Raw genomic sequence first — 60,948 nt, forward strand, 5'->3', positions numbered from 1 at the left:
TGAGCCTGAGCCCCACTTCCCGTTTTCTAGTGGTTAATTGGAGATAAGAGTCTCACCGTCTTTAGTGCCCAGGCTGGCTTTGAACTGCAGTCCTCAGATCTCAGCCTCCTATGTAGGACTGAAAGAGGCATTTTTATATTAAATACTGGTGAACTTTTGATTGAGCGAAACAAGTATGTTGTGCGTCCTACTAATACTTAAAACCAGTACCCACCTTTAATTGCCAGCAGATTACTTTTGCATAATTTTATGAACTTAAATAATTTGACCTCAGCTAAGATTGAAGGCCAAAGCAATAATTTCTTTTCCTCCCCACAAGGTATTTAAGGTAGTAAGAAAGAATACTAGATTATATTAAGTACTAGTATTATTTCTGTTACAAATGAACTGTGTCAACTTAGAAAAGTCACTGTACCCTAGTTTTCTATTTATAGTTAGAAAGCATGAGGGGCTTAGACTGGCTGGTTTCCTTTGGCCTCTTTCATTCTAGAATTTCAGTATTTTCTGCACCTGAATTAAAGTGTAAAGTTTGATTCAAGTGAATATTTGGTTTTTTTTGTTTGTTTTTTTATTTTTGTCTTTTGCCATTCCTGGGGCTTGAACTCAGAGCCTGGGCACTATCCTTGAACACTGCACAAAACTAGCCCTCTGCCACTTGAGCCACAGTGCCACTTCCAGCTTTTTCTGTGTATGTGGTATAGAACCCAGGGCTTTGTGCATACTAGGCAAGCACTCTACCACTAGGCTATACTCATGGCCCTGGGTTATGGTTTTTTGGCTTTTGTTTTTTTGTCCGAGTATGCTTGAACTCTGGACCTAGGCCCTGTCCTTGAACTCTAGCTCAAGGCAAGCACTTTACCACTTGAGCTCCAGTACCACTTCTGGTTTTCTGGTTAATTGGAGACAAGAGTCTCACAGATTTTTGTGCCCAGACTGGCTTTGAACTGCGACCCTCAGATCTCAGCCTCTAGAATAGCTACAATGCAGTATTTTGCTGTGTGTAATTTTTTTTTTTTTTTTTGCGGGGTAGGGGGTGGGGGCGGGGACAACGATGGCTTAGAGTACGACTGGGGTTTAAACTTAAGACCTTGCATTTCCATGTAAGGTTGAATACAGTAGGAGCTCAGCTAGATCTAAACCTAGCCTCTGAACCCCTGCAAGGAGCTCAGTTACCTTTAAGACTTTCTCGCTAATTATAATGTTGTCTGTAGCCTAATTATCCCTGGTGGTATTTGAGGACGGTTTTGTGTGGGGTCCACAGGGAACTTGCTTTTCATCTTTGCGGTCTTTGCTGTCTAGAAGCTGTGGTTTGAGAATTTCAGGAGTGCGTCTGTATGCAGCTATTCCCACTCTTCCACGGGCATTCAAGAGCAGGGTCCATGTCTTTACTCAAACTCTAGTCTTGGTTTCTAAAAATCCTTATATGTACAGTTCAGTGAGTGTGAGGTGAATCAACAGCTTTAGCATCCATCCCTCCACCCTCCTCCTCCCCCTGGGGTCTTACCAGTGTTCTTATGGTACCTTGCAGGTTTGTGTATGTGTGGGACACTACCAGCAGGAGAATCCTGTATAAGCTGCCTGGCCATGCTGGCTCTATCAATGAAGTAGCCTTCCACCCGGACGAGCCCATCAGTAAGTCTGTCCTTACTATTGGGAAAGAGGAACTGGGGCAACCTCCAAAGTGAGGCCCTGCGAATCCCAAGGCTGGAATAGCCATTTGTTTCTGTGAACTTCCATGCACATCATCTTTCTTTTTTCTTTTTTTTTTTTTTTCTTTTTTAATTTTTCCCCTTTGGTTGTAGGTCTTGAACACTAGGCCTGGGTGTTGTTCCTGAGCTCTTCAGCTCAAGGCTACCCCCCTACCCCTGGAGCCATAGCCCCACTTCCCATTTTCTAGTGATTAATTGGAGATAAGAGTCTCACTTTCTTTAGTTCTTTAGTGCCGTTGCTGGCTTTGAACCACGACTCTCAGATCTCAGCCTCCCAAATAGCTAGGATTACAGGCGTGAGCCACCATGCCCCACCACGCCCGGCTGCAAATCCTCTTTCTAAGGTAGTTGTAACAGCCTTGCCATTGCTGTCCTGACCAATGAAAAGAATAAAGATTGGCTAGCCAACCTTTTTTGTTCCCTTGATTCAAGTTTATACTTCAGTGCTGTATTTGGATACATGGTTGTTTGGGACTTGTTAATGCTTTTTTTGTTATTTTATTTTGTTTTCTCAGTAGTGGGGTTTGAACTCTGGGCCTAGGCATTGTCCCTGAGTTCTTCAGTTCAAAGCTAGTGCTCTACCACTTGAGCCCCAGCACCAATTCCTGTTAATACTTTTTGTTTGCTTTTTATTTGGTTTTGAATATGTTGTTTCCATGTGTCCCAGGCTTGCCCTGGACTCTAGAGCTTAGGTGAACCTCCTGCCTCAGCCTCCAGAATAGCTGGGATTAGGGTCTGGGAGCATAGCCTAGCAGTAGAGTGCTTGCCTAGCATAGACAAAGCCCTAGGTTCAATTCCTCGGTACCACATACACAGAAAAAGCCAGAAGTTGTGCTGTGGCTCAAGTGACAGCACTAGCCTTGGGCAAAAAAACATTCAAAAATAGTGCCCAGGCCCTGAGTTCAAGGCCCAGGACTGGGGGGGGGGGGGACAGAATAGCTAGGACTACAGATGAAATGATGGTTCATACAAATCATGACATACATTGTATTAGCTAACAAAACCAAATAGTAGGCCTTAAACTTAAAATGAAAATGTAACTTTCTCCAAGACGCACATTTATTTTTATTTTTTTTTTATTTATTTACTTATTTTTTTTGCCAGTCCTGGGCTTGAGCTCAGGGCCTGAGCACTGTCCTTGGACTTTCTCAAGGCTAGAGCTCTACCGCTTGAGCCTCAGCACCACTTCCAGCTTTTTTTTCTATGTATGTGGTACCGAGGAATCGAACTTGGGTCTTTATGCATGCTAGGCAAGCACTTTAACCACTAGGCCAAACTCCCGGCACCAAGATGCACATTTATGGAGGTGATTGGCACTGGCACCCGTTCTTCTGGAGTGACTAGGAAGATGTCATGAAGTTTGACTAACAAGGGACATCAGGAATTGGAGCCTGATAATGCGCATTCCATAACCCATCCGTCCTCGAGGCATGGAGTGCTTAGATTACAAAGCCAGCCTAGGAGTCTGTGGTTTGTGTTTGGAAGGAAATCCAAGCTCCGTCCAATTGTTCTCAAATACCAAAATGGGCTCTTGACACAAGAGCCCTTGAGCACCCTGTCTATCTCAGCCTTTATTATTTCCAATTCTCTATTTGCCTCAGTTCTCTCAGCATCCAGTGACAAGAGACTGTACATGGGGGAGATCCAGTGAAAGTGAATGGGAAGACTCAGAGGCTGCTTGATCGGGAGACCTCCAGCTGCATAATCACCTGGTGTCCAGTGGTGCCCAGACTCACTTCCTCCCTTCAGTGGCCATTACCAGCAAGAAGCAGACATGCAACTGTATTGCCGCAGTTGCTTGTACAGTGTTCACGGGATGATTGAGACAAGCTCCAGTGACCTCTGATGCCACCTGCCAGCTTTCAGGGACAGCTTTCTCCCTTTTTAAAAAAAGATATATGTAATAATAAGTTTTTTCAGAAGGACAAATGCTATTTGTTAATTTGGGGGGTTCATTTTTCTTTTTCTTGTTTGTTTTTAATTTGGTAACTGGCTTGTATATTTTCTTTCTATGTTTCTGAGTCATTTTTGTACTAAAAGCCAAATAGATGCCTTTTTACAAGAGCCTTGTGGATTAGACTTACTGCTGTCTTCTGGGGAACACAATCCACTTAAACTCCCAAGAAACTGTTTTTGGGGCGTCTACACACACACACACGCACAAACTTTGGGTGTTTGTTTTTTTTTTTGTTTTAGTTTCTGGGTTTGGGGGGGGTTTGTTTGGTTTGGTTTTTTTGTTTTTGTTTTTTGTTTCCTTGTTCTGTGAAAATGGCAAACAAGGTCATTGCGTTTTTTTGGAGGGGGGTTTTGTTTGCTTTTTGGGGTTTTTTTGTTTGCTTTTTTTAGTTTTTAGGTATCAGTCCTCGGACTAGAGCTCAGGCCCTGGGCACTGTCCTTGGGCTCCCTAGAGTTCTACCACTTGAGCCACAGCACCACGTCTGAATTTTTTCTATGTATGTGGTACCGAAGAATAGAACCCTGTCTTTGTGCATGCTTGGCAAGCACTCTACTACTAGGCCAAACTCCAGGCCCCTGTAATTTTTTTTTTTTTTTAAGTAATAAATATTTTTCACCTAGAACCAAAGCAGCCAAGAGGAGATAAAGATGGTCTGAATGAACCTGGCTGTAGTACACTTGCACTTCACTCTGATGGACATGCTTGTGTGTGCTCTGCCTCCTGCCCACAGCACTTTTCCTGAACAGCCGCTGCCATACTGGGAGCTCCTGTGATGGGCAGAGTTGCCATCATCACAGCTGGCAGAAATGATGTGCTCAGCACTTCATCACACTAGGTGGAGTATGAGGAGATTTGATGGAACTTGACCATGACATGTTCTGAGACTCCCATTTATGACTGTCTGCCCTTTCCTACACAGTCAGGGACATTAAGAAAAAGATTGTTTGGAAGTGGTGCTGTGGCACAAAGTGGTAGAACATTAGCCTTGAGTGAAAAAGCTCAGGCACAGTGCCCAGGCCATGAGTTCAAGCCCTATTACAGCAAAAAAAAAAAAAAAAAAATTGGCCTTTGATACTAAGACAGGTGGTACAAGTCTCTGGATCTCTTGAGTGTCTGTGTCCACCATACAAGACAGGCCCTAAGGAATGCCATCTGGTACTGGATATTTTATCTGAATCATTTCAGAGAGATCACATCTCTAGCCTATTCTGAGATGTTTGCCTTTATGCTTTCCACTCACAATTTGAATCATATATATTTATCTTTTGTTGTTTTTTGGTGCTAACTGACTTTGATTTTAGGGTTTCATACGTGGTGGCAGATGTTCTACCACTTGAACCACGCCTCCAGCCTCTCAGCTCTGGTTATTTTAAGATAGGGTGTTGCATCTTGCTCTGCCTAGCCTGGACTGCACTTCTGTTCTCTGCTGCTCACTCACAGTTGGAATGACAGGTATATTCCACCACACCCAGTTGTGTGTGAACTAAAAGAGTTTGGGCCATAGTTGTCTGTTTTGTTTTGTTTTTTTGCCAGTCCTGGGCTTGAGCTCAGGGCCTGAGCCCTGTCCTTGGACTTTTCTCAAGGCTAGAGCCCTACCACTTGAGCCTCAGCACCATTTCTGGCTTTTTTCTATGTATGTGGTACCGAGGAATCGAACCCGGGTCTTCGTGCATGCTAGGCAAGCACTTTAACCACTAGGCCAAACTCCTGGCCCGGGCCATAGTTGTTCAACAAACACCAGCCCCTGTTATGTAGTAGGTATGATAGCTGTTGCTGAGGAAAAAAAAAAAAAAAAAGATACTGTCTTTGCCATCTTGAAATGCACAAAGATTGTTTCAAATTACTTTTGTGTATGTGAATACATAGCCGAGATTTATCCAACTCATTAAAGAAGGAACCAGCAGAATGAGAAAGCTCTCAAACCAATTACTTTTAATAGAGTGAAGTTTGAATAAAGTGCACTGGAAACACAGGAGGAAGCGATTTATTGTACCTGGGAGAGAGGGAGAAGTGTCATCAATGATGTGCTAATGCTTGGATGGGGAGATGGAGAATGAATAGGGCTTGCCAGGTGGACAAAAACTTGGATATTGTAAGAAACAGTAGTTACAAGCTTGAAGTTGTGGCAGATTACGTGAGCCAAACAGCAAGAGTGTGATTAGAGATAGGGAACAGCAGACATTAAAGTAGGCATAAGTGAGAGCTTGCTTGCTCCTTCCTTCCTTCCTTCCTTCCTTCCTTCCTTCCTTCCTTCCTTCCTTTCCTTCTTTCTTTCTTTCTTTTTTTCTTTCTTTCTTTCTTTCTTTCTTTCTTTCTTTCTTTCTTTCTTTCTTTCTTTCTTTCTTTCTTTCTTTCTTTCTTTCTCTTTTTGTGCCAGTCCTGGGGCTTGCCCTGGGTTCTGGTTCTTTATGGGTAATATCCCTGAGCTTTTTTTTTTTTTTCTGCCAATCGTGGGGCTTGAATTCAGGGCCTGAGCACTGTCCTTGGATTTTTCTCAAGGCTAGAGCTCTACCCCTTGAACCTCAGCGCCACTTCAGCTCTTTTCTATGTATGTGATACCAAGGAATTGAACCCAGGTCTTCATGCATGCTAGGTATGCACTCTACTACTAGGCCAAACTCCCAGCCCTCTGTTGTTATTGTTGTTGTTTTTGCTTAAGGCTAGTGCTCTACCACTTGAGCCACAGTTCTACTTCTGAGTCTGGTGGTTAATTGAAGATTAGAGTCTCATGGGCTTCCCTGCCAAGACTAGCTTCAAACAGTGATCCTCAAATCTCAGCCTTGTGAACTGTGAGGATTACAGGCATGAGCCACCTACACCTGCCCTGCCCTACACTTCCAAGAGGCTCCTAATCCCTTGATAATCCGATGATGAATGGAAGGCGAGATGCCCAAGAGACGTCAGGGCTTTACTCTAACCTCAGCCTCTTCAGGTCTTCCAAGTGCCTTCAAGAAGCAGGAAATGGCAGTGCCACTTAGGATTGGAAGAGAATAGAAACTCCAGCCTGGGGAATAGAGATCTGAGCAGAAAACGTCCCCCAAGCGTGCACATTGCCCTCCCACTTGGGGAGAGATAGACTGCTCCCACATGAGTAATGGCAGCTTGGTTTTCAGTTAACTTACCTTTATGACTTCTAGTCTCAAGTTGGCGCTGGAAGAGCAAATATTCTCTCTCTCTCTCTCTCTCTCTCTCTCTCTCTCTCTCTCTCTCTCTCTCTCTCTCTCTCTCTCTCTCCCTCCCTCCCTCCCTCCCTCCCTCCCTCCCTCCCTCTCTCTCTTTCTCTGGCATGACTAGCGTTTGAACTTCATTGCTTGCATGCTCTATCACTTGAGCCGTGCTTCTAGCCCTTTTTACTCTGGTTGTTTGTGTACATGTGTCTCAGTCCTGGGGCTTGAATTCAAAGCCTGGGCACCATCCCTGAACTTCTTTTACTCACATCTAGCACTCTACCACTTGTGCCAAAGAGTCACTTCCAGCTTTTTCTGAGGAATTGAACCCAGGGCTTCATACATGCTAGGCAAGCACTCTACTACTAAGCCACATTTCCAGACTAAAGTTGATTTTCAAACTGGTCTTCAGAGCAAAGATTGGTGCTGCCTTCCCTCACTTAATCTTGTGCAAAGACAACTGACCCCTTTCCAGCCGGGAGAAGAGACCCTCTAGAGACCTCAGTGGGCCAGGTGAGTCCTATACAGGCAAATTCACTTGTCCACTGTTTCAAGTGAACAGACAACTGGTTTCCAGGGGCAGCAGCTGGGGCTGGCTAGGAAGGATGGGCCAGAGTACTTGCCAGAGTTGCTTCTTCACAGCAAAAGCTGACCCTTCTCACTGATGGACTTGGAGACTCCTGCTTTATGAGTACTCAAGGTAAGACTAAGGAAACAGGTAGGAGATCTGTGAGGAGTTGGATGCCTGTAACCCTAGCTACTCAGGAGGCTGAGATTGGAGAATTGCAGAGAAGTCTGTGAGACTACATCTCCAAAATAACCAGCAAAGCAGGCTGACCAGAGACATGGCTCAAGTGCTAGAGCAGTAAGCGAGTGTAGGCCCTGAGTTCAAATCCAATATATATAAGTTCTGACAAGGCAGGGAGCACGGCCTAGTAGTAGAGTGCTTGCCTAGCATGCACAGTACCACATACACAGAAAAAAAAAACAAGTGGTGCTGTGACTCAAGTGGTAGAGTGCCAGCCTTGAGAAAAGACAATGAATGCCCTGGCCCTGAGTTCAAGTCCCAGCACTGGAAAAAAAAAAAAAGAAAAGAAATGCTCTTAGCAATGTGGGACTGTGGGCAGTTGAGCCTTAGCTGCCTGGACATTTTCATTGCTTCTCTGAAGATTTTGGACAGGGCACTGTAGCTCAGGATCCAACCCCAAAACCAAATTAAGAGCTTTTGTGTTTAACCGCTAATATCCTAGGCAAAGGGGAAGGGGCCAGGTTAACATGGTCCCCGTGAGGCCCAGTGAAGCTCGGTTGCTCTGCACTCCCCCTTCTCTAGTCAGCTGTCTCTACCTGACACCTGTAAAGACGCTTCTTTGAAAGAATCCTGGGTCCCAGCTTCTGCAAAAGCCCTGTGCTAGATCTGGACTCCTACACTTCAAGTTCTCTTTCTCACAACTCTGCAACCCTCTCAGACTCCTGCATCCTTTAATTGGGGAATTCTTAGTCCCCTAAGAATCATTTGACAATATCTGGAGCTAGTTGGGGAGGATGCTCTAATGGGTAGAGGTCAGGGATAAAACAAAGAATTAGCTCTCTAAAACCTCAATGTGATGCTGTTGAAAAAGCCCTGCTTTACTGCAGTGATTTCCCATTCCTAGTGCAGAGGATAGAACCCAAGACCTCATGAATGAGAGGCAAGTGAACTACACTCCCAGGCCCTGGATCAGAGGTTCTCAAAGTGTGGGCCCTCACTCGGCAGCCACAGTATCACAGAGGACTTGTTAGAACAAGTTCCAGAGCCCAAACACCTACTAAATCAGACACTTGGAGAGGCAGTAAAGGATGGGCTGTAGTTCAACACCAGATGTCTTACCTAATGCACAAAGTGTTGAGTTTGATCTCCAGCCACCACAAAAGGAGGAGAGAGGGGGTGGGGAGGAAGGAGAAAGAGGAGGACAAGCTGGGGGAAGCATATTTAGCAATGGAACAGTTACAGTTTAACAAGGCTTCATGGGGATTCTGATGAATAGTTGAGAACCCTCATTCTAAAGCTCAGAAAGCCTAAATCCTTTACTGAATGTGGTGGCAAATGCCTATGATCCCACACTCCCAAGGCGGCGATGGGGGGACTGGATTTCAAGTCCAGCACTGAACTATCTAACAAGATCCTTTCTCTCAAAGACACACTAAAGGCTGGAAGTATGACAGAAGTAGTCATCTGCTTGTCCAGCAATCACCAAGTCCTAGGTTCAATCTCCAAGTACCACCAGAAAGCAGCAGCAGCATTAATGATTCCTCAGGGAGCTGCAGTTACTCAGCAGTTGCCCTTCACTATTAGCTTATATTGAGCTTACTGCTACACATGTACTTGTCCGATTTGAGTCTCACATGGGGAGCAATGGGTTCAAAGAGAAGTAGCTTGTCTGACATCATCCAGCTGGCAAGTGCCAGCACCGGGAGAGAAACCTAGCTATATCTCTACTACTACCACCGCCACTACCATGTGGTCCTTCAAGACCTCTCATCTTGAGCATACTTGAGGATCTACCAGTACCACAAAAACTGGGAGGAGATCCAGGCCTTTATGATGTTGTCCAGACCACTTAAACCAGAATCTCAGTTTCAGTATTTGTAGACGCTCCCTTAGATGATTCCAAGGTGCAATCTGAAACCACAGGTCATTTCTGCCTGTTTAGAAACAGGTTCCTCCATAAGGTTCCTGACAACCAGGCACCAGTGACTCACGCCTCTAATCCAAGCTGCTCAGAAGATTGAGATCTGAGGATTTCTGTTCAATGCCAGCTGAGGCAAGAGAATCTGTGACACTCTTATTTCCAAAAATGTCAGAAATAGAGGTGTGGCTTCAGTGGTAGACTGCTAACTGTGAGCAAGAAGAGCTCAGGAACAATGCCTGGGACCCTGAGTTCAAGCCCTGGTACTAGCACAAAGACAAAAACAGAGGCATCATAGTTCTTTCTCCTCAAATACTATTTTCTTTTTCTTTTTCTTTTTTTTTTTCTTTTTTTTTTTTTTTGCCAGTCCTGGGCTTGAGCTCAGGGCCTGAGCACTGTCCTTGGACTTTCTCAAGGCTAGAGCTCTACCACTTGAGCCTCAGCACCACTTCCGACTTTTTTCTATGTATGTGGTACCGAGGAATCGAACCCGGGTCTTCATGCATGCTAGGCAAGCACTTTAACCACTAGGCCAAACTCCCAGCCCCTCTTTTTCTTTTTCTTGGAACAGTATCTCACTATATACCCCAGCCAGGGCTAGAACTTCCTATAGTTGAGACTGGCCTCAAATTCAAGATCCTCCTGCTTTTAGCCTCCTAAATTAGAGAGGTTGCTGGGCAAACACCACCACCCAGCAAAAACTTAAACTATTCCGTGTTGTTTTTACTGGGTTTGTTGTTGTTGTTTGGTTTATTTATTTATTTTTGTGGATTATGGGATTTAAACTCTGGGCCTGGGCGCTGTCTCTAAGCTCTTCAGCTCAAGGCTACAGCCCTACCCCTTCAGCCAAGCCCAACTTCCCCTTTTCTAGGGATTAATGGGAGATAAGAGTCTCAAGGTCTTTAGTGCCCTGGCTGGCTTTGAACTGTGATCCTCAGATCTCAGCCTCTTGAGTAGCTAGGATTACAGGCACGAGCTACCATGCCTGGCTGGTTTTATTTTTTTAATTTTTAGTTATTTCTTTATTTTTTTGCCAGTCCAGGCACTTGAACACTGGGCCTGGGCCCTATCCCTGAACTTTCACTCAAGGCTAGTGTTCTACCACTTGAGCCACAGCACCACATCTGGCTTTTTCAGAGCAGTTGATTGGAGGTAAGACTCTCACATAGTTTCCTGCCTGACCTGGCTTCAAACCTTGATCCTCAGATCTCAGCCTCCTGAGGTAGCTGGCAGTACAGGTGTCAGCCACTGGCATATGGTAGCTTGATTTTTTTTTCTTAATATTGTTCTTTGTTTTGGGGATCAAACCCAGGACCCGGAGCATGCTGGGCAAAAATTGTCACTAATTCCATCCTGAGCCCTATATTGTCTCAATCTACACCAGTCTCTCAACCTTTTTTTCCTAGTGAAACTGACTATAAATGTATATGTGTTTCACAATGTAGCTTTGCTTGTTTTACATTAACAAATGTTTTAAATGACTGAGCACACCAAGTAAAATTGACACTCCTGGAAGATGTGCCACATTTATCCTGGGTTTCAAGTCTCCTCACTAATTTGCTCGAGAAGCAGATACAAACAAGCAATTTAAATGCAATCTAATAGGTACTAGGTCAGAGGCAGGCCTTTAACCCAGGAGCTGTGCCTGGGAGGAGTTGGGGACACCTTTACTAAAGAAGTGACACTAGAGCTGAATCCTGGAGCACTGGAAGTCCTAGAGAAGGGAGGGAGCTCCCAGTGGGGTAAGGACAATCTAGGAAGCAGAAAAAACATAGGTGACAGTACAGTCCGCTAACTCTCATGCTGTGTCCAAAACTGACCCACAGCCTGTAGTGGGTGGTAAAAGCTGGCTCATGCTTGTGATCTTAGCTACTCAGGAGCCTGAGATCTGATGACCATGGCTCAAAACCAGACTAAGCAAGAAAGTTTTTGAAACTTGAGCTCACTGGGCTTGAGCTCAGGGCCTGGGCGCTGTCACTGAGCTCTTTTACTCAAGGCTAGCAATCTACTATGTTGAGCTACACTTCTGGTTTTCTAGTGGTTAATTAGAAATAAGAGTCTCACAACTTTCCTGCCTCGGCTGGCTTCAAATTACAATCCTCAGATCTCAGCCTCCTGAGTAACTAGGATTGTAGGTGTAAACCAGCAACGCCTTGCTGTTTGTTAGGCGTTTATCTCCAGTTAATCACCAAAAATCCGGAAGTGAAGCTGTGGCTCAAGGGGTAAAGTATTAGCCTTGAGCAAAGAAGCTCAAGGATAACACACACACACACACACACACACACACACACACACACACACACACACACACACACACACACACAATTGACCATAACCAGGCCCCAGGGCCCCATACCCAGAGACAGCTCAGCTTGGGCCGGGCGGCTGAGCCTCGGTTCCGATGCGTGGTTAGTGTGTTCACATTTGGAACTGCTCCGTGAGAGCTCCTCTAAGCCCTGTTCATCAATGCCACTAGTTTAAAATGGCATTTTTTGAATGGCCTTTTCCTCCATCTCTAAGATGGGGATCACAGGACTCTGGACTGCTGGCTGAGAACTGACACTTGGGGAAGGACTTATGGGAAACGACAAGGAGGGGAATCAGCAGGGATTCGCCAATCCTATCAGGGCATCTGGGACCTGGTGAGGGATCAGGCCTGACCTGACTCCATCTGTCTTCCTGTCCTCTGTTGGCCCCAGGACAAGTCCAGTGAAACATAATGAGGACCCAAAAGCCATGTGGGGCCGATTGGGCCTCCTCTCATCTCTCAATGTCCCAGCTCAGCCAGCCTCAGGGCAGATTTGAACTGAAAGCCCACATGGACTCCCCTGGCTAGTGGAAAAGGAGATTAGTCTCAGCTGTCAGCAGATTCTGGGCTGGAAACTGAACCCACAGACCAGAAGAAAAGACATTTTCTATCGGCTTTATAAATTTGATGCTACTTAGGACTCTTCATTTATAACGCTCTTGCTCTTTCTTTCTTCTTTCTTTCTTTTTTTGTTTCTTTTGCCAGTCCTGGGCGTGGGCTCAGGGCCTGAGCACTGTCCCTGGATTTTCTCAAGGCTAAGGCTCTACCACTTGAGCCACAGCACCACTTCTGGCTTTTTGCTACGTATGTGGTTCTGAGGAATCAAACCTGGGTCTCCATGCATACTAGGCAAGCAGTCTACCACTAGGCCAAACTCCTGGCCCCATCTTTCTCTCTCCTCTCCTCCCCTCCCTCTCCCTCTCCCTCTCCCTCTCCCTCTCCCTCTCCCTCTCCCTCTCCCTCTCCCTCTCCCTCTCCCTCTCCCTCTCCCTCTCTCTCTCTCTCTCTCGCTCTCTCTCTCTCTCTCTCTCTCTCTCTCTCTCTCTCTCTCTTTCTTTTCTATCCCCAGGCTTCAATTCAGGGCCTGGGCACTCTCCCAGACTCAAGGCTCAAGGCTAGCACCCTATCACTTGAACCACAGCTCCACTTCTGGCTTTTTGGTGGTTAACTGGTGATAAGAGGCTCATGGACTTTCCTGTCACAACTAGCTTCCTTCAGTGATCCTCAGATTACAGCCTCCTGAGTAACTAGCACAATACCTTCTGTCCTCTTCTTTTTTTACTGTTCTTTCCTCTTGAGAATATTTCTTTTTTCTTACAAGTTTTCTCTGGGTTTGAGATTGGGCAGAGAGCTGGAAGAAGAGGGTGGATGGCAGTGAGGAAGCAGCAGGAGACAAAAGCTCAAGACAAGGGGGAAAGAAGGGCTCACCTTGCTGTTGGAACTCAGGTGTCCACATACCTTCCTGTCTGGAAATATATATTTCAGCTACCACTTTCCTCTGAAAGTATCCATCACCAGTGGCTCCCAAGAGGTTAATTTTTCCTTCCCTCCACCATCCTGACTCTGTGACCTATGGATGTGCCGCCATTCTCTGCACCTCTCTCTCAGACTGCTTGTTTGAACAACTCTGCCTTTTCAAAAACAGGCCCCTGAGTCACAAACTCAGATGCCATCAGGAACAAGAGAGGTAAGGCATGTAGCTGAATCTGCTAGGCTTAAAATAAGAATGTTAAACCTGTGGTTGTGCCACCTCTTCTGGAGGCTGAGGCAGGAGGATTGATTGAGCCCAGAAATTCAAGTCTGGCCTGAGAAGGGAGGGATGGGGGGGGGCGGGGAGGGGGAGAGAGAGAGAGAGAGAGAGAGAGAGAGAGAGAGAGAGAGAGAGAGAGAGAGAGAGAGAGAGAGAGGAAAAAGCAAAGCAAAGAAAGGGGAGGGAGGGAAGAGAGAGGAAGAAGGAAGGAAGAAGGGAGGGAGGGAAGCCAGGCAGACAGGTAAGCAAAGTAATGCATCAGACAATGTAACCTTGCTGGCAGTATGCTCTGTGACTTCAAAGAACTTACCTACCTTCTCTGTCCTTCAGGTTCTCTCTTTATCTCCCTCCTCTTCAATAAACAAATAGTACCTTGAGGATAATCTAGACCAGAAATCTTTCCACTTTGTTCCTTAGGGGCCTTGGATTGAGATATTAAAGTTTTTGGTTTTGTTTTTTTCCAGTCTTGGGGACTGAACTCAGGGCCTGAGCACTGTCTTTGGGCTTTCCTCAAGGCTAGTGCTCTACCACTTGAGCCACAGCACCACTTTTTTTTTTTTAATGGATGTGGTGCTGAAGAATCTAACCAAACTCCCGGCCCCAAGTCGGGGGTTTTTACAGAAGATATTGACCAGGTCAGAGAGCCGAGCATGGCAGGTTCTCGTTCTCCACATAGTCAAACCAGCTCGACTCCGCTCCCCCCCCCAGCCCCATTTAGAGGTGCATGCTTTCTTTTGAAGATCAGGGAAGTTTGAAAACTATAAGGAATAGTATATGTAAAATAGCTCTTGCCTATTGTAGACTTTGAGCAGATGACTGACCTCCTGGGTCCTCGGTTTCCTTACCAAGAGCATGGAGGGGATGGTCACACCTGCCCCACAGGGCTGTGAGGCTCACTGAGCAAATACCCAGAAATCCTTTGTGGTGCTTGTGAGGTGTCAGCTACTGCCAACACAAAAATGTGTTTGGTCCTTTTTTTCTTGCTTTCTGAGACAGAATCCCAAAACTCCTGGAGCTTCCTGAGTGCCTCAGCTGTCTTCTTTCTTCCTTGAGGTGCTGGTGATTGGAACCCAGAGCCCTGAGGATACTAAGCGCACACTCCAGCACTGAGCCACACTCACTGTTCAGGATATCTTTTGAAAGTTGTAAAGCTTCTTTCTGTCCTGCCTGAATCTATGCTAATGACATGGTCTGCCCTGTGAGAACTTCAACAGGGAGCTGGGTCCCCAGAAATGACAAGCAGTTAGCAGACTGGAACCATGGAGCTCCAGGAAAGGGAAAAGTTTGGGACTGCACTTGATGAAAACTTTCGTTTCAGGCCCTGGGCTTGAGCTCAGGGCCTGAGCACTGTCCTTGGGCTTTCTCAAGGCTAGAGCTCTACCACTTGAGCCACAGCACCACTTGCGGCTTTTTCTATGTATGTGGTACTAAGGAATCAAACCCGGGTCTTCATACATGCTAGGCAAGCACTCTACCACTAAGCCAAACTCCTAGCCCCTTGATGAAAACTTTCAAGCCATGAGATTCAGAGAGCTTTGGCCAGGATACCAATCGCCCAGGGTCAGAAACCACTGCCAAGGGGAAACCTTCTGAATCTCTCCCAATGTACTTTCTTCATCTGATTGTTGATCAGTTTCTATTTATTTTTTTGTCCCAGACCTGGGGTTTGAACTCAGGGCCTGACCTTTTGTGCTCAAGGCTAGTGCTCTACCACTGGAGCCACAGCTCCACTTCTGCCTTTTTTGGTAATTAATTGGAGATGAGAGTCTCAAGGACTTTTCTGCCTGGGCTGGCTTTGAACTGCAGTTCTCAGAATACAGGTGTGAGCCACTAGTGCCCAGCTATTTATCTACGAATTGCCCTCCATGGGACTTAGACTCAGGGCCTCACACTCTTGATTAGTTTTGTGTGTGTGTGTGTGTGTATGTTTTTTGTTTTTTCCCTTTTCACTCAAGGCTGGGGCTCTACAACTTGAGAACCACATTTCTACTTCCCATTTTTTGTTAGTTAATTGAAAATAAGTATCTCCTGCCTGGGGCTAGTTTTGAACTGCAATCCTCCGATCAGGCCTGCTAGGATGGCAAGCCTGACACACTGGAGCCAGGTGATTGATTGGTGTCCTTTATAGCAAACTAGTTAACTCAAGTAAAGTACATTCAAGGCCTCAGAGAGCTATTCTCACCACATGAGGAAGTGGCTGTGGGGCCCAGAGGATAGCCTGTTGGTCTAAGTGCCTGCTGGCGGCCAGAGGCTTGGGGCTAGTCTCAGAAATCTGGGAAGTTTTGTGGGACTGAGCAGCAGCATCTGTGTGGTAGTCAGTCAGAACTGAATCAAATTGTCAGACACCCAGCTGGTAAGAATTGGTTGGTGACAGAAAACATCCCAGAAGCTATAATTAGTGAACATATTCATTCCTCAGCTTAAGAGAAGGGCAAATGATTAGGTTAACTTGCAACTATCTTAGGAGAGAATTTTCTCCCAGCGGGCAGACCCTGCCTAGCCTTGGTTTAGAGTAAAGGGACTTCCCAGCACTCCTTTCCCAAGTCACAGCCACCAGGCCTCTCTCCAGAGCTGCACCATACTCTGGAAGTGTGGGTGTTCTTCATTTCCTGTCTCAGCTCCCTACAGCCTTCCTTGGCCTCCAGTCATCCCTCATGGTGACAAACCCCATGCCTAACCCCCAACCTGTTGCCAAAGATGATTCTTCCCATGCCTGTGGTTGGGCTGCCTCCCAACTCAAAACTTGTACTACATGGAGGCCACCCAGGTCCTTGGACCCTGAAGTGAGGAAGAAGTGGTGGGAGTTCACAGTCCACTGGGGAGCAGAAATAAGGTCATACCATTCATCCAGGATGTTCTGGGAAGAGCTAGAAGAGGTGGCACAGACTGCAGGACAGTGGGAAACAGGGGATCTCCCCGACATGGCAGACTGTCAAGAAAGGTCTCCCCGGAAAGCTGAGATTTGGAAGCTGAGTTAGTACTCTTGGCAAGATGCCTTCAAGACAGAACAAGCTACAAGCAGGAAAATGATGGCTGCTGGAATCCTGGGGGCAGGACAGGAAGAGAGTGTGGATGGCTGGGGTCAGAGGTGAACTCACTGAATTTAGGTAGGCCACCCCTGGTCCCACAGGTCAGACTTTGTGAGTAAGGCAGCCAGGCCTTAAAGCCAGGAGGGTCACAGGCATGGTGTGATCTAGTCAAGATGCTGATGGACTTGGCAGAACCCCAGAAGAACCCCAGCCATGGTAAGCATTAAATGAGATGATGTAGCTCAATTGCCTGGCTCAGTATATGAGCTCATTATATGCGTAGTTGGCTAAGGGTTGTGGGGTCTCACAAATAGCCTCCCAGAAGGCAGTCTGGGAGGTTTTCTGGGAAGGTCCAAAGTGGGGGGGAGGGGCATGGATTTGGGGAGCGCTCTTCTATCTTACTGTGCCTCTTTCCTGGACTCTGGAGCTGAGCTATCTCATCCGCTCCTAAACACTTTGCATATCAGTTCAAGGACTTACAGACAGCTGGAAGTCTGGCTGGTTATGCACCATGCACCGCTGCCATTTTCCTGACATGTCAGAGCTGCTGCATCTGCTGATTAGCACTGATGGAGAGCTTAGCACGGGGGGAGAGTCATTTCTGGCTACCTGTGTGCGCGCATGCGCATGTGCAAGTATGCTAGTGTTGGGGCTTGAACTCGGAGCCTGGCCACTGTTCCTTAGCTTTTTCACTCAAGCCTGGCAGGCTACCACTTGAGCCTCAGTTCCACTTCTGGCTTTTTGCTGGTTCACAGGAGATGAGTCTCACCAACTCTTCCACCTGGCTTCACATAGTGATCCTCAGATCTCAGTCTCCTGAGAAGCTGGGATCACAGGCACAAACCACCAGTGTCCGGCTTCTCTGTGCTCATTTATTGTTGCTGGTGTGCCTGGGGATGCAGGCCAGTGTCTGAAAACACAGAGCAGCATATGAGGAATGGGTGAGGGAGAAAGAGAACACTTCAATATCCAGGGAAGATAAGGCTGGCTCTGGGGACATTCACATAGGATCACCTGCATCTCTCTTTCCCTCTTCCTCTCCTGCCTCATCCCCCCTCCCCCTCTCCCTCCCTCCTTTTCTTTTTCCTGGTCTCAGGGCCATGGTGCTGTCCCTGAGCTTTTCTGCTCAAGGCTAATGCTTGATCACTTGAGCCACAGCTTGCTCCACTTCTGCCTTTTTTTTTTTCGGGGGGGGAGGGAGTTGTTAAGTAGAGATAAGTGTGTTACAAAACTTTCCTACCAGGGCTGGCTTTGAACCATGATCCTCAGATCTCAGCCTCCTGAGTAGCTAGGATTACAGGCGGGAGCCATCGCGCCCCTGGCTGCTGAGTTGCTTTATTCACAGGTCCGCCTAAGGGAGACACAGTTCCTACTTTGGTGCGGAGACCACCGAAGCCCAGAGAGGTCCTGTGGTCTGCCCAAGGTCACACAGCGGGTGCGCAGTGCTGTCAAGCCCGCGCTCTCCCCACTCCACTCCACGCCTCTCCAGGGCCCTCCCCCGATCTCCCAGTCAATCCCTCCTCTCCCTCCCCTCCCACGGCCGCCCTGCCCCGCCCCTGCTCTCCCCTCCCCTCCGCCCCCCTCCCCTCTTCCCCTCCCCTCCTCCGTGGCGGCTGTGGCGGAGCCACGTGGTGGGCTGGGAAGCCGCGGCCGCCCCAGCTGGGCAGAGCTGCGCGGCGCTCGGGGCGTGCGCTGCGGGCTGTGCGCTCGGCGCGGGCCGCCCGGGGCCGGAGCTGTGCCTCTCGGCCGCCCGCAGACAAAGGAGGCGCGGCCGAGCCCGCGCGCGGGCCAGCGAGAGGGGGACCATGGACTCGGAGCGCAGGCGGCCGGCCCCGGCCCTGGGGACCCGGCGCTCCCGGGCCCGGCCCTAGGCGCCCGGCTACTCCGCTCCCGGGACGCCGGCCGGAGGACGCGGAGCCCGCGCGGCGCGAGGAGGCGGCGGCCGCCGAGCGGGAGGCGCGCGGCCCGCGCGGCCCCGGAGCCATGGGCCAGTGCAGCGGGCGCTGCACGCTCGTCGCCTTCTGCTGCCTGCAGCTGGTGAGCCACGCGCCCCGTCGGGGCGGCCGGGCGGGGCCGGGCGGGGTGAGCCGCGCGCTCCGTCGGGGCGGCGGGGCCGGGCGGGCCGCGGGGCGGCGGGCCGAGCCCCACGCGGGGGGCGGACGGGCGGAGCCGGCTCCCGCTGCTGGCCCGGCCGGCTCTTTGTGTTGCTTCTTTCTGGCTGCTGTGCCCCGCGCTCCCCCGGCGTCGCCCCCGGCGCCGGAGGAGACCGGGGACCCGACCTGCCCCGTGCCCGGGATCTGCGCGCCCTGCCCGCCGGGGCCTCGTGTCCCCCGGTGGGGGCTGCGCCCGGGGACGCGGGCTCCCTGGGGGCGGGGGTGTGTCCGAGCCCGCCCGGGGGGCTTCGCCGAGGTGCTCGGCGCGGGTTTCGCACCAGATGGCCGTCTGTGTGGCTCTGCCTTCCTCCGGATCTTTCACACCGAGTCTGCTCCCGTGTGCGCGTCTCGGGTGCGACTCTGGATCTCTGACCGCTTCGGGTCCATGTTCATCCGTGTGTTGGGATCTCAGACTCCAAGAAAGCTCAGCCCTCCTTTGTGCGACTTCTGCCTCCTGTCGCCCTCCCGAAGGGGGTGTCCTGGGATAGAGAGCCGCCTCCCCAGGCAGGGTCACCAAGAACCGCTTCCGAGTTCTGGGGCCATCCTGACCTAGCCTGGCTCCTAGACCACCCTCCTGGTTTGGCCAGTCACTAGCCACCCACTGTGGCACAGTTCCACTAGAGCAGCGGGGTGGGGCCGGTAGGGCAGCTCTAAAGATACTTGGGTGCCTGGGGACATCTCAGCATCTAAGGAAGAAGTGTCTGCCCCGGGCATGGAGAACTCAGGTCCTTGTCCCTGGAAGGCCAGGGGTAGTGAATTTGTGTAGCCTCTAAGGGAGGCCTTGGCCTGTGAATTTGGGAGATGGCCCAGGAGAGGTCAGGGTCTCTTAACCCCTCTTGGAATCAGTGACCACAGGGACCTTGCAGGTCTACTTCTCTAGGCAGAAGTGTGCAGTGATGCTCAGGGCTCGGATCTTCAGATGAGTTGCCTGTGTTTGAACCTCACTGGTGCTGGACCCCACCATCTGGGTCCCCTGCTCTGGCCTGACTTCCCTCTCCCTTCTACAGGTGCAGAGGGTGGAGGGGAATGGTCATGTTTTAGGGGATGTGCAGACCTCTTCTCTTAGCTTGCTTCTCTCCTTTGGGGGACATCTGCCCCCAGGCCTGTGCTCTTGCGCAGTGGTAAGAAAGCCTTGGTACCTGAAAATTGTAACCCCAGTGACTTCCTCAGCTGGTTGCTGCCTGGGTCTGCCTGTTAATGTTCGTCCATGCTGATTGCAGAGGGAATTCATTACACCTTTCGAATGGAAACTCCAGAAGGGTAGAAATGGCCTGTTTTGTTCCCTGCTAAATCCCCAGCAGCTGGAATGGTGCCTGACATGCCATTAATATTTGTAAAATAAATGAATGAATTCGTTATTGGCAATTTCTGGCTCCTGGTAGGAATTCCCCCCTCCCCCGCCTTTTAATCTACTTTGAGGAAAATAAAATGCCAGGAAATTTTGAAACCTTTCAGGAAATTCTTTCTCTAGATTTGCACATTTTAAACTAGCTTTTTTTTTTCCCCTCCAATATAAAACATGGAAGAGGGACCATGTTTGACAAGAAATGTACTCACTGCCTTCTGTATGTAATGATAACCCCTCTGTACATCACCCTGACAATAAAAATTAAATATAAAAAAGTAATATAGAAGCTGGGAGTTTGGCCTAGTGCTAGAGTGCTTGCCTAGCTTGCACAAAGACCAGGGTTCGATTCTTCAGCAGCCAGAGGTGGTGCTGAGGCTCACGTGGTAGAGCTCAGGACTGGCAGAGAGAGAGAGAGAGAGAGAGAGAGAGAGAGAGAGAGAGAGAGAGAGAGAGAGAGAGAGAGAGAGAGAGAAAGGTAAGGGTTGAGCTAGCCAGCAGTGGTCTGTCCCTGTAGTCCTAGATATTCAGGGAGCTGAGATCTGAGGATCATCGTTCAAAGCCAGCCTAGGCAAGGAAGTCCAGGGGACTCTTCTCTTTAATAAACTACGGGGGGGGGGGGGGGAAACTGAAAGTGGAGCTGTGGCTCAAAAAAAACGAAGGAACAATACCCAGGCCCAGAGTTCAAGTCCCACAATTGGTGGTGTGCGCGTGCGCGCATGTGCACACAAAATAACACGCATATTACAAAATAAGTAAACAGTCACATAGGAAGAAGATAAAAGTAAGTTTTCTGTCTGTGCCTAGGCCACTCATCATAGTTGAACCTGTTAGCAGTTTGTTCTGTGTTCATTCTCTGATGCTGCTGATGACCAGGGTCATCTCTGGGAAGGACTTTCCCTAGGATCAACCTTCATAACAACCCTATGATGCTACTTGCTCAGAGTTGTATGGGTATTGGAATCCAGCTTCCTCTGTTGCCATCTGTGTGGTGTGTGTGTATGTATGTGTGTATCTATCTATCTATCTATCCCTGCCCTGCCTGCCCTGCCTGCCCTGCCTGCCTGTGTATATGCATATGCCAAAACTGGCCTTGAACTTAGGGCCTTTTGCTCTTGTCTTTTTTTTTTTTTTTGCCAGTCCTGAGGCTTGAACTCAGGACCTGAGCACTGTCCTTTGACTTTCTGAAGGGTAGAGCTCTACCACTTGATCCATAGCACCACTTCTAGCTTTTTCCATGTATATGGTACTGAGGAATCAAACCCAGGTCTTTGTGCATGCTAGGCAAGTACTCTACCACTAGGCCAAACTCCCAGCCCCAATTCTTGTTTGTCAAAGCTGGCACTGTACCTTTTTTTTTTTTGGTAGTGGGACTTGAACTCTGGCCCTGGGCGAAGTCCCTGAGCTCTTCAGCTCAAGGCTGCTGCCCTACCCCTTGAGCCAGGGCACCACTTCCGGTTTTCTAGTAGTTAATTGGAGATAAGAATTTCAAGGTCTCTAGTGCCTGGGCTGGCTTTGAATCACAGTCTTTAAATCTTGGCCTCCTGAGTAGCTAGTATTATGGGGGTGAGCCACCACACCTGGCTCTTCTTCTTTTTTTAGAGCTGGGGCTTGAACTCGGGACTGGGGACTATCCCTTGTGCCTTTGTGCTCTACCACTTGAGCCACTGTGCTGCTTCCAGCTTTTTCTGAGTAGTTTATTGTGGATAAGAGTCTCACAGACTTGTCTGCCGGGGCTGGCGCCAAACCTGGATCTTCAGATCTCCACCTTCTCAGTAGCTGGGGTTAAAGACATAAGCCACCAGTGCTCCTGGCAGCACTCTACCACTTAAAACATACTTCCATTTCTGGCTTTTCTTGTTGACTGATTGGAGGTAAGAGCCTCATGGACTCTTCTGCCTGGGCTGGCTTAGAATCAGCTCCTGACTGTTACCTTCTGAATGTTAACTAAAATAAGCAGTTGTGTCCTGGTGCATTTTAGAAGGTCTTCCTGCCCCCCATTTACCTGCCTTCATAGCACTGCCTCACTAAACAAATCTCACTTAACTTAACCCCATCCCTCAGTTTGTTGTAAATGACCTGGGTGGAACTTGACTTGTGCCTGTCTCTGTGGCATGGGCAGCTTGTGAGGGTTCATGAGACAATTTGGAGGGTGCTGTGAGAAGGGACTTGAAAATTGGTTTCCTGGCTCTGCCGCTCGGAGTTGATTGCACAGAGGGTCTCTCCAGCTGTCGCTAGCCCCCTGGAGCCCAGGCTGCATGGCAGCTCCCATAGAATGAGTGCTCCTGGGATGCTAAATTCACCAGCCCGAGGGGAGAGAGGAAGGCTCCGTTTTCTCAACCAAAGAATCGAGGAATGAAAAGAGATGATTGAATATTTTTCAGCTGAAAACTTAAGAAGAGAAACTTGTTTTTTTCTGTTACAAATGGAGTTTTAAGCATTATAGTGAAGCAGGCCAATTTTAACCACTTCTCTAGATGGACTCGTTTTGCTTTGGGCGAGGCGGTAGAGCATGCACGGTTGGGAGTGTGGGGAAAAGGTAGGGACTGTGTCATTGTCATGACCTATGTAGGGTAGGAGCTAAGATGCTAGAGTTTGCCAAGATAGATCTGGGTTCTGGACCCTGCTCTATCACTTTCTGGAGTTTGACTATGGATAGGTTAGTTGCTGACTCTCTAAATATTGAGAACTGTTAAATAATAACAAGAGTTATTCTTAGGGTTGTTGGGAGGTTAAATGCATGTAATGATTTCTCCTTCCCAGATACAGTGAACACTCTGGATGTAGACAGTAGTTTTTCATTACTATCTTTCAATAATTCAGACCGGACAGCCACCAGTGGCTCACACCTATAATCCTAGATACTCAGGAGGCTGAGATCTTAGAATCAGGTTTTGAAGCCAGCTTGGTCAGACAAGAGTCAGAGACTTATTTTCTAATTAACCAGCAAAAAGCCAGAAATAGAACTGTGCCAGTCTTGAGCAACAAGCCAGATTGAGGCCCCAAGTTCAGGCCCCCATACAGACATATACACACTCAAAAGCAACCATACTTGGGGTTTCTTTCTCAGTCTTGGGTCCCAAACACATTCAGGTGCACCCTGCCCTGTATTTTGTGGGAAGCAACTGATAGTTGGGCACTGAGCTGAGAAGCAGGAAGCCTGGACCCAACCCCTGTGCTGCCACTGACATCCTGCAATGTTGACCAAGTCTATACCTCACTCCAAGCCTTGGTTTTTCTGTTTGTAAAGTGGGAAGAGCTATCGATCTGGCTTCCTGGGGTCCTCTCTGGGCTGGGTGGAAATTTGTATTGTTTTTTGCATGTCCTTTCCTGGTTTTTCTTTAGGATATCATTTTGATATTATTATTAGTGCTGGAACTGGGCCTTGAATGCAAGGCCTCATGCTCTCGCTTGGCTTTTGTGTATGTGTGTTTCATCTAGGACTTGAATTCAGGTGCTAGGTGCTGTGCATGAGCTTTTTTTTCCCCTCAAGGCTAGCGCTCGACCACTTGAGCAACAACTCCACTTCTGGCAGAGTGTGTGTGTTTGTGTTTAAATGGAGATGGGAGTTCCCACAGGCTTTCCTGCCTAAGCTGGCTTCAAACCTTGATCCTCAGCTCTCTGCCTCCTGAGCTAGGATTACAGGTGTCAGCCACCAGCACCTGGCTTTAGCTTAGCCTTTTTTGTGTGTGTGGGTCTTGAACTCAGGGCCTGGGTGCAGTTCCTAAGCCTTTTGATGCTCAAGGCTAGCTCTCTACCACTTGGAAGTAAGTTGTTTTTTTTTTTTTTGGTGGGTTATGGGGCTTGAACTGTGGGTCTGCGTGTGCTGTCTTTGAACTCTTCAGCTCAAGGCTACTGCCCTACCCCTGTGCCACAACCCCACTTCCTATTTTCTAGTGATTAATTGGAAATAAGAGTCTCAGGCTCTTTAGTGACCAGGCTTGCTTTGAACCATCAGATCTCAGCCTCCTGAGTAGCTAGGATTACAGATGTGAGCCATGGGTGCCTAGCTGAACTTGGCTTTTTGCTCAAGTACAGTGCTCTACCACCTGAGATACATTTCCACTTCTGTATCTTGACATGAACTCTTTTCACTTCCTAATTCTTGTGGATTTTTTTTCCTCCCCTGTCTAATCCATATTCTTCTATCCTAGTCCTCCTTCTCTGGGAAATCTTCCAGCTGCAGTCACTCTGATCTTCTTGAGGGAAGGGAACTAACCAGGGACATTTGCCCCAGAGAATTGTCATCAGTTTCTTCTTCATCATCATCATCATCATTATCATCACTCCTGTTTCCCGAGGCCTGTGCTAAGCATTTTATATGCATTACCTCATTTAACCAAATGAGTTTACATATGTAAAGTGCTTGGCAAAGTGCCTGGCACATGTTAAGTGATCAATAAACGCTGGCCATTTTACCATCTTTATCTTTCTTGTTGCAATTCCACACAATGGGATGGACCCTTTCATCACCCCCCTTTTCAGAGAAGGATGTTGAGGCTCCCAGGGGTGAGGAGGGTTGCATAAGGGTCACCACGCTAATCATGACAGAATCGCCTGCTGCCTCTCAGCTGCAGCTGCTCTCTGTGTGTGTGTGTGTGTGTGTGTGTGTGTGTGTGTGTGTGTGTGTGTGTGTGTGTGTGTGTGTGTACACTATGGCTTGAACTTACGGCCTGGCCATTATTCCTTGGCTTTTTTGCTCAAGTCTGTCACTTTACTATTTGAACCACACAGCTCTTCTTCCAGCTTTTGGTGGCTCATTGGAGATAAGGATCTCACTACCTTTTTTTACTAGGCTGGCATTGAACCATGATTCTCAGATCTCAGGCTCCTGAGTAGGATTACAGGCATTAGTCACTGGTGCTGGCTGCTCAGCTGCCCTTGGGTGGCCAGTGTATGACCTCAGATGGGCCCAGCCTCAGTTTCCTGTGAGTCAGTGAGTGCTCAGTACTATATCTTTGCCTTGGTGGTCTCCTTTGGTGGTTCTTGCCTCAGCTCTGCTCCCTGAACTCACTCCGGTCACCAGCTTCTTCCTGCATAACACAAAGCATGGTCCCCACCCTGCAGAGATGTAGAAAACTCCTCCTTATATGCTAGGCTCCCACAGAAACCTTGGTGGCATTGTTTTTTTCCCTTCTAGAATTCTCTTGGCCTTCTGGAAGGTGGTGGGTGGGTGAGGGGGGAGATCTGTGGCTTCCAGCTGAGCTGCAAGTAATGGTGTGAAACACGGTCAACTGATTGATGTTGTTATTAGCGATAGTGATGGTGTAGATGGAGGGGCAGCTCTGGCAGGGAGGGGCCTGTGGGCCAAGCAGCTGCATCTACTAGGCTGCTCTGGAAGGTTGGCTTTGTGCTGGGGGCTGAGGTCTGTAGGGCTTCAGGGTCTGGGGCAGGACATTAGGCAGGCCACACCAGCTCCTTCTGTTTCTCAGTTCCTCTTTGTGCAGCATGGGACTGTGCACAGATGGCTGACCTGGAGCTCTTAGGTAGTGTGGGCAATGAGACTCAAGAGTAGTAAGCAGGGCGCTGGTGGCTAAGCAGGAGGCTGAGATCCTCAGTTCAAAGCCAGCCCGGGCACAAAAGCCATGTGACTCTTATCTCCAATTAATGACCAGAAAACCAGAATTAGCACTGTGACTCAAGTAGTAGAGTCATAGCTTTGAACTGAAGAGATCAGGGATTGGGCCCAGGCCCAGAGTTCAAGCCCCATGACTGGAACAAACAAAATAGTGAAGTGGATTGAAGCATGGTGGGGAGTGGGGGAAGGGTCAGGGCTGGCCCCTTAACAGGAATGGTTATATGATTTAAGCAGAGGAAAATGGCACGTGCTCAGAGATATGCAGCAGGGGCCAGAAGCACAGATTCAGCACCTGCTTTGTGACTCCCAGAAAGTCCCTCACCATCTCTGAACTGCTGTCTTCTTACCTGTGAAGTCAAAACAGCCCCTTCTGCCCCATGGCAGTGTGGGGAATCGGTGAAGTGAATTATCTGACACACTGCTGGGCTCTCTACATAGCAAGGTAACTGGTCACTCTGTTTCATCTCTGCCTGGATTAGAAGTGTGTATGCACACACCAATCCTAGGGCTTGAGCTCAGGGCTTCCTGCCCTTCTCTTAGCTTTTTCACTCTACCTCTTGAGCTGTATGTCCACCTCTGGCTTTTTGCTGGTTACTTAGAAATGGGACTCTTGTGGATTTGTCTGCTCAGGCTGACTTTGAACCATGACCCTTATCTCAGCCTCCTGAGTAGCTAGGATTCTAGGCACCACTAGCACCCAGCTAACTTAGAGATCTTAATGATCACAGTCATTCCCATGAATGCTCCAAGTCTTCATTTCTTCACAGGGGAAGCAAGGGGCCTGGTTGGAGATAATGTCCTTCTGTTTAGTGTTGCTAGGTTTTGTGTGTGTGTGTGTGTGTGTGTGTGTGTGTTCGTGTTCTCTTTTGGTTGGTTGTATATTGATCCTGGGGGTTGAGCTCAGGGCCCACACTGTCCCTTTTTCTTTTGTGCTCAAGGCTAATACTGGCTCTTTTGGTGGTTTATTGCAGATAAGAGTCTCATGGATTTTCCTACTCAGGTTCACAATCCTTGTTTCTCAGCCTCCTGTGTGTAGCCAGGATTATAGATGTGAGCCACCAGTATCTGGCTCTTTTTTTTTTGTGTGTGTGTGTGTGTGTGTGTGTGTGTGGGTTGTGGGGCTTGAACTTGGCCTGGGCACTGTCCCTGAGCTCTTCAGCTCAAGGCTACCACTCTACCTTGAGCCAAGCCCCATTTCCCGTTTTCTAGTGGTTAACTGGAAATAAAAGTCTCAGGTCCTTTTGTGCCCAGGCTGGCTTTGAACCTTTATTCTCAGGTTTCAGCCTCCTGAGTAGCTAGGATTACAGGCATGAGCCACCGTGCCTGGCTTTTTTTCCTTTTTAATAGCATCTCTCTATGTAGTTCAGATTGGCTGTCAATTTACTGTGTTGCTCAGGCTGCTGACAACTAGAGATCCTCCTGCCTTAGCCTCCAGAATGCTGGGATTGCAGCCAGCAATGCCTAGTGTGCCACCATGCCTAGTTTATTAGATAGGTACTTTACATACCTTGGCTCTCAGTACTACCTGGCTTATCTATGGTCAGCATGTGCACATAAATAGTACATACAGAATTATGATTCAGGGCTGATAGTTATGATTCAGGTGCTCCTTGGTAGAGCACCTGCTTAGCTTTGAGTTCAAATACCAGTACTGACACGTGTGTGTGTGTGTGTGTGTGTGTGTGTGTGTGTGTGTGTGTGTGTGTATGTTTTGAATGAGGATTCAACTCCAGATCTGGGACCGGACCTTTTCTACTGTGTGAGTCCTGCTCACCCTAGCCAAGGTTGTGGAGATACTGGAGCAGACATGAAGGTCACCCCAGCATGGACAACTTAGCAACCCATATTCTCCTGAATGTAGATTTTTTTTTTTTTTTTTTTTTTGCCAGTCCTGGTCTTGAGCTCAGGGCCTGAGCATAGTCCTTGGCCTTTCTCAAGGCTAGAGCTCTACCACTTGAGCCTCAGCATCACTTCTGGCTTTTTTCTATGTATGTGGTACCAAGGAATCAAACCCAGGTCTTCGTGCATGCTAGGCAAGCACTCTGCCACTAGGCCAAACTCCCGGCCACTGAATGTAGATTTGTCCCTGTTTACTGATGGATGTACTGAGGCTCAGAAGGATGAAGTTTGTTACCAAGGCAGCAGAAAATTCAGTCTGGGCATCAGATGAGTCATGGACTGGAAGGAATTTGACAATTGTTTCAAGCTGACCAAGCAGAGATAGTCAGCTCTCACTAGAACAGATTATCTTGTATAGGTGTAGGTGTAGGTGCGTGCGTGCGTGCGTGCGTGCGTGCGTGCGTGCGTGCGTGCGTGTGGGTGTGCGTGCATGTGTGCAAGTATGCCAGTACTGGGGCTTGAACTCAGGGACTTGCATCCTTGCTTGGCTTTTTTACTCAAGGCTGGCACTGTACCACTGAAGCCACAGATCCATTTTCAGCTTTTTTACTGATTACTTAAGAGATAAAAGTCTTTAAGACTTTTCTTCCTAGGCTGGCTTTGATCCCCAATTCTCAGATCTCAGCCTCCTGAGTAGCTAGGGTTACAGGCTTGAGCCACAAGTGCCTCAGAGATATATATTTTTTTTCTTTCTTTTTTTTTTTTTTTTTTTTTTTCCAGTCCTGGGCTTGAGCTCAGGGCCTGAGCACTGTCCTTGGACTTTCTCAAGGCTAGAACTCTACCACTTGAGCCTCAGCACCACTTCCGGTTTTTTCTATATATGTGGTACCAAGGAATCGAACCCGGGTCTTCGTGCATGCCAGGCAAGCACTTTAACCACTAGGCCAAACTCCTAGCCCCGATATATATATATATTTTTTTAAGGATACTTTTTTTTTTTTTTTGCCAGTCCTGGGCTTGAACTCAGGGCTGAGCACTGTCCTTGGGCTTTCTCAAGGCTAGAGCTCTACCACTTGAGCCATAGCACCACTTCTGGCTTTTTTCTATGTATGTGGTACCCAGGAATCAAACCTGGGTCTTCATGCATGCTAGGCAAGCATTCTACCACTAGGCCAAACTCTCAGCCCTCAGAGATATATTTTTGAAAACTAATTGCAAGCATGGTTTTGACCAGGCTTTGTTTGAGTCAGAAAGCCTAGTTGAGTGTCTTGGCCTGGGCCTTAGCTTTCCCAGACCCAGAGAGGAGTGGAGATGGATTTGGAGTCTAAGGGAAAGGCACAGGCAGCAAAGTAACCTCCCAGGGACTCAAGAATCTGCTAACAGGGCAAAAGAGTGAACCCTAAGGTTTTTGAAGAGCTGTGAGCTGTGGTTGCAGGCTTGGATGGTTCTCCTTGGCCTTCTGAGCCCTACCTCCCCAAGCAGCTGGCAGATGCAGAGGCAAGGAGGTGGGCTTTGAGTACCTTTTTGTAGTGGGATGGCATTGGATAGGACCTTGACCTCTCCAAGCTTCTGTGTGCACTTCTGTAAATGAGGATAGTGCTAATCTGCCTCAGTGTGGTCGGGAAGCTCCTTGGAGATCGGATATGAAGAGCGAGAGCTCAGAGGGGTTGCACTTCCGCACACTCAGCGTACAAGGCAACGAGTGCTGCAAAGCTGAATCCTGCAATGCTGGAATGGGACGTGTCCTCCTTCTCAGCCAGAGGAGGCCAGGATGGAGCAACCATTTGCTTAACCCATATGGCCTTGGTCATGCTGCTCCTTTCTCTATAAAATGTGATGAATAGTAGTACAACCTGAGGCCAGGTACCAGTAGCTCATGCCTCTAATCCCATCTACTCAGGACCTGAAATCTGAAGAATCTCAGTTTGAAGCCCACTTGGGCAGGAAGGTCTGTGAGGCACTTATTTCCAGTTAATCACCAAAAATCTGGACATGGAGATGTGGTTCAAGTGGAAGAATGCCATCATTGAGCAGAAAAAGCTAAGAGAGAGAGAGGGGCCCTGAGTTCAAGTCCTAGAACCAATGCGTGCACACACACACACACACACAGAAAATGCAGGAAGAGCTGGGAACAAGGCTAGCATTCTCCAGGAGCAAGTCTGGGAGCTTCCTCCTACCCTGACCAGCAGCTTCCTCCATAGAGGCGAAGGCCGGTTGCATTATCTCTGAGAAGGCAGTCCCAGCAGAAGTTGGAGTTGCTACCTTGCTGGATTATCAGGAGCTGAGCAGGGGAGAGGACTTGTGCCTCTAGTGGCCTGCTTCAGGCTTCACACCTGGGTGTTAAGTTGTCAGGAATTTAGGTGACACTTCTTTCTCCTGTCTGCCTGCTCTATGAGCATCTTGGTTTTACTTGGCGGTACAATGAAACCTTAGGCCACAGAGATTCATCATGGCTGGAGGATTGGGAGGAAACATTCTGGCCCTTTTCTAACCCCTAGCCATCATAGCTGAGCTTCCTGAAAATTACTAACTGCTACAGGTAACCAACTCTATCCACAGTTAAATCCGGCAAGATGCTAGACACTGAGTTGCCTTAGAGTGTGAAATATACTGTAGGTGCAAATCGAAACCCCAGGGTTCTAGACTCCATGACTGTGCAACTTTGAGCTGGCCCTCGGCCCTCTTTGGGCTTGGTTTTTACCAGTCTGTGAAATGGGAAATTGGAGGAGGGTGTTGGATTCTCTGTTTTCAGTCTCTTTCATGGTTCAGCCAAGGTAGGGCTGACAGCCAGGTGGTGAGTTTCCTGTTTGGCAGTGATGGAGAATTCGAGTAGGTTGGATGACTTTTTTTAGACATGTAATAAATCTAATAATGACCCAGGTCCCTGCAACTACCAGGTGCTGGTTCAAGGACTTGAGAGGACAGTGCCTGAAACATAAATATTGTCTACTATGAATAATGAAAAGCCTGAACATTTTATGGCCTTCTCATGTCCCTTTGCCATAAGCCTGCTCCTTCCTGCCCCATTCCTCACCCAAAATCACAGCCTGGCTGAGTTCTACACCCATGGAGCAGGGAAATAGGAGAATTCAAGCATTTTATTCCTTAGCTCATTCTGACCACCCCTGGCCTGAAAAGGAAAGGCAACTCTAAGATCTTTAGAGTAAGGGTTGGCTCCTGAGCCTCTTCTCTTTTGGGAGTGGGGTAGGTTCTGCAGCCCCAGCCTGAACCAGAGATGTGAGTTTTCAATTACACAATTAAATGCACAATTAGGCATAATTACCAGTGCTCAGAGCCCGAGACTGCTCATAATAGGCATGTAATCTACTGCAGCCTCTGTTTATACTACTCAGCGCGCTTCCTAATGATGCCAGGATGCCTTTACACTGCACTGTTGCCATGGAGACAGGCTCACCACCACCATACACGGCTTACAAGTCGCTTTCTTCTGGTCCTGGACCCCTGGATTGTTTCTGAAGCCTCTACAGTTAGATCTGGTGTGACCAGGTGGGCCAGGAAGGTAGGTCAGCGCTTCTTTATCCTGTAATATATTTCACGGTACCAGCCAGCCTGAGAGCCACAAGATAGCATCAGAAGGATACAGTACCCTTCGAGTCGTTAAGGACAAGCACGATATCCTGATATGGTGACAGATTTTCGTGGATGTTCACTGAAGTACCTCCTACTTCTGGGGAAGCCCAAGTCTGGCTAGGGGCTCTGCTCCTGGGGACACAAGAGGGTCAAACAAAGTAGGCTATTTAATCCCTGATGCTGAGATGGTCAGCATCCCAATACCTTTGTATTCATTAACTTTATGTCACTGTAACCAAGTGTCTGAGAAAAGCATCACAGGGACAAAGGATTTGTTTTAGTTCAAAGTTTCAGAAGGTTGTATCCATGGTTACTTGTCTTGGTGACTATGGGGGCATCTAGTAGAAGAGACTATTCACCTCACGGTGGACAGGAAGTAGAGGAGGTGTATGTATGTGGCGGGGAGGGAGGAAGGGACAAAGAGAAATACAAGATGCAGCTTCCAAAGACATCCCCACCTCATTGACATATTTGATTATGTTAGGCTCACCTAAATTTGTTTTCTTTGTTGTTGATTGTGGGGCTTGAACTCAGGGCTTTGGGCATTGTCCCTGAGCTCTTTTGCCATTTTGAACCACAGGGCCACTTCCAGTTTTCTGGTGATCAACTGGAGATAAGCATCTCATCAGCATCTTTGAACCATGATCCTCAGATCTCAGCCTTCTCGATAACTAGGATTACAGGCATGAGCCTCCTTTGCCCAGCTTGTGCTTAACTTTAATGAAACAAATCTCTTCAGAAACCACACCTCCCTAATCCCCAACTTTTCACTTCTTTTTTAACTAAAAAGAAGTTTTCCAAGTCTGACCTATTCTGCTTTTTCTCCTGCTTGTCACTATAAAACTGACTAAAAACAGCCAGCAGTAACCATGGCACAACCTGAGAGTACTGAAACTTCCATCTACACAATGAAATAGCTTCCCACAAAGTCTCGGGACATGGACAAAATGTAGAACACGAATACAACAAGAAAGCTCTGCCTTCAGCCTAACTCTCAATCACTCCTGGTTCTCATCTGAAACCTGCTAAACATTTCTATTGGCATTCCTGCCTTTAGAGCTCCTGTTCCAGATGCCCAACAGGCTCTGCTAACAGCATCGTAGGATGTCTCTCGCTTGCAGCTCCAAATCCCTCCCTCAAACCAGATTCAAGGGCTTCTGGACCACGTGGCCATAGAGTGTGACAACTGGTCCCACCTGTGGGATCAGTTTTCTTTCTTTATCTATTTTTTATCTATCTGTCTATCTATCTATCTATTTATTTATTTTTGGTCGTGAGGCTTGAGTTCTAGGCCTGGGCATTGTCCCTGAGCTCTTCAGCTCAAAGCTACTGCTCTACCCCTTGAGCCACAGCACCACTTCCAGTTTTCTAGTGGTTAATTGGAGTTAAGAGTCTCATGGAGTTTAGTGCCCCAGCTGGCTTTGAACTGTGATCCTCAGATCTCAGTCTCCTGAGTAGCTAGGATTACAGGCGTGAGCCACTGCGCGGCCGGCTGTGGAACCAATTTTCTATGTTAGTTTGCCTTACATTGCTGCTCACAAAATGCCTGAGGAAAGACTTACTTGGAGTCTCAGTTTAGAGGGGTCAGCCCATGGGTACCTGGCTCTGTTTTGGGGCTGTGATGAGGTAGAACATCGTGGTGGTGGGAGCGTGAGGAGGAGGAAGCTGTTCACCTCGTGGTGGACAGCAAGCAGACAGAGGAAGGGCCTGGGACAGTATAATGCCATACCCTGTGTTACCTACTTTGTCCAGCTAGATCCACCTCCTGAAGCTTTAAGGATCTTCTAAAAACTCCATGCTGACAGCTTTTGCTTGTGGTTCTAACTACTCAGTTCTGGGGATTACGTTTCAAAGACAGCTTGGGCAGTCTATAAGACTGCCCACCCCCAAAGCCCAGAAGTGGAGTTGTCGCCTAAATAATAGAAGCACAGAAGCTCAAGGACAGCCCCTAAGTTCAAGCCTCAGGACCAATGTCCCTAAAATAAATAAATAAATAGACCTCTCAAAATAGTGCCATCAGCTGGGGAATCAAGCTTTCAAGGAACCTTTTTGGGGAATACTTTATTTCCAAACCATAGCTCTCCTCCCCACCCCCATGGCCCCAGTCCTGTGCTCCAGACGTTTTCACCTGTAATTCAGGCAGCAGTCTGTACCTGGCAGGGCTATTGGCATCGTTAGGAATTACAGCAAGGCCCTTACCTGCCCTAGAGGAACCTTCACAACACGTCTTGCCATTTTCATTTAAGAGATGGATCAGCTAGACGCTCTGGAAGCTTAAGTGTCTGGTCCAAGTCTTCAGACATGAGTGGCACAGCAGGCATCTGGTCACCAGGGGCCCTTTGGCATGGAGGTCTTGCCCAACTATGCTAATTTCTCCTATTGCTTCCTTAGAGAATGAGAAACTGGATGGAGGGGCAAGGTGAGGGCAGTGCCCACCTAGCCCACGTCTCTGCTAACTGCATGATACCTCTGTTGGCATGCACAGGGCTAGCTTTTCTGAGGGGTGCTATCACTTAATTGGTTTCACCTTGTCACTGTCTCTGGGAATACTGAAGCCCTGAAAGAGCACAGGGCAAGTCAGAGGTATCAGAGGGGTAGAGAGCCCCAAGCCAACTTAGCAGCTTCTTGTGATCTTGCTCCTGTGCCCTGTCCACCAGTGTGTTCTGAGAGGGGGAGGGGCTTGGGGCCGGGTGCTTGTTTGCATGTGATCAGAACTGCACAGCGCTGCAGACCCAGCCAAGCATTTGTGGGGCATACTGGAGCGTAGAGATTTGTGGATCAATAAACATCCCTTCCTGCTTCCTCCTTCTTCATTTATTTATGAACTCTGAACTCCTTGGCTCCAGAGAAACTGCCTGGAAGAAAGCAATTAGAGTATAATTAGAGCCACTCCTATTATCAGCTCTCAGTGGGAGGGGTTGGGGGTGGCTAGGGCTTGGGGCAGCCCTGGGAGTTCCTTGTAGCCTCAGCAGCTACTCTGTTCCAACTCACCCATGGAGATAGGGACACCCTCCGCAGTGGATCAGGACCTTGCCCTAGAAGCACTGGAGCAGGCTGGGGAGGAGGGCTATGCCTTGCATACTGAATTAGGCATGCTGAGTTAGAGAAGTCCTCCATATCCCTCATTAATGAGCATCTTGGATATGCCTTGCCAAGGACCAGGGAACTCATTGAAGGAAAACTGGGAAACAAGCCAGGCACTGGTGGCTCATGCCTGTAATCCTAGCTACTCAGAGGCTGAGATCTGAGGATCACAGTTTGAAGCCAGTCTGGGCAGAAATGTACCCATGAGACTCATCTCCAGTTAACCACTTAAACACCAGAAATGGTGCTGTGGCCCAAGTGGTAGAGCGCTGGCCTTGAGCACAAAGAGGCTCAAGGACAGCACCCAAGGCCCTGAGTTCCAGCCCCACCACTAACAAAAAAAAAAAGAAAGAAAAAACTAGGAAAGAAAATGTGTATCCTGCTCTCTAGCAAGAAGAATGGTCAAAAAAATGTATTACCCAGAGGAAGCTATTTACAAGGCAAGGACTCCATTGCCTAGATGATTAATAGGAATATTATGAAGCTGGGTATGATGGTACACACTTGTAATCTCAGCACTCAGGATGCTGAGTCAGGAAGAACATGATTTTAAGGCCAGCTGGGACCATATAGTGAGACCCTATCTCAAAAACAACAACGCTGGGAGTTTGGCCTAGCAGTAGAGTGCTTGCCTAGCATGTATGAAGCCCTGGGTTCAATTCCTTGGTACCACATACACAGAAAAAGCTGGAAATGGTACTGTGGCTCAAGTGGTAGAGAGCTAGCCTTGAGGAAAAAGCCTAAGGACAGTGCTCAGGCTCTGAGTTCAAGCCACAGGACTGGCAAAAAAAAAAAGAAAAAAGAAAGAAAGAAAAGTGACAGTGAGCAGTGCCAGCAATCAATACTTAGGAACATTTCTAACCCCAGAGCTGTTGCTCTTCCCTACAAGGTAATCTATAAGCTGGAAGTTGACATACCTCCTCCTCCAAAGAGCAAGGAAGACGATTCAGTGCTGAGGTCGAGGTGTGGTGGCTCTAGCCTGTCATCCCAGCTATGGGGGGAGAAGAGACAAGGGAGGATTGTGGTTTCAAGCCAGGCAAGACAAAAAGTGGGTGCCTCTCTCAACCAAACAAAAGAGGGCATGGTAGTGAACACCTGACTTTCCCAATTATGCAAGAGAAATAAATAGGAGGATTATAGCCCAGGTGCTGGCCTGGGATCATACCTCAAAAAATTAGCAGTAACAGAAAAGAACTAGAGTTATGGTTCAAGGGATAAAGCTTTGTTAGCAAATTCAGGCCCAGTACTGTCTTATACACAAAAAGATCCAAGGCTATGTGGCCCTATAACCTCTCCCTTTGTATAAATTTTCTCACTCCTTGAGCAAACCACCAGAGGTAGACAATATCATATGGGTATTATCTTCAATGTGCTGATAGGTAAACTGAGGCCGAGAGAGCAACAAATCCTGCCCAAGAAAACAGTGTTAGTTCTGGATTCATGTCTCCTTGAACTTCATTGTACTCCACTGGGTCTGAAATATGATTGTTCTTTTATTTTCCTCTCTCCAAGGCCCAGTTGGGCCCTAAACTGCTTTGTTGAAGGACCTTAGTGAATAAACACACCAAGTCTCCTCCTCCCGTTCCTCCTTGTTTTGTTTTGTGCCAGTCCTGGGGCTTGAACTTGGGGCCTGGGTGCTGTTTTTGCTAGTCCTTTACCACTTGAGGCATACCTCCACTTCCAGCTCCGTGTGTGTGTGTGTGTGTGTGTGTGTGTGTGTGTGTGTGTGTGTGTGGTTACTTGGACATAAGAGTCTCACTGATTTTCATGCTTAGGCTGGTTTTGAATTTCAATTTTCAGCTCTCAGCCTCCTAAGTAGCTATTATCATTAAGTAGTTGTATAATGCAGTTACCATTCAACAAATCAGTTTATGAATGTAAAGCATCTTTTTTTTTTTTTTTTGTGGGTCAAGGCTTGAACTCTGGCCCTGGGCGCTGTCCCTGAGCTCAAGGCTACCACTCTCCTCCTATAGCCACAGCCCCACGTCCCATTTTCTAGTGATTAATTGGAGATAAGAGTCTCATGTTCTTTAATATTCTTTAGTGCCCAGGCTGGTTTTGAACCATGATCCTCAGATCTCAGCCTCCTGAGTAGCTAGGATTGCAGGCGTGAGCCGCCACGCCCAGCTTATGAATATAAAGCATCTTGATCGATGTCATCCCTTTCATCATTCTCCCCATTCCTCTCTGACCCATCCCATCTTCCTCTTGTCCTGTGCCAGCTGAGGGCAGAGTGGGAAGCCCTGCCACTGTTCTGGGTTATCAACCCCAGATAGATCACTGTCCCCAAGCAGCCTTGGCAAAAGAAAGGAGAGGGCCTGGCCGAGGGGAGGCCCTGGCTATTGGAGGGGAGTCACTGTGGTTCCTAGGGCAGTAACCATGAAGACAGCTCCCCACATCTCTGCTGGGACTGGGAGGATGTGGCTTCTTGATGAAGAAGAGAGCAACACGCCTCTAAGGCCCAAGTGAACAGGTGAGGGAGTGGATTTGATGGAGTCAGAGGAGGCACTTAGGGCTTTAGGGTTAGTGGGCTCCCTCAGTGGACTGGAGTATCTTTTTCCCTGCCCTACCTAACCAGAGGTTGCCATGACAACCAGCTCCCCATCATTGACCTCTGTGGGACCCTGCCCACTTTCTTCAAGTGACAGGTGGTTACTCTGACAACAGGCCCTGAGCCCATCATGACCTCTGACATCTTCTTGACCATAGTCCCGCCCACACTCGGGAAGCTGCATTGTGCTGGAGCCTGAAACAGGCTATCCAGCTGGAGGTGAAGGTCTGTGGCAGGCAGCCTACCACCGCCCCTTACCAGGCTGCCCTGCGTCCAGCCTCGGCATCTGACTTACCCTGCCTCCCTCTGCTCAAAACCTGCCGTGTCCCCTTACTAGGTTCCCAAAGCAGTCTAAAGCCAAAGTCCTCAAACTGATGCCTGCACCAGAGTTGCTGAGAGGATTTGTTAAAAATGTAGATTTCGGGCCAGGAACATAGCCTAGTTGTAGAGTGCTTGCCTAGCATGCACGGAGACCTGGGTTCAATTCTTTGGTACCATATACATAGAAAAAAGCCAGAAGTGGTACTGTAGCTCAAGTGGTCGCTCTAGCCTTGAGAAAACCCAAGGACAGTGCTCAGGCCCTAACTTCAAGCCCCAGAACTGGCAAAAAAAAAAAAAAAAAAAAGTAGATTTCTAGCTGGGTACCAGTGGTTCAAGCCTATAATCCTAGCAACATATGAGGCTGAGATCTGAACGTTGTGGTTTGAAACCAGCTTGGGCAGGAGAGTTGAGAGGCATTACCTCCAATTAACTACCAAAAAGCTGCCAGTGGGGCTGTGACTTGAGTAGTGGAGGACTAGCCTAAGTGGTAAGTGGCTAGGATTATAGGCCCTACCTCTCTTGTCTCTTCTTATTGTTTTCTGAGACCAGGTTTCTGTTATGTGTCCTGGGATAGCCTTGAGTTAGAGATCTCCCTGCCTCTACCTCCCAAGTGTTGGAATTACAAGTGTGAATGCCATTTTCTGCTCTTCAGATTTAGGTTTTTCAGTCTTTTTGAGAAACTTTTTGTAAATGGCAAGAAGTCCAGCCTAGCTTCATTCTTTTGCATATGGATACCCAGGTGCCTTGACACCATTGGTTAAGAAGACTGTGTGTGGCATCCTTGAAAACCAATTAACCACAAACATATGGGTTTATTTTGGGGCTCTTTTGTTTATGTGGTCTAACACCCACACTATGCTGGGACCATCCCATTTGAAAACCGATTGACCACAAACATATGGGCTTACTCTGGGGCTCTTTTGTTTATTTGTGTCTAACACCCAAACTATGCAGGACCATCCCAGATTACCCAGTGACTATTTCCAACTTGCCAGGAGCTTTTGGGATTGACCCTAAAAGTGGCACACCCAAGAAACCCAGTAGACCCAGGCAGACAGAAACAGCTCATTGATCCCCTAGCAGCTTTTTATAGAGCCCTTATTTTGTTGTCTTATAAAGTATTACTCCTTGAGGTAAAAACCTTTCAGAGATATGTCTGGTCAAACTCCAGGGACTTTTAAATCCTCCCAAGAGTTAATGATTTGACTCCGTCCCCCTCCCCCCCTGCATGCCCCCAATCTGGGGGCTTCAAATCAAGGCCTGAGCACTGTCCTTGGACTTTTTCCCAAGGCTAGTGCTCTGCCACTTAAGCCATAATGCCACCTCCGGCTTTTTCTGTGTATGTGGTATTGAGGACTTCATGCATGATAGGCGAGCACTCTACTACTAAGCTATGCTCTGGCCCTTGACTGGTTTTTTTGGGTTGGTCAAGGGGCTTGAACTCAGGGGATGGATGAGTGCTGTACCTGAGCTTTTTCTGTGTGTGTGTGGGTCATGGGGCTTGAATTCTGGGCCTAGTCACTATCCCTGAGTTATTCAGCTCAAGGCTACCGCCCTACCCCTTGAGCCTTGTTTTCTCGTGATTAATTGGAGATAAGAGTCGCAGGCTGGCTTTGAACCTCAATCCTCAGATCTCAGCCTCCTGAGTAGCTAGGATTACAGGCGTGAGCCACCACTTTTGGCTGTCTCTGAGCTCTTTTGCTCAAGGTTAGCACTCTATCACTTTGAGCCATGGTGCTACTTTTGGTTTTCTGGTGGCTAATTGATGATAAGAATCTCATGAACTCTCCTGCCTCAGCTGGCTTCAAACTGCCATCCTCAAATCTCGGCCTCCTGAGTAGCTGGAATTACAGACATGAGCCACTGAGCCAAGCAACTTGACGGCAACAACACTTCTACCTTCCGGTGGTTCTAGGATTTTCCTTGCTGCCATCATCAATGACAGCAGGTGCTTATCCCCCTTAAATCTTGCCACCCTAGGAAGTGGGGTAGGGGAAGCATTTATCCCCATTTCACAGATAGAACGACTGGGGTTTTTATGAAAAGTGAGTCCAAGCTCATACAGCTGGTAAGTGGCAGAGCCCAAACCCAGACCAGAACAGTGTGACTCCAGAGCTCCCTCTCACACCACCCCCTTGGCTGTCCACAGTGTGTGGTGCTGGGGCCAGAGCCCAGTCACATGTCCCCTGTTTATCTAGGGATACACTAGCTCAGGGACAAAGCTCAGAGGATGTCATGTGTGCAGAGAACCGAAAAATGAAGGAGAGAAAGGGCCCAGATCCTTGCACTGACTCTAAGGGTCTTCCTGGGACAGTGACAGGGACCTGCTCACAGGCAGAAAGCAAGCAGCTCCAAAGGTGGGAGAGTTTGGAGAGGAGACAGTGTTGAGGCCTGGACTTAAGAGTCCTGTCCCATTTCCAGAGGAAGAAACTAAATCAGCCAATGGCCCCAAGATCCTTTCCCCCTGCCTCCTGTTGTGACCATTGTGAATTTGGACCAGATGGTTAATGAGGAAGCAGGTCTAGGGGGATGAAAGGACTTTTGATTTTTGTAAGACTTCCCCCTGGTTGGCCCTACCCTGGCCTGCAGGGCCCAGACTTCATGCAAATTAATGTAGATGTATGTTAATTGGATCACTCTCAGGCACCCGTGTTCTAATAGGGCTGCCAGCACAGAGGTATAGTGAGACAGTTCTGCCCTGAAAGGGTCTGCGGAGCCCCCCACTGGGGAAGGGGTGTGGATGGGTCAGTGGTCACTGAGATGAAGGGATACGGTTGCCATGGAGATGGAGGCCAGGCCCCTGCCTCCTGACAGGACTAGCAGTGGCCAGATCAGCCTGCTGAGACAGTCCTGGGCTTCCTTGCAGCTCCACGCTGGTCTCTGAGGGCTAATTATATGGAAGGTGGTGACCAGCTGCTCTCTGGCTCCCCCCAGGCTCACTGAAGTAGAGGGCTGGGCCACAGCAGGAGGGTGTGAGGACAGACAGATGGTGGTCTAGGGCTTGAGGGCTCAAGGATGTCCTGAGAAAGAGGGAGCTTGCTTGGTTGGAGTAGAAGATGCCACCTCACACCCCCTGCCTCGGGAGACTGCAAAGAGTGAGATCCCCAAACTCCAAGGCAGGCCAACAGACTGTCAGCCAAGCCCAGAGAGAAAGATGGTAGAGAAGTCTGGGGCTTTGTCCACACAGACTGGTATGAAGTCTTAGCTCTTCTGTGTCCCCTTGCTGCTGTGAGCCTCAGTTTCCACATGTGTACCTGGCAGTAGGATTATGAGATATAGCAGGAATGTGGAAATAGATGCCACCCGTTCTCAGTAAAGAGAGAGTTGTCAGCCTTGGGAGTATTGGGTTTGTGTCATTCATTTCCCGTGGAAAGTATGCCTCTTCCTCCGGTCTACTTTCTGGGCTGGGACCTATGTTCTAAGGGTGAGCCAATAAGAGAAAGGGCAGGGCTGAGTCCATGGTTCTCACAGGGAGTTCTCAGGACCTAGGTCACAAAGGACTCTCAGAAACATCTGCAGAGGGGATGCATGCTAAGTGCTTAGAACTGGATCTGGCTGGGAGAGATGAATACATGAATGTTAGCCCGGCATGTATGGCTGCCCTCTAGGAGGCTGGAGCGATCACAGCAGGCTCTGCCCTCAGCAGAGCTCACGGGGTCTTAGGACCAACTCCTCTCTTCCGGTACCACACACACTTAAGAAAGCCTCAGGGGGACCGGGAGCATAGCCTCGTGGTAGAATGCTCACCTAGCATGCACGAAGACCTGGGTTCAATTCCTTGGTACCACATACACAGAAAAAGCTGGAAAAGGCGCTGTGGCTCAAGTTGCAGAGCACTAGCCTTGAGCAAAAAGAGTCCAAGGACAGTGTGAGAGACAGAAAACAGGTTCAGAGGAGGAGAGGCTTGCCTGCAATCACTAGAGAGGTCACTGGCTACGCTAGTGTATTTGTTTCTTTATTGTTTATTTTGTGATTTTGAGGTTTAAACTCAGAGCCTCACGTTGGCTAGCCAGCTCTCTAGCTCTCTCCCCACCACTTGAGCTAGACCTCCAGTCCTTTTTGCTTTGATCATTTGTCAGAGAGGGTCTTGAGTTTTGTCTTGGGCTGCCTTTGGACTGCAGTCCTCCTCTTTACCCTATCCATGTAGCTAGGATTATATATGTAATCCTACTTATGCCTCCCATGTAGCAGGGATTATATATGTACCATACCCAGTTATTTTGTTGTTCCAAGGCTGAGTCTGTGTAGCCCAGTTTGGTTTTAAACTTTTGATCTCCTTGCCTTTGCCCCCTGGGATTATGGGTGTGTGCCACAGGCCTTGTTCTAGTGTTCTGTCACATCAACAAAGTAATGACCCAAATTTGAAAACAGGGTTATTTTAACTCACTTTTCTGTTTTGGTAGTACTGGCATATGAGCTCAGGGATCTCCACTTGCTAAATGGGTATTCTATCACTTGAGCCAGTCTGCACTCTACTAGTACCTTTTTATTTATTTTATTTATTTGTGCCAGTCCTGGGGCTTGCACTCAGGGTCTAAGTGCTGTCCCCAAGATGTGTGTGTGTGTGTGTGTGTGTGTGTGTGTGTGTGTGTGTGTGTGTGTATTATGGGGCTTGAACTCCAAGCCTGGCTCTGAGTCTGGGTGCTGACCCTGAGCTCTTTAGCTCAAGGCTACCGCTCTATCCCTTGAGCCTCAGCCCCACTTCTCATTTTCCAGTGGTTAATTGGAGATAAGAGTCTCACATTCTTTAGTGCCCAACCTGACTTGAACCAAGATCCTCAGATCTCAGCCTCCTGAGTAGGTAGGATTACAGGCATGAGCCACTGTGCCGGCCCTAAGATTCTTTCACTCAAACCTAACACTCTACTACTTGAGTCACAGTCCACTTCTGGAACATGCGCACACGAGAGAGAGAGAGAGAGAGAGAGAGAGAGAGAGAGAGAGAGAGTGTGTGTGTGCTCTATAACTTGACCTATAGCTCCACTTCCACAGACTTTCCTGCCCAGGCTGGCTTTGAACTGTGATCCTTAGATCTCAGCCTCCTAAGTAGGATCTCAGACATGAGTCACCAGTGCCCAATTTATTTTTAGCTAGATTATTGTTTTGTTTTCATTCATTGTCAGTGTGACATGATTCAACCATTGCTTGAGATAGAATTTCACGGACTTGGGGGTCCAGGAGTTTAGCCTGGTGGTAGAGTGCTTGCCTAGCTTGCACTAAGACCCGGATTTGATTCCTTGGTACCACATACATAGAAAAAAGCCAGAAGTGGTACTGAGGTTCAAATGGTAGAGCTCTAGCCTTGAGAAAGTCCAAGGATGGTGCTCAGGCTCTGAGCTCAAGCCCAGGACTGGCAAAAAAAAAAAAAAAAAAAAAACTCCTGGGGCCAGGAATTTGGCCTAGTAGTAGATTGCTTGCCTAGCATGCACAAAGACCCGGGTTTTATTTCTCAGTGTCACATACATAGAAAAAGCTGGAAATGGTGCTGTGAACAGCTCAAGTGATAGAGTTCTAGCCTACCACCTGGGAAAGCCCAAGGATAGTGCTCAGACCTGAGTTCAAACACAGGTACTGGCAAAAAAAAAAAAAAAAAAGTTCTCAAACTGGGCTGATTTTAAACCATCATCTCCATCTCTCCTTCCATTTCTAAGAATATAGGTTTTAGCCACTACATTTGCCCTCTCCCCTGACTCTTCTTCCTCTTTTTTGGGGGGATGATATTAAGGTTTGAATTTAGGGCCTTACACTTGTTAGACGGGCAGTCTACCTCTGAGCTGTGTCCCCAGCTCAACTTTGTTGTAAAATTACAGAAATAAACTAGGTGCCAGTGGCTCACGCCTGTAATCTCAGCTACTCAGGAGGCTGAGATCTGCGAATTGTGGTTTGAAGCCAGCCTAGGCAAAAAAGTCCTGTTGAGGCTCTTAACTCCAATAAACTGTTTCAAAAAACTGGAAGTAGTGCTGTGGCCTCAAGTGGTAAACTGCTAGCCTTGAGTGCAAAGAGGTGCCCAGACCCTGAGTTCAAGCTCTAGGACCAACCTCTGAAAAAAAAAAGATTATAGAAATGTGTATATCTAGCAGTCTCTTCTGGAGAGATAATTTCTCATAACAACATCTTGTCCTTCCCTGGCTTCTAATTCTGCATTTACTTCTACACATTTAGTCTTTTTCCTTCCTTCCTTAACAATATAGTTGGATTATTCTTCAGCTTTCTTTGCTTGACAGTGATCACTCTGGCTATTGTCTACTGGCCTGGGACACAGAGGCTCTGGAAGGGACAGGGGGGTGCTGGAGAATAAGCAGGTATAGCAGGACAGAGAAGGCCTGTCTATCACTGGACACAGAGCCTGCTTCATCTGCTCTGGGCTTGCACTAAGTCAGGGGCCACACTGCCTGCTCTTGACCATACACTTGCTGTCTAGCCCAGGGCCTGACACAGAGGAGGAGCCAAGAAGTCTCTGATCAACGAATTGAGTCCCTTCCAGTCCATCCTCCACTTCCACTGCCAAAGACAGGTCCCCCCCCCCCACACACACACACGTGCCTCTTCCCATGAGGCTCCACTTCACTACTTCTTTCAGCTGGTACAGACATGGCACCAACCCCAGGTGGGGTGGAGCTTAGGCCTGAGGGCCCTTTCCCTTTAGTGGAGTGGGTTATGGAGGGGCTGTCCCTCCCTGCTGTCCCTGTTCCTGTCCCTAATGAGGGTTGGGCCAGCAGAACCCCAGGGCTTCTTCTCCCAGCCAGCTGTCAGCTTCGGCCCACCCCCTCATTTCACGGTTGAGGGGCCTAGTTGAGTTTCATTTTTTTCAACTGCCTGAAAGTGGAGGTGGGTGTTGAGTTTGGGGTACAGAGAAGGCTGTGGCCACATATCAAGCACCGATTAGGTGCCAAACATGGGCTGATTCAGAGCTGAATGTGGACCACATAAATCTTTAGGATATTTTAAGAAAACTAAGACCCGGGAAGTGGGACTTGGCTCAAGGGTAAGGCGTAGCCTTGAGCTGAAGAGCTCAGGGACAACGCCCAGGCCCAGAGTTCAAGCCTCATGACCCACCAACATAAATTAGAAAAAAACAAAAAACAAGACCCATAGATGGGAACTAAGCTGGGTTGTGTGGAACCCCAAGTACACCTCCCCACCCCCCACCAGCCAACCAACCAACCAAAGTCGTTAAGACCCAGAATGGTCTGGGCCAAGTCTTCCTCCAGAAACTTCCCGGCACCTCCCCGCCTTTCCCTGGATGACCAGACTCAGTGTCTAATACCTAAGGAGACAGAGCTACAAAATTGGTCCAGGAAGTAGTTGACTTGCAGAACTGGCTGGCAAGATCTTGGGTGAAACAGGCTTCTGATTGGCTCCATGGCCTTGAGCTTAGCCCCCTCCCTGCCCTGGTCCCTAGCCAGCTTCCTGATGCTAAGGTGGGTCCCATCTGCATTGTTCATCCTCACCTCCCACCTGGGGTTAGGCTCCTGGGGTTGTCATCTAGACAAGGGCATCCTACTGAGAACAGAGGCAGCCCTGACTCAGGGCTGAAGGTTCCCATGGCAACCGCATCCCCCTCAGCTGGCAACTACCCGATAAATAAATAATCAGGGGTGGGGGCTGGGAGCTGAGTGGGGGAGGAGCAGCAGAGGAGTCCAGGGCTTCCCCCTGCAGAGCAGGGGGCTGCTAGTCTGAGTAGCCTAGGGGACCGGAGTTGGTATTGCCAGGTGAAGGGAAACATGGGTGGAGAAAAGTGATCCCTTGGGAAATTTGTCCAGAAGTTAATGATACCTGGCCACTGAGAGGAGGGAAATGAAGTTGCGTTTCTAACTCCGGAAGCTGATCACATGGGTGGATGGTGTAAGAGCTCAGAACCTACTAAAGACCAGGTTTGGACATACTAGGTATAGAGGTACACCTAGTAATATCAGCACTCATGAGACTGAATCAGGAGGATTGCAGGCACTCAGGAAGAATTGCCAAGCTAGGGCCACATAGTGCACGAGGTGTGACTGTGTGTGTGCAAGCTGATTCTGGGGCTTGAACTCAGAGCTTGAGTTCGGTTCTTGAGCTGTATTGCTCAAGACTCGCACTCTACCTCTGGAGCCACAACTCGTTCAGGTGTGTGTGTGTGTGTGTGTGTGTGTGTGTGTGTGTGTGTGTAATTGAAGATAAGAATCTCACAAAGGAGCCTGGAGTTTGGCCTAGTGGTACAGTGCTTGCCTGTGAGAATCTCACAAATTCTCTTGTCCCAGCTGGCTTCAATCCTCAGATCTCCTGAGTAGGATTACAAGCATCCCAGGGGCACCCTGGTATAGGAGTTCTTGTCTCAACAACAACAAAATGATCGGGTGTGTGTAGTGCAGTGCCTGCATATCCTAGCTACTCAGGAGGCTAAGATCTGAGGATTGAAGTTCAAAGCCAGCCTGGGCACTAAAGTCCGTGAGACTCTTATCTTCAATGCCACAGGAAGTAGCATTGTGGCTCAAGGGGTAGGGCGGTAGCCTTGAGCTGAAGAGCTCGGGGACAGCACTCAGGCCGAGTTTAAACCCTATGACCAACAACAACCAAAAAAGACATTGAGTTCCATTCCCCCCCCCAAAAAAATGGAAAATTCCATACTGAGCCACTAGTGAATTGTGAATTGCCCAAGTTTGTGCCATGTCCACTGGCGTCGGCGTTTCAATCCAGGCTGTCTGGATAAAAGCCAGAGAGGGATGCTGCTGGTGGGAGGAGGCATCTCAAGTCAAGAAAGACCAGGACACTGAGCACCACATGTATCTGGTGCAGTTGGTGACACTAAGGCCACAGGTTTCCGTGGCTGAGCAGAAAGCCTCACAGTGGTAGCAGAGGGGCCCCCTGGGGAACATTTACCATCTAGAGACAGTAGAGCTCAATGAGCAAGACAGGGTGGTTTTTCAGTGGGAGAGGTGGGCCAGAAGTGAAGAGGATGGGAAGAAGAGAGAACGGAGAGATTTGCGGGGACTGTGTCCACGTCTGACCATGGCTGGGAGAGGGCACGCATCCTCAGAGGCTGAACATTTATGCTGTCCCAGAGGGACTCGCCAGCACCTCTGGCTGTCGTGCATTGCTTGTGAGCCCACATGGTCTGGGCAGGTGTGGTGAGACTGGAATAGGGGCTGTGGGATCCCAGCAGCATGAACCCAGACCAGCGTCCTGAGGGTGTCAGGAGGTGAGTTGGGGGGTTCAGGAGGGGCTGGAGGCAGGGATGTGGATGGGGAGGTCAGGCGGAAGGTCATGGGAAGGCATTTGACAGTCATCCAGGTGCCATAGTAGACGGGAAGACAAGTGTATCTTTGGAGTTGGGGTAACACCAGAGCCCAGTGGCTGACATGGCCAGCAGTGGAAGAAGCTAGAGGAGCCGCAGGGGCTGAAACTCAGGGCCACAGGGTTATGTGGTCTGGAAGTAGTAGGGGAAGGGGACCACTCTGAGCTCAGGCTTGGGGAGGAGAGAGCCAGACTCATGGAGAAGCCACAGGCAGCGCAGGGGGCCTGGGAAGATGGAGCAGAAGCAGTACAGAGCGTTGAGGAGGCTGAGGGCAGAGCTGCCAGAATACAGGACTTTGCCATAGGCCTTGGCAGGTGAAGGAAGATAGGGTTTTGAGGTTCCAGCAACGTGACCTCATCTGTCCCTCAGCTGCCTCATCCTCCATGTATTACAGGAAAAGCCCTGGGCAGGGGTGGTGGCCTGCCTTCCCCTGCTGGAGCTACAAGAGGCAGCTATATGAGTCGTCTAGGAAGTCTATTCACCCAGTTTGCTGACACACATAAGAATATTCCCAAAGCTAGAATCCTTGCAAAGGAGCAGGCTGCCATGGTTTCTGCAGGATTCTTCCACTTGGAGGGAATGTTGCCCTGAGCAGCGTGGGGCTTACAGTCACAGCGACCTCCCAATGCAGGCTTCCCAGCTCCTGCAGCCAGATGGGGCAGGGGCCTGACTTCTTCCATCCCTGCCAACCGGCGGCCTTGGTCTGTCACCTGGCAGAGGCAGAGCTCGGAGCATTCGCTTGGTTTTCCACTGAAGCAGCAACTTTAAGGCCTGGGTAGCTCAGTGGTAGAGCAAGAGGCCCCGGTTTGTTCTCCAACACCGCAAACAATACTAACAGTACAATTGAGACTATAAAACATTGAATCTCAGCTTTTAAAAAGATGAGAGTTCTGGGCTGGGAATGTGGCTTAATGTGCTTGCCTAGGATTCATGAAGCACTGGGTTTGATTCCTCAGTACCATATACACAGAAGAAGCCAGAAGTGGCTCTGTGACTCAAGTGGTAGAGTGCTAGCCTTGAGAAAGACCAAGGAGAGTGCTCAGGCCCTGAGTTGAAGCCCCACAACTGGCCAAAAAAAAAAAAAAAAAAAAAAAGAGGGGGCTGGGAGTTTGGCCTAGTGGTTAAAGTGCTTGCCTAGCATGCATGAAGACCCGGGTTTGATTCCTCGGTACCACATACATAGAAAAAAGCCAGAAGTGGTGCTGAGGCTCAAGTGGTAGAGCTCTAGCCTTGAGAAAGTCCAAGGACAGTGTTCAGGCCCTGAGCTCAAGCCCAGGACTGGCAAAAAAAAAAAGAGGAGGAGAGAGAGAGAGAGAGAGAGAGAGAGAGAGAGAGAGAGAGAGAGAGAGCGAGCGCGCGCGCGCACGCGAGCATGCCAGCGTGCCAGTACTGGGGCTTGGATTCAGGGCCTCATACTTTCACTTGGCTTTTTCACTAACAGATGGCTGTCTACCATTTGAGCTATACCCTTAATGCTGCCTACTTGGGGATACGAGTCTCTCAGATTTGTCTCTAGGCTTTGTCTGTTCTGACTTTGATCTTCACATTTCAGCCTCTTTTTTTTTTTTGCCATGTGGGGCTTGCATTCTGGGCCTGAGTGCTGTCCCTGAGCTCTTCAGCTCAAAGTTACTGCCCTATCCCTGAGCCTGAGCGTTGTCCCTGAGCTCTTCAGCTAATGGTTACTGCCCTACTCCTTGATCCACAGCGCCACTTCTGGTTTTCTAGTGGTTAATTGGAGATAAGAGTCTCATGGACTTTAGTACCCAGCTGGCTTTGAACCTCAATCCTCAGATCTGAGCCTCCTGAATAGCTAGGATTATAGGCATGAGTCACCATGCCCAGCACATTTCAGCCTCTTGAAATCTAGGATCTAGGTAGGATTACAGGCATGCTCTAGCTCAGGGACAGGGCCCAGACCTTGAATTCAAGCCCCAGGATTAGTTTAAAGAAAAAAGAAAAAGGTATCTGCATGAAGACCTAGGTTCAGTTCTTCGGTACCACAAACATAGAAAAAGTCAGAAATGGTGTTGTGGCTCAAATGGCAGAGTGCTAGCCTTGAGGAAAGTTCAAGGACAGTGCTCAAGCCCTGAGTTTAAGCCCCAGGACTGGCTGGTTTTTGCAGGTCTCCCATCCACTGCCTCTATTAGAATAGTGACCCCAAAAGACCAGGGACCTCAATTTTTTTTTTTTTTGGTCAGTCCTGGGGCTTGAACTCCTGAGCCTGGCTGCTCTCCTTGAACTCTTCAGCTCAAGGCTGAAGAGCCACAGTGGCACTTCTGGTTTTCTGGTGATTTAATTGGAGATAAAAGTCTCATGGACTTCCATGCCTGGGCTGGGTTTGAATCGTGATCCTCAAATCTCAGCCTCCTGAGTAGTTGGAATTACAGGTGTGAGCCAGCAGCGACTGGCAGGGACCCCAACTTATTCCCAGGGCCAGGTGCCCAACATGGACCCAACATGGACTCACCACCCTGTGAATATATCAACTGTGACACTTGGATGTCAGGGCATCACATGTCAGGTGGGGGAATGGATGTACAGAAAGGAAGAAGAGTTGTTGCTGGGAGGGTCAGGCCAGCTCCTGGCCATGTTCAGTAACAGAAGGGGATCCTGGTGGGCCTTGAAGGACCCAAGCGCGCACACGGTGGAGGGAGTAGAATTGCACTTTAGACCAAGGATGTGAATAGAAGGAAAAGCAAGGCGAGGAAGGGGGGACTTAAGCTGTTGTTTGAACATCTTGGAGGCAGGAGCTGGTGTAATGATGGATTGAGCCAGATCCTCTCAGACCTTAGTGCCAAACTAAGGAGCTTAGAGTGTGAAGTCCTCTATTAATGAGCCCCTGTTTGTCACATCTGCTTGTCTGTTGGTTTGTGATATCTCCATGTCCTCCCCATACTTTCTCCACGGAGGGATTCTGTTCAGAGTGGGAAAGTAAACTTGCCCTGAATTATACAACATGGCTAGACTTGAGTCTGTGAAGCTTTATTATTTTTTAAACTGTCCTCCGATGTCCGTGAGCCTGGACAGCTCTATCACAGCCTGCCCTCCCCCCAACAGACAATTAGATGTGATAAACAGCAAGAGTGCAAGGCCCTGAGTTAAGCCCTAGTACTGTCATGTACACACACACACACACACACACACACACACACACACACACACACACACACACACACACACACACACACACACACACACACACACACACACACACACAGCTGGCTCTGTGGCTATCTGGTGCCCTGATTGCTCTATATAGATCAGAAGCCTCAGACCCCACGATCACGGTGACCTGAAAAGCAGAGACAGACACTCCACCCAACCTGTATCTCTAGATGCATTGGGGCATTGATGACACAGGTGGCAGAGAAGGGCCTATTCTGCCACCACCCTGCTGAGTGACCTTGGGCAGGTCACTTCTAGCCCCTTGTATTTCAAGAAGAGATAAATCCCAGTCATGGCTCTTGCCAAGGGACAGCCAGTGAGAGGTGGACTCAGAAGGAGCCCTGACAGGCGAACCACGAACCAATGGCAAGCCAGATGGGAAGGGGCCAGGGTTGGACCTGGTACTACCAGGCTCCACTCACTTCCTTGCCCAAGCCTGCAGCTTCCTTGGTCTTTGCCCAAGCTTCGCCATCTGCATGGTGGCATCAGGTCCTCCTCCTCCTGTCTCCTTGCCAGGAAAAGGCTTCTGAGCCCTTTTCACTTGACCACTCTTCCCTTCCTCACCCCAGCCAGCACATCTCTCCCCTCTGCTTTATTTGGTTGCAAGGCACAGATTTCAGAAGTGCTGGTAGTGGCTTATGCCTGTACTTCTAGCTACTCAGAAAGGGGAGATCTGAACATTGAGGTTTGAAGCCATCCTGGAGAGAGGAAAGTATAAGACTTTTATCTCCAATTAATCACCAAAAAGCTGGAAGTAAAGCTGTGGCTCAAGTGATAGATTACTAGCCTTAAGCAAAAAAACCAAGAGAGTGCAAGGATGTAAGTTCAAGCCTCAGTATCAGCACACACACACACACACACACACACACACAAACACACAAAAGTAGAGGGAAGGAGAGTGTTATAGAAACAGCTAGATTCTAGACCTCCAACTATGTCTCCTGAGACAGCCCCGCCTACCAAGAGGGCAAAGACAGCCACAACAGCTCCATTAGGTATCCTCCACCTCATTCAGGTATCTTTTGGGGGGGGTAGCTGTGTCTCAGTTGTCCCCACAAATACCCAATGGTCCTCAGGGCAGGTGTAGGTGCCCATTCTTGAACTCATCTCTATGTCTCTTTCTCTCCCTCTCTCCCTCTTCTCTTCCATTTTCCCTCCCCACACACCCTGTCTACATTACTAGGGTTTCAACTCAATCCTTGCATTTGCTCATCATTTTTTTTCTTTCTTTTTTTTTTTTTTGTCAGTCATGGAGCTTGACCCTGGGCCTGGGTTCTGTCCCTGAGCTCTTCAGCTCAAGGCTACCACCTTACTCCATGAGCCACAGTGCCAGTTCCTGTTTTCTGGTGATTAATTAGAGTTAAGAGTCTTCTGGACTTTTTAGTTCCTGAGCTGGCTTTGAACCTCGGTCCTCAGATCTCAGCCTCCTGGATAGCTAGGATTACAGGCATGAGCCACCATGCCTGGCAACACTTGCTCATCTTGGTTGCTTGGCTGGCCCTCTACCACTTGAACTATACCTCTAGCCTAGTTTTTTGCTGCTTATTTTTAAGTTGGAGTCATGGACTGTTCTACGTGGGCTAGCTTTGAATTTCAGCTTCCCAAGGAGCTAGAATTACATTGGCACCTGGTGCCATCTCTTTGTCTTTGTTGTTTGTGCTGGTATTAGGGCTTGAACTCGGCCGGGGCACACTCCTTTTGCTTTTTTGCTGCCATTTGAGCCACGCCTCCATCTCTGGCTATCTCACAGACATCTCTGCCTGGGCTTGAGGTGGAATTGCAGTTCTCAGATCTCTGCCTCCTGACTCTTTGGGATTACAGGTTGTGAGCACCTGCCTCCTCTCCTGCATTGATGATTTGGCTCTGCCAAGTTTTGCTGCTCTTTCCTGAAACTAGAAGTAGAATCAGCCTTCTCCCATGCCCCAAGCACATGTGGTGGACAGTGGCTCTCCAAAGCAGCAGATTCACCTGAGGAAGACATGGCAGACAGTTAAACACATAGTTATCCTTGGCTCCTTTTTTTTTTTTTTTGACAGTCCTGGGGCTTGAACTCAGGGCCTGAGCACTGTCCTTGGGCTTTCTTAAGGCTAGTGCTCTACCACTTGAGCCACGGCACCACTTCTGGCTTTTTCTGTATATGTGGTACTTAGGAATGGAACCCAGGGCTTCCTGAATGCTAGGCAAACACTTTCCCACTAGGCCATGCTCTCAGCCACCTTTGTTCTTTATCAGCTATGAGATTAAACTGGGTACCTGCTGGGAAGGCAGTGGTGATTGAGTCCTACCTGTATCAGTTAGCTTTTGCTGCATAACAAATCACTTTAAAATGTGGCTTAACTCAGGATTTTGTGGGTCACTGGAATGGCACTGATCTGGGCCTAGCATCTGTGGTCAGCAGAGGGGTTGGGGAGCCCCAAAACAATCTAGGATGTCTGGGGGGTGGGGGGGAGGGTAATGGGTACCAAGACATGTGAAAGGGTATCAATGTATGTGAATTAATGCACCTTCTATCTGGCAAATATCATGTAACCCTTTTACTAATTACAATAAAAAATTTAAAAAAAAGAAAAGAAAAAAACAATCTAGGATGGCTAAGTCACATGTCCTTTGCCATGTGTGTCTGACCCTCTAGAGGGTAGGTCAGCTCCCGCCTCTTTGGGCAATTGTCTCTGTTACAATGACAGCAGTGGGTAAACTCCAGAGCAGGAGGCAGCACCTTTCAAATTTGACCTGTATTCGTTTTCTGAAGTCACATTTGAGCAAAGTGGGTGAGGGGACCCAGTACCACTTTAGAGTGGGATGTATTGCCAAGGTGCCCGGAAGCAGGGAGCTGAAGAGTGTGAGACTGATTTTACACTCTACCTGATCTAGAGAAGGGGAATAAAAACTGTCCTTTCTTTGTGGCCCAGAGATCCCATGGGCCAGGACAGCCTCCAGCCACGGATCCTTGGAACAGTAAATCTGGCTCAGGGACTTTGCTGGGCCCTCCTGGTTGTGGTGTACCTGCTGGCTGAGTCAGTCTATATCCTGACTCTCCCAGCTTCCAGGGAAGGGGAAGGAACAGGATCTCCAGTGGAAGAACCTTGGCTCCTGCTATTCTTCAAAGTAATCACTAGTCAGACTTGGGGAGCCCCCAGCCCACACCCTTTGGGACTGAGGGGCTGGATGGCTCTGAGTCTTGGGCCTCGTCACCATGGTAACTGGGTCCACAAGGTCGAGGAGGACCCCCCCCCCATGCCCACACAGGGAGAGCAGTGGACTCATTGGGTCTCTTCATAGGTGGCCGCACTACAGAGGCAGATCTTTGATTTCCTGGGCTACCAGTGGGCCCCCATCCTGGCCAACTTCCTGCACATCATGGCAGTTATCCTGGGGATCTTCGGCACCGTGCAGTACCGCTCCCGGTACCTCATCCTGGTAATGGCTTGCCTACCCACTTCCCAAACTGCCTCCTCATCCCTGCCCTCCCAGTCTGTCTGTCTGCCCCCCTCCCGCTCGGCACCCCCCGCCCCCCCCCACACCTTCCAGATAGAACTGCTCCCCCCTCCCCCCTCCCCTGGCCCAGCTTGGAGGACCAATGCCCAAATCTCAGAGAAAAGACTGGTGTATTTCATAAAGAATTTTCCTGAGGGAAGAAGAAAACAAACTCAAAAAAGAAAAAAAAATCTAATGTTTTTATTGTTATTATAAAAGTAATGTACAGAGGGGTTACAGTTATGTAAGTCAAGAGTACATTTCCAAGAAAAGAATTTCTTATGGAAATAGTACAAACATAGACAAGATTTGATTTCGCCGGCTCTTGTCTCACCTTTGCCATAGCTCAGGGAGAAGGATTCTGGGAGAAGACAGATGCTCCCATTTGCGATTCCCAGCTGAGGAGCTGAGACTTAGAAAAGCTACAGCCTTCCCGAGGTCACACAGCTAGGACAAAGCAGAGCCAGCCTGGGCATGGCTATAATTCCAGCACTCAGAAGGCTGATGCAGGGTTGAGTTTGAGGTCAGCCTGGCCAGAGTGAGATGCTGTCTTTGAAAAAAAAAAAAAAAGGCTGGGCGCGGTGGCTCACGCCTGTAACCCTAGCTACTCAGGAGGCTGAGATCTGAGATCATGGTTCAAAGCCAGCCCAGGCACTGAAGTCCATGAGACTCATCTCCAATTAACCACCAGAAAACTGGAAGTGGTGCTGTGGCTCTAGGTAGCCTTGAGCTGAAGAGCTCAGGGACAAGGCCTAGGCTCAGTTTTAAGTTCCACAACCGACCAAAAAAAAAACTGGAAGTTTGGCCTAGTGGTAGAGTGTCTGCCTAACATGCACAGAGACCTGGGTTCAATTCCTCGATACCACATACATAGAAAAAGCAGGAAGTTGTGCTGTGGTTTAGGTGGTAGAGCACTGGCCTTGAGAAAGTCCAAGGACAGTGCTCAGGCCCCAAGTTCAAGCCCCAAGACTGGCCAAAGAATCTACAAGTTTGGAGGTAGCATTCAGGAATCTGTCTTTACCTCTAAATAAGACATGGTCTCACTATACTGCCCCAGCTGGCCATGGACTCTGAGCCTCCAGTGAGTCTCCTAGGGTAGATTCCAATTGTCTAGTGGATGTCGTTCTCAGCAGAATGAATAATACATGATCCGAGGGCCAGTCTTCCTTCTCCCTAGCTGTGTGTTCTAATGTATCAATCTCCTGTGGGCCTTAGATGAGTGATGTCTAGACATCAATGCCTGCCCTATAGAATTTGGCTAGCGCTTGCACACCTGAATGTGTTCTCTGAGTGAAGTGTCATCATTCTTTTCCTTGCTAAGCCCCACTGCCCTTGAGCTCTATTTCCATTGACTTGTCCCCTCCCCACTCCCCCCAGCCCCCACCCTGAACTCCCCTCTGCTTTCCCCAGTACGCAGCCTGGCTGGTGCTCTGGGTTGGCTGGAATGCATTCATCATCTGTTTCTACCTGGAGGTTGGACAGCTGTCCCAGGTAAGCCTCAGGCCTGGCTGGGCCTTATGGCCCACCCAGACCTTTCCCACCCTGACTGCAAGGCCCTTAGTGTGGGAAGATCACCTCTTTGAAGAAATCCCCCTCCCTCTCTACACTTGAGTTCCTGACCCCTGCCCTTTTCATAAACGACAAAACAGATGAGGAGTGGTCAGTGTAAAGAGGAGCTTGGGAGCCTGGTGGATCACAGACTCAGTTTTTTGTTTTTTTTTTTTTTTAAAAAGCAGTGGCATATGCTGGCCAGGAAAACAGCACTTAGGCCCCATGCATAGCAGTCGGGTGTTCAGAGCAAGTCGGTGAAAATACTCACCTGGGTCCAACACTGCTCACTATTCTTCAGAAGGGAGAGAGACTGGTGTAGGTTCAGGGGAAACTGAGTGGCCCCGGTCACAGGGAGAGCTGTTGAAAGGGAGATTGTCTGGCTTGAAGTTAAGAGCAGCCCGGAGACAGGACTTCTATTTTTAGAAATAAAGGCCAAATATGTGAACAGGATCCTTGGCTTTGTGATTTGACCCAGCTCAATTCCAGTCCTAGTTCTAACTTTTCCCAGCAGTGTCAACCTGGGCAAAAAAGACCAAAACACAAACAACAGAAACAACCCCAAATCATGTCTTCTGAGCTTCAGGGTTTCCTCTAGAAAGTGAAGGCAGAAACGGGCGCAGTGCAGGGATGTATTGAACGTCATGAATTGAATGTATTGAAGGGCCTGGAATCCCAGCTACTCAGGAGGCTGAGATCTGAGGAGCAGGGTTCAAAGCCAGCCCCGACACAAAAGGACCTGAGGTTCTTCTCTCCAATTAACCTCTAGGAAACAGGAAGTGGGGCTTGGTTCGAGGGTTGGGAGGTAGACTTGAGCTGAAGAGCTTAGGGACAGCGTTCAGGCCCAGAGTTCAAGCCCCATGACCCACAAAAAAAAAAAAAAGTAAAGGCAGTAACATTCCTGTCCCATGTCATGTGGTCACCATGGAGATGAAACCATCACACATGGAAGTGTTTGGCTCCTGCTTGCTAGGCAAGCACTCTACCACATGAATCATGCCCCCAGGCCACGTAGTAAATCTCCATTTGTCAAAGGAGCGCCCAGAAGCTGAGTCTTGGGCTGCACACTCTGGGGGAGAGACTGAGGATCTCGGCCATCCACTTCTCCACAGAATACACCTGAGATCACAGATGATAGGAGGAAGGGGGTACCCAGGGGCACATAAAGGGAGCGAGTAGAGACCTAGTTGGCTGCGAAGGGGTCTCTACTGCCTATCACCAATGGCTGGAGAGTTGAGAACCTCTCACATCCCCTCACTGTGAAATTGAAAGGCTCCTATGGCTTCAGCTCCAACTCCTTTCCAGCTCCATGATAGAAACATGGTCACCCAGTGCCACCTGCTGGCCAAGTTTGTACAAGCCCGTCTAGTCTTTTACAGAACAAACCAGAGGTGTGATTCTGGGCAGGGATCATCCTGTCCCTCCTTGACCTTACTCAGTATCCCAGGCCCTCTGCTCCCAGGACAGGGACTTCATCATGACCTTCAATACATCCCTGCACCGCTCCTGGTGGATGGAGAATGGGCCAGGCTGTCTGGTGACTCCTGTTCTGAACTCCCGGCTTGCCCTGGAGGACCATCACGTCATCTCTGTCTCTGGCTGCCTGCTTGACTATCCCTACATTGAAGCCCTTAGCAGTGCCCTGCAAATCTTCCTGGCGGTAAGATCTGACACACACACACTCTCTCTCTCTCTCTCTCTCTCCCTTCAGAAATGGAAGTTTCCACTCCAGTCCTTATCCTGCATTAAGAGGGTCAGTGTACCAGTGGCTCATACCTGTTATCCCAGCTACCCAGGAGGCTCTGGTCTGAGGATCACAGTGTGATGCCAGCCTAGGAGCAATGTCCCCGACACTGTCATCTCTGATTAACCAGAGTAGTAGAAGGGGCGCTTCTACTACTACTTCTACTCAAGTAGTAGAGCACCAACCTTCAGCTGAGAGACAGTGCCCAGGCCCTGAGCTTAAACCCCATTATCCACGCTAAAAAGAAAAACAAAGCTGGGCATGGTGGTTCACACCTGTAATCCTACCTACTCAGGAGGATGAGATCTGAGGATCTCGGTTCAAAGCCAGCCTGAGCACTAAAGGACCTGAGACTCTTATCTCCAATTAATCACTAGAAAATGGGAAGTGGGGCTATGTCTCAAGGGGTAGGACAGTAGCCTTGAGCTGAAGAGCCTAGGGGCTGTGCACAGGTCCAGAGTTCAAACCCCATGGCCCACAAAAAAAGGGGGGATCTTGGGGCCGGGAGTTTGGCCTAGTGGTTAAAGTGCTTGCCTAGCATGCATGAAGACCCGGGTTCAATTCCTCGGTATCACATACATAGAAAAAAGCCAGAAGTGGTGCTGAGGCTCAAGTGGTAGAGCTCTAGCCTTGAGAAAGTCCAAGGACAATGCTCAGGCCCTGAGCTCAAGCCCAGGACTGGCAAAAAAAAAAGGGGGGGGGGATCTGACCTTGTCTTCCAGCTGTCTATAGCTCTGCCTTATCTCCTGTCCCTTCCCTTCACGCAATCCTGCCTGTGTAAGGGAGGGACAGTCCATGAAGAGGATGAGCACTGAATCATGTGTCCATCCTAAGTTTAAATTCCTACTGTACCCATGGCCTTAAGTAAATCACTTGTTCCCTCTCTAAGCTTTCTTCTTTTTTTTGTCTGTCATGTGGCTTGAACTCATGGCCTAGGCACTGTCCCTGAGCTGTTTTCAGTCAAGGACAGTGCTGTACACTTTGAGCCACAGCTCTACTTATGGTTTTTGAGTACTTAATTGGAAATAAGAGTTTCATGGAGGACAGGGTAGCAATAATTGTTAAGTAATGCACCCTCTATCTGGTGAATATGATGTAGTAACCCTTCTATTAATTATAACAAAATATATTAAATAAAAAATTACTTTATTCAAAGTAATAAAACAGTTTCATGGAGACTTTTCTGCTGGGTGTGGCTTTGAATCATGATCCTCAGATCTCAGCCTCTTGAGTATCCTAGGATTGCAGATGTGAGCCACTAGCATCCAAATATATTTGACTTTTTTCATTTTTGCCAGACTTGGTGCTTGAATTCAGGGCCTGGGCACTATCCTGGTGCTTCTTTTTTTGCTCAAGGCTAGAATTATATTACTTGAGCCTCAGTGCTTCAAAGATACTTTTTTTTTTTTTTTTTTTTTTTTTGCCAGTCCCTGTACTTGAATTCAGGGCCTAAGTACTGTCCTTGGGCTTTCTCAAGGCTAGAGCTCTACCACTTGAGCCACAGCATCACTTCTGGCTTTTTCTATATATATGGTACCAAGGAATCAAGCCCAGATCTTCCTGCGTGTTAGGCAAGCACTCTACCCCTAGGCCAAACTCCTGACAACCCACTGCTTCATACAGTACTAGGCAACACTCTACCACTAAGCCACATTCCCGGCCAGCCGCTTCTGGGTTTGGCGTGGTTGATTGTAGGTAAGAGCCTCACAGACATCCCTTCCTGGGCCTACTTTTCATCTTGATCCTCGGATCTCAGCCTCCTGAGTTCCTAGGATTGCAGACATGAACCACCAATGTCCAGCTGTATTTGACTTTTACATGTAGGCATTTAACTTGAAATTGTCATATGTTCAAGGAGGTTGAGCCCCTGCCCCACCCTGGTTGGGTAGACAGTGTTTTGACAAGGAAAAACGTCCCTCCCCTCCCTGATATGCCATCTCCTCACCCAGCTCTTCGGCTTCGTGTTTGCCTGCTACGTGAGCAAGGTCTTCCTGGAGGAGGAGGACAGCTGTGAGTACAATCTAGGGGAGTGAGAACAACCTGCCCCCCACCCCCAACACTGTGGGCTTCTCAGCACCTTGGAAAGGGGCCTGGAACTGGGGACCTTGGCTGGAGGGTGGATGGTGGGAGGTCTGCATAGCCAGCCGTGATGAACTAGGACACAGACATTCCAGTGCCTGGTCCAGGTCCCAGCATCGCCTTTCCCCAGTCTGGCTCCGGCCCTGCCCGCCCTCTGTCCTGTCCTCCGGATGGGATGCTCCCCCTTCCCAGGCCCTGCGCACAGCCCCACCCCACTTCTCCAGCCTGAGCTCCGGGTGGAGGCCGAGCCCTCGGCCTCTCCTTTCAGGACTCAACCTCTCCCATCTCTCCTTCTGTAGTTGACTTCATAGGTGGTTTTGACTCCTACGGATACCAGGCGCCCCAGAAGACGTCGCATTTACAACTGCAGCCTCTGTACACGTGGGTCCCGGCTGCGTGGGGCTGGAGGGAGGGAAAAGTGGGGAGGGTGGTCAGATTGCAGATAGCCGAACCCCCTAACCCGGCTCTATTCTCTGCAGGTCCGGGTAGCCCCGGCCCCCCGCATCCACCCCGTGTGGGCTGAACTAACGCCGCCGCGACGTGCAGGAGCGCCCCCTGACGGCGCGCGGACCCACTGCAGCCTGCGCGCGCCCGGGCCTGCAGCCCAAGGAGTGGACTTGGACTTTAGACTGTACTTGCTGTTGGCCCTTGCCAGTGGGACTTCAGGACTTCAGGGGCGGGGAGGGGGACGGTGTGGGATTTGTATCTTTTTTTTTTTTTAATCTCAATCTTGGCGTGGACCAGGGCCTTCCTCCCTTCTTCAGCCTCTCCCTTTCACCCAGCATCTTGCTCCCTGGTCCAGAGAGAAACAGCAAGACAGACAAACTCATCCCCACCTCGCCACTCATTCACCAGCCCTGGGAAAAGATACTGTGAACTAGGAGCAGGAGTCCTGGGTTCCAATCACACTTCCATCACAGACACCCTGTGTGACATCTGACCAAGCCCCTCACCCTCTCTGGGCCTTGGTTTCCCCACCTCAAGTAATTAAAGTAATCCCTTAGCAGATGGACTCTTTTAGCTTTCTCATTTGACTCTCAGTTCCCTCAGCTAAACTGGGATTATAATTCCTGCTCTGTTGATATGGGAACTAAGACCCAGAGATGTGAAGAGACTTGCTTGAGATCACACAGCATGGTTTTGGTGGAGGCAAGCCTGGAGCACAACGTACTCCCTGATGCTGACGCCAAGCCCAGAGCCAGCTCTCTGGATCCCATTTCCAAGCTTCCAATCGGGACACGTCCATGCTCACACACCACCACCTGCCACCACCACACTCAAAGCAATACGCCCATTTGTTCCCTTGTTGGGGACCGGATGGACATATCCCAAAGCCGGGGACTCAGCCTGATCCACAAGGAAGCCTTTCTAGACTCATCCTCTGTCAACCCTGGCAAATCTGAGAAGCCCCGCCTCCAGAAAGACAGGGCTACAACTCACCCACCCTTCCAGGTATCCTGCTCCCATAATTCCACTTTCCTCCCTAGTAACCCCTGGTGACTCCACCCACTTTTCACTACTGTAACCTCTGGGGGAGAAAGATGGTCCAGTCATTGCTGCCTGGATGCTAGTGTATGTAGGCCACTAGTGGACGTGACCCCTCCAGTGTCCATAGTAAGCCCTGGAGTTCTGAGGCTGTGAGGAGCGGGTCCAGGAGGGCCAGCCTCTCCACATCCCTCCACAGTCTTACACACTGGCTAGTGAGTCACAGACAGCAAATCAAGCCTACATCCCAGTCTGTGAAAGGGTCTGGGTTAGGAAGGAGGCCAAGAAGCTTGAGGACTGGGAGTAAATCCTAGGCAATGGAGGTGGTCTACACACCAGAGGCCAGATATGGTGACCACACTTCTCATAGTATGCTCCCCTTCTCCAGGCTTCCCTGCAGCTGGGCTGGGCAGCTACCCCCCCCCCTTGTGTCAGCTGACCTCACTTCCCCACCCCTCCCTTGGCCTCTCTTTCCTCCATGGGTTTAGCCACTGGTGCTCTGAAGCCTTTTGTTTTTGTAAGCTGGTTTTTTGCAAGGGACTCAGGTTTGTTTCTCACTGGGACCTTGCAGGCTCCCCTCGGTGGGCTGATTAAAGATGGTGTTTTCTTCTCTGTCTGCCTGTGCTGCTGCTGTCTGGGTCAGGAAGGTTGCCGAAAGGTCAAGTCCTTGTGTGACAGTGAGCAGAGCCAGCAGTCCAAGAATCAATTATCAGATATCCCTGGTCTCTGTGCCTCCACTTAGCTGCATATTAACCACTGTCCCTCTTCTCAAAAAAGACCACAGAGCCAGGTGCCACTGGTCCCACATGTGTAATCCTAGCTGCTCAGGAGGCTGAGATCTGAGGATTGAAACCAGCCTGGGCAGGAAAATCCATAAGACTCAACCACCAAGACGCTGGAAGTGGAGCTATTGCTCATGTGGTAGAGTGCTTACTTTGAGCAGAAGCAGCTCAGGGACAGTGCCCAGGCCTTGAGTTTAAGCCTCAGTACCTGCATATACATACAAATTGGCAGAGACCATGACTCAAATGGTAAAGTGCCAAGCAAGCAAGCAAGCTGAGTGAGTGCAAGGCCCTGAATTTAAACCCCACTACGACCACTGAATTCAGACTGAATCAGCCACCCAGGGCA

General features: G+C 49.0%; 2 protein-coding genes across 2 annotated transcripts in view; both read left to right on the forward strand.

Moving 5' to 3' along the window:
* The window catches only part of Snrnp40 (small nuclear ribonucleoprotein U5 subunit 40), a 26,969-nt gene extending 23,198 nt beyond the window's left edge, over positions 1-3,771 (forward strand). The window contains exons 9-10 of the mRNA XM_090335374.1: positions 1,529-1,632; positions 3,311-3,771. Of these exons, the coding sequence (XP_090191500.1) occupies positions 1,529-1,632; positions 3,311-3,360 (154 nt within the window). The 3' untranslated portion in view covers positions 3,361-3,771. The remainder of the gene's footprint in view (positions 1-1,528; positions 1,633-3,310) is intronic.
* Positions 3,772-18,397: 14,626 nt separating this feature from the next.
* Nkain1 (sodium/potassium transporting ATPase interacting 1) lies at positions 18,398-60,407 on the forward strand. The gene is made up of 7 exons (XM_090333825.1): positions 18,398-18,623; positions 52,767-52,904; positions 54,372-54,452; positions 55,972-56,169; positions 58,203-58,263; positions 58,632-58,713; positions 58,812-60,407. The coding sequence occupies exons 1-7, from the start codon at positions 18,570-18,572 to the stop codon at positions 58,819-58,821; spliced, it is 624 nt and encodes a 207-aa protein (XP_090189951.1). The 5' UTR covers positions 18,398-18,569; the 3' UTR covers positions 58,822-60,407.
* The last annotated feature ends 541 nt before the right edge of the window (positions 60,408-60,948 follow it).

Source organism: Megascapheus bottae, chromosome 6 (genome assembly GCF_031878675.1).
Source record: "Megascapheus bottae isolate mThoBot1 chromosome 6, mThoBot2.hap1, whole genome shotgun sequence".
NCBI lineage: Eukaryota > Metazoa > Chordata > Mammalia > Rodentia > Geomyidae > Megascapheus > Megascapheus bottae.

Excerpts from the sequence above, each read along its gene's own strand:
- Nkain1 (XM_090333825.1), top strand. The coding sequence starts at position 18,570 with ATGGGCCAGTGCAGCGGGCGCTGCACGCTCGTCGCCTTCTGCTGCCTG. Across the intron at positions 18,624-52,766 it reads CCTTCTGCTGCCTGCAGCTG|GTGGCCGCACTACAGAGGCA; the intron begins GTGAGCCACGCG and ends GTCTCTTCATAG. Across the intron at positions 54,453-55,971 it reads AGGTTGGACAGCTGTCCCAG|GACAGGGACTTCATCATGAC; the intron begins GTAAGCCTCAGG and ends CTCTGCTCCCAG.